At 42.3% G+C, this 71589-nt stretch overlaps 1 protein-coding gene across 2 annotated transcripts; it reads left to right on the top strand.

The window, feature by feature from the left end:
- The first annotated feature begins 1856 nt into the window (after positions 1 to 1856).
- SI (sucrase-isomaltase) lies at positions 1857 to 45807 on the top strand. Of its 2 annotated transcripts, none has more exons than XM_040074560.2 (48): positions 1857 to 1898; positions 3246 to 3372; positions 4623 to 4696; positions 8497 to 8617; positions 9263 to 9372; positions 10019 to 10170; positions 11455 to 11626; positions 12949 to 13048; positions 13678 to 13790; positions 14592 to 14717; positions 15172 to 15303; positions 15465 to 15581; positions 16192 to 16305; positions 16538 to 16622; positions 17199 to 17316; positions 17684 to 17855; positions 18425 to 18541; positions 19031 to 19185; positions 19492 to 19576; positions 20312 to 20368; positions 20739 to 20863; positions 21227 to 21315; positions 22545 to 22594; positions 23871 to 24041; positions 24510 to 24659; positions 25928 to 26137; positions 26906 to 27060; positions 28059 to 28227; positions 29102 to 29198; positions 29596 to 29708; positions 29795 to 29920; positions 30649 to 30777; positions 30882 to 30989; positions 31087 to 31149; positions 31399 to 31530; positions 32162 to 32246; positions 33156 to 33294; positions 37189 to 37322; positions 37861 to 37895; positions 37987 to 38103; positions 39312 to 39460; positions 39999 to 40083; positions 40174 to 40230; positions 40837 to 40961; positions 41183 to 41271; positions 42521 to 42570; positions 43836 to 44006; positions 45236 to 45807. In XM_040074560.2, exons 2-48 carry the CDS (start codon positions 3246 to 3248, stop codon positions 45296 to 45298), a joined length of 5433 nt encoding a protein of 1810 aa, XP_039930494.1. In that variant the 5' UTR covers positions 1857 to 1898; the 3' UTR covers positions 45299 to 45807. The 2 variants fall into 2 exon arrangements, with proteins under 2 accessions (XP_039930494.1, XP_039930495.1); XM_040074561.2 differs by having other exon boundaries at positions 1862 to 1898; positions 28092 to 28227; positions 45236 to 45801.
- The last annotated feature ends 25782 nt before the right edge of the window (positions 45808 to 71589 follow it).

Consider the following 71589-nt stretch of genomic DNA (forward strand, 5'->3'; position numbering starts at 1 on the left):
TGTGCTCTGGGGCGGCAGGGAAAGCGTTCCCTGGGTGATGGATGACAGAGGTTTGTGGCCCTGCCAGTTCAGGGAAGCACTTAAGCAAATGGTTTTATTGATGGCACGGAGGTTGTTAAATGGAACCCATTGGACACGCTGCGCTGGGCCCAGCGCTTTCCTGGAACAGTCAAATGAAATAAATAAACTTCGGAAAACAAATATCCATCAGACAACCCCCTCAGGCTTCCCCAAGCATTATCATCCTCATGACCCGCACGAAACCATTTTGATTTTTTAATAGACACTCATAAAGCAATTTTTAGCAATGCTTCCAGAGTTTTCTTGGACATGGGCGTTGTTCCCATGGAAAGGAGGGTGAGGTTTTTTTGGAACCTCTGCCCGTTGTTCACCTGAGTACCGGGGAGTGGTGGTCTTGATCTGAGGGGAGATGGAATGGACAGGGATGGACAGATGGACAGGGATAGACAGGGATGGATGGATGGAGGGATGGATGGATGGATGGATGGAGGGATGGATGGATGGATGGATGGATGGATGGAAGGAGATGGATGGATGGATGGATGGATGGATGGATGGATGGATGGATGGATGGATGGAAGGATGGATGGATGGATGGAAGGATGGATGGATGGATGGATGGATGGATGGATGGATGGATGGATGGATGGACAGGGATGGATGAAGGAATGGAGGGATGGATGGAAAAAGGGAAGGAAGGAAGGCAGGAAGGCAGGAAGGCAGGCAGGAAGGAAGGAAGGCAGGAAGGCAGGAAGGAAGGAAGGAAGGCAGGAAGGAAGGAAGGCAGGAAGGAAGGAAGGAAGGAAGGAAGGAAGGAAGGAAGGAAGGAAGGAAGGAAGGCAGGAAGGCAGGAAGGCAGGAAGGCAGGAAGGAAGGAAGGAAGGAAGAAAGGAAGGAAGGAAGCCCCAGTGCTCTGTGTTTGCCATTGATTTTCTTTCCTTGAAGTGCTGACTGAGGAAAAGGGGCCCATCCCTGCTGTGATTCATCAGGAAATATTCCAGATTTCTCCTTCCTGGGGCTCCACAGGCAGAGCTGAGGGATGGAGGAATTGCAGTAAATTCATGAGCGCTACAAAAAATGCAAGTGGCGCTTCTCAGGTATTTCTTTAATATTGAAAAATCACTTGTAAATGCTTTAATAATATAAGTTGAAGGCTTTCCTTTGGAAAATACAGATTTAATGTTAGAATCCCACCTATCACTTGCTAGAAAAAGACAAAAACCAGTTAGGTGTGAAGGATTATTAAGGCTATGATTGAACCCTCTTTGCTATAAAATTTTAACATTTCTGTGTTAATCTTTCATCTTTTTCATCTGCTTTTGACATTTATTAGTAGTGTCCCCTGAAATCTGTTTATATTGATTTAAGATTAACATTTTATAGTTAATTCCAATAAAAAATTTTAGTGGTCATAAATTCGATTCTCCCCTGCAATGTGTTCAACGGCTCTTCCCCTCATTTGGGAATGTTTAACGACTTCTTGTGGTGATTAAGCAGAGAAAATACACGAGGAACATGAGGGGTTCCATAAAGGTTAAAGTAACAAAGATATGGCGAAAGAAGAGATTAAAAAAAAACCCAGTCATGAAACTGGATGAGCTGATTGGCATTTCCCAGCTGCTCTTCTCTCCCTCGCAGAACACAATGCTCCTTATTGAAGCAAGACATTATTAATGAGCAATCCCTGGACTGCAATAATCCCGATGTTTAGTCCAAAGAGTGTCTGTAATCTGCCTGCAGTTCTGGCTGTGCCTGCCATTGGCCCAGGGCTTTGCAAACACAGCTGAGCACTGATAACAGCAGCTCATAAAGCCCCAGGTTTGATGTTGAACTTCACAGTCAGGAGCAGCAGATGAAGGAACCACAGAAACTTTAAGGTAAGTCTTTTATTTTATTGCTTCCAAGGTCCTGGAGATATTTGCCTGGCTGGTGGATGCTCATCACACAATGGAACTTAGATTTATAAATTATAGGGATTTATTTCCAGTGTTTTAGGTTTTGGGGGGGGGGGAGACCAGGAGACAAAAGAAATGGAATTCAATGAGATTGGTGGTTTTAATGACAAGAACTTGAACAAAATCCTACCTTTCAGGAAAATGAACATTAGGTTTTTTAAGTTTTAGGATGATATCATCCGGGCAACAGAGCAAAAGGGGATTTTAAGTTCTGATGGGTTAAAAATGGCAGCAGAAGCACACAATAATTTAGACTGTTATTTCACACGCGAAATAGTTAATTCTAAAGTATTTTTCACTTCTGTGGGTCATCACTAAAACGTGTAAAAGTGTTCTGATGTGCCAATGCGATGCACACGTGCTCCCACACTTCCTCTACTTAAAAGAACCAATTTCTCTGTATTTGAGGTGGTTTTGTGAGGTTAAATGCTCTTAATCATGAGCTAAATGCAGTGGTAGCTGCCAATGTGTATTGATCTGGCTGCTGAGGTTAGTTTTAACTAGTTTTAATTAGTTTAAATCAGTTTGATTGCTGGTGCACAGTTCAGTGTTGATGGTTCTGGGTTGTTCTTTGAGCCAGCACAGCCCCCTAGGCACAGCATGCCTTTCTCACCAAAAAAATATAAAAAAAAGGAATTTGGGAAAGCCTTGTGTTTTCCACAGCTTTTTAAGGCACTGACTCCACGGAGTTATTTCCCGTATTTCAGTTGTGATTCCAGCAGCAGCCCCTGTGCCATGAGCTTGTGCACAATCTGTCCTGCCACTGTACAAATAAGCAATTTACCTCTCTTGCCTTCCCCACATGTCCTGGACACAGCCTCAGAGTTTATTCCAGCTTTTCTCAGGAATATTTTTAACAAATCGAGTTCTCCCCTTTTAAATGAATAGGCTTGTGTTTGCTCTAAAGGAGATAAAGTTTAGAAAAAGAAAAACTTATTTTATTTGTTTTCTGTTTCAGGAATTTTAGTAACTTGTAGGAAACTCCGTGGTTAATCTCAGGAGTAAACTTTTCTGTGTTAAGTGATTTGCAGGGAGAAAAATAAATTCCCTCAGTGTAATAATTTTATAATCTGCATGGGTTGAATGAACTGAACTGGAGATTATTGCACATAGTCTTTAAGGAGAGTTTTATTTAAGCCTCAGGATTAGGCAATGTGGCTTAAAACCGGAATAATTTATAAAATGTTGTGAATTTAATAAATTGGAAATGCAATTTATAGCGGTTCCTTGTGTTTTACTTTGACTGATGGCATCTCTCTGGGTTTCTAGATGGGCAGGAAGAGGAAGTTCAGTGGGCTTGAGATTTCCCTGATTGTCCTCTTCTGTCTGGTGACCATCATCGCCTGTATCCTCGTCGGGCTGCTGGCCACGGGAGAACCCGGGGTGAAATCTCCAGGTGAGTGCCGCAGGAGCAAAATCCCCGAGTGGGATCTGCTCAGCTCTGACTCAGGGCTCCCGTTCTTATCTTTATCCAAAGGTGAATCACGGCCAGTCCTTCCTGTGGATGGCACGATTAAAGTTACCAGCCATGAATGCAATAAAAGGCGAGAGTTGGGATTTATTGTCGTGGAAAATCTTTTATCTCCGCCTCCGCTGATTGGACTTTCTTTGGGAACATAGAGCTCAGATGATACCAACTTTTTTTGAGTACAAAAAGAGATAACACTGGAAGAAATCTCCCTGATCACCTGTGTGGGAGCGGCCAAATTGTGTGGAACATTATTATAATCCTAAAATCCCACAGTGTTTGTTGCTAATGCACTGATAAATCAGGAAACCCTTGCCTTCCAGGGATGTGATGCAGAGCACCTGCTTTCCTTCCAGTCCCATTTTCTGTAATTCCATTCACACTCAGAGACTGAAGCAAAAAGCTTGGAGGTGAAAAGGGCAGAAAAATACAAATTATTGCTTATACAAGGCAAACACCTCGGTGTTTCAGTAAAACTGCCCATCTAGACTAGTATCTGCATTTTTTTTTCTTGTTTCTGTCATGAGGAGGAGTTTCCCTGAGCAAAAAGCACGAGTGCAGATGATGCAAAGAGGCAACTCTGGGTGTGTGTGTCCATCTCAGCCCAGGGCTCATCCCTGCACTCCAGAGTCCTTGTTCCAGACACAAACAATGTTCCCAAAAACTTAAAGTGACTTCAGTGTTCCCTTTAATCAGCAAAAGCTGCCCACCTTAAATTCAGTCCCACAAACCTGAAATCTAAAGGAGCATTTTAATGGAGCTTTGAGATGTTTTTCCCTGGTGCTCCAATTTCAGCCTCTGTGGAAAGCTCAGCCTCAGGGGAAGGAGCACCACGACAGCCCAGTATGAGAAAAGTTCTTCCAATTTTTAGTTTTGCATGTATTTTCAATGAAGTGGAGCACAATGACCCTCAGGAGTCACTGAAAAACAGACTAACAAAATAAAATTATCAAAAATTACCGATATATTCAAAAATTCACAGTAACGTTTTTGTATCTGAAGTAATTGTGTGCCATTTTCCATAGGTAAAAATAAATCCCAGAATCAATGTTTGATTTGAATCTCTGCTGTTGTCAGGGAAGCAGCCAGCAGAAGCAGGGGCTGGGTTCAGAGGGAATCAAGTTATTCCTGCAGTTTAGAGATCCTGGTGCTAACCCATTCCTTTATTTCCATGACAGATTTTTACCCACAATGTCAGAAGATACCAGCAGAAAAGAGAATTGACTGCATCCCAGATCAATTAGCAACAAAGGTCTGGTAACGTTCTAGAAAATAGATGTCATCCCATAAAATATCCTACTTGTTTATAAAAACGTAATTTGTCCTTACTAGGTCAAGTATTTCCTTAATTTGTTTAAATTTGTGATTTCCCCAGGAATTGGAAGGAGGAGAAATTTGAGGTCCCTTCCAACCCAAACCCTTCCACAATTCTATGGTGCCATTTATTTTTCAGTGCTTTCACCTTGAGAACCTTTCTGTAATAGTTGCTCTTGAAAGACTACTATTGTTATAATTATTATTTTTCATCTTTATTATGGATTTTCTTATTGTCCGGTGGATGCCTGGTATCTTTGATGTGGGAGGGGCAACTTAGGAGGAAGAAAAAAAAAAAAAAAAGAACAAAACAGTGTGATGTGGGTTATTTCTGTCATTCACAGAGGTAGGAAAATTTTTAACCAGCTGTCTGAACCTCGGAGGAAATTCCCACCTAATTCCAGAGCCGGCTGTTGTTAGAGCCTCTCACGCCGTGGGTTTTGTTATGATTTGTAGTTCAATAAAGTCCTGCAGGGGATGGGTTAGGAAAGGTTCAAATCCCAGCCTGTTCCTCATCTCTTCAGGTTCCTTGCCTGCCCCATGAACAGGCCCAGCACTGCAGGAGAAGCCGTGCAGATCATTTAAATCTGTAATTACTTCAGTTCTGTTCAACCAGTCGCCGCACGCCAAGTGCTGCACTCCTCAAGCAGGGAGGGAGGCAGCGGTGCCCTGGTTGCAGCTGCAAGGCTGCTGCTAGGAGAGAACTGAAAACAATCAAATCACAGCTCCCAGCAGAAAAGCAGAGGCAGATTTCAACCCTGAGAGTGCCTGATCTGGAGTTAGAGGTGAAAGAAGTGATTCCTGAGTATTAGTGGAGAGCACGCAGCAGATTTGACAGGGCTAGAGATGAATATCACCTTTTACTCCGTGAGGAAAGGCAGAATCCATCCCAGTGATTCCATTCACTCCTGTGCACGTTTTTCCCTGGCAGTGATGTGGCTGTGTCAGGCTGCAGGAATGCAGCAACCTGTGAAACTGCAGATACCTGCAGCGCTCTTCTGCAGTGCTCTGTGTTAATGGTTTTCAGAATAAACAGCAGCTGGGAAAAGTGATTTGGCTGAGCTGATCTGGAAGGTTTAGGGCCTGCCTTGATTTCCCCAGTCACTGGAGATGGGCAGGATGGAGCCAGAAAAGTAGGATTACAGAAATGAGAAGTAAATAGAAGGAAGAAAATGAAAGCTAGAAAAGGAAAGGAAGATGGAAAGAAAGAAAAAGGAAGAAGAAGGCATGAAGAAATGAGGAAAAAAAGGAAGAAATGAAGAAGAGAAGAGGAAGGAATAAAGAAAAAAGAAAGGAATGAAGAAAAGAGAAAAAATGAAGGAAAGAAGAGAGAGGAAGGAAGGAATGAAGAAGAGAGAATAAAAGGAAGAAATGAAGAAGAGGAAAAAAGAGAAGAAAGAAATAGACATTTTTCATCTGATCATGTGGTTGGTGAAGATAGAGATGCTGGAAGAAGGAAGATATTTGGGAACTATTTGCTGATGTGGAAAACTGCCAGGAGGTCTGATCAGACAAGCAGAACACACCAGTAAAATGAGAATTCCACTGAGCAGAGCTCATGTAGGCCAGGCTGGACCCTCTGAAAGCTCGGGGAAGGGAGAATTGTTGGTTTAGGCTTGGTTTCTGTGCTTTTTTTACCCAAAATACTCCACTGGCAGAGGTCTGTGTGGATGCAGAGAGCGGTACATTTTAGCTCAGCACGTGGCTGCACTCGGACTCCCTGGTGCTCAGTTGATTCTGTCCCTCAGTGTAAACAGCTTCCTCGTATCCAGGGTTATTCCTGAATGAGCTTTGCCTTTCCTGGGTGCTGGTATCTACTGTGCTGCTTTTACAGCTCACAGGCCGGGATCACATCTTTATTTATAGCTGATGATTGCTTTACAGCGAGCTCCCCAGTGTCTCTGGTGAACTCTGCTCCTTTGCCTGTGCCAGGTGTACCCAATCCTCAGCTCCCGTGTTTCCTTCCTCGTGCAGAAAGCTCAGTATAAAGCCACAACAATCCAAATCTGCCAGGATAAGATCCAGCTGGAAAAATATCATTGGATGGTGAAGGAACTGCTGAAAATAGTTGAGAAGTATTCAGGAGAAATAGCTTAGGAAGCTGGGAATGAGAATGCCTGAACTGTCAGGTGTTAGGAAAATCAGTTTATTCTGCTTTTTCTGGGATGGTCGCTGGTCTGGGAAGGGATAAGGAGATGGAAGTTGAAAATCTGGTTTTATATTTGGGATATTCCCTTATATATGAAGGAAATGAAATAAGGGAATAAACCCATGATCTCTGCAGTCTTGGAGGGCTTGGGGCTTCCTCTCCTTTACTCTGCAGAATTTTGTAAATGGGAAATGGGGAGTTCTCCTGGTGGGATCTGGGGAGGTGGGAAGTGAGCCTGGGTTTTTCACAGCCTTACAAAGGGCTTGCATCACTCTGTGTATTAAAGAGGGGGGGAAAAGAGTCCCTACATCTCTCCTCCAACCCTTATTTTTGGCTTGGAACCTGATGGAAATGACAGCAAATGTTTTCTGATGGGGTGAATCCACGGCTGAGAGAAGAACATTTCTCTGTGTGTCAAGTCTGGGGTTCATCTTGGGTGGGTTTTGAGTGATTTCTGTGCTCTGTAAAGCCACTATCAAATAAATGCCCTGAGACTTCCCAAGCCAGTGGCTTTGCCGGCTCCCTCAGTGCTTCCTTCACCACCCACCTGATTGCTGGGCTGGAGCTGCCTTATCTTTTATCTGTCCAGAGCCTCTGAAAATAATTCGACCTGCACTGACCAGTTTGGGCTCTCCAACCCCAAAACAAGGACAGCAGCAATGAAGGGTTTGGGTCATGTCCAGAATATTTTAAGCCTTTATTACAAACAGCAAAAGCTTTTGAGCCCAATCAGGTGTAGGCAGAAAGAGCTTCTGGTAGTGGAGAGGTGAAAGTGAGACTTTGAAGGTGTCCCTGTTGGATTTGGATACCTGACATCACCAATGGATGACGCCCTTCGCCCTCATTGAGAGTTGTTTTGCCAATGTCCTTTGCCCTAAGTAATGAATGGGTGTTTAAGGAGCAAAAATGGGCAGAAATTTAGTGATTAATTGCCCCAATCTTATCTCCAAACAAAAACCTCACTCACTTAGCAGAAAAACCAGTTAATTTCTAACAGCAAACGAAGGAATTTCAGCATTTTAGTGAATGGGAGTGTAAAGGTTGGTGCCACTGAGACAGAGGCTTGAAACAACATGTTTGTTTTTTAAAAATTAAAAAGTATTTATCTCAATGTGGGGTTATGCAGAAGCAGTCTGAGTATTTCTGATACTGGAAAATTACATTAAAATGTAGCTATTATACACAATGTTTAATTATTATGGATGTTTATTAGATGTTAATCCCATGCTAAATTTTACTCCCTCTCCAGTGTGTGACTTTTGGTCAGACTCTGCTGTATCTGTCACAGCTCAAATGTTTCAATAACTCTTCTAAAATATTTATTTTACCTGTGGATCTTGTGGTCTTAGGAAAGAATGCACGCCCAATAAGCAAGTTTACTCTGAATCCAGAAAAAAAAAAAAAATCCTCTTTAGTGCTTTCTGTGCCGCTGAGTTCACTCCACAGAGTTTTTCCAAAGGAGGACTTGACCCGAGCGCAGAAATTATTAAGGTTTCTGATGTTTGGGGTGAAATGTGTGCTTTAACTGGTTCAGCACGGATTTTTTAGCAGAACCCCAGCTGATTTGTGCCCCTCCTGTCCTTGCTTAGAGCACCTGCTCCCTCCGTGGCTGCTGCTGGAGCCCCCAGAGCGACGCCAGCGTGCCCTGGTGCTTCTTCTCCCCCAACCACGGCTACCAAGTGCAGGGCTCCCAGAGATCCACCAAGGCAGGTAAGCTCTGGGCTGGGCCTCCCCAGTTCCCACCCCTGTGGGTTTCTTATCTTCTTTTTGTCTGTTGCAGCCGGGATTAAATGCTTGAGAGATGCAGTTTTTGTGTTTGGATTCAGATGTTTATTAATTCTTATCTATAGTACAGTCTCATGAGTTGTGAGTTTTGGCTAACAAAGTGAAAAATGGCTCTGTCTCTAACTCTTTCCAAGGTTTTTTAAGCACAAATTGTCCTCTTATGAAATGACATAGATTATTTTTACTTTTAACCCAATAACCAAACACCCGTAGCCCGCAATATGGACTTTTCTACCCAAATACCACCCAAACCCACAAAGAAGAAGGTGAAAAAGAAGGACTGACCTCTGCCCTAAAACCTCCCTCTTGCTTTATATATATTACTATATTCTAAACATTCAAACTCTGTTTTGCACCCTGTTCTATCACACACTTCTATTCAAACCACACACCCTCAATCCCAGTGCTGTCACTCAGTTTTGGGATCCTTCTCCACGGCCTCAGGTCAATGCAGAGTTTGCCTGGGGGTCAGCGCCTGGCAGCACAGAAACCCCAAAATTCTCCGTGTCCAGGGTTCCAACACACCCCCTTTGTCCCACCCCACACAACGCCTCGTGTTTCTCTCCCAAGGGTTTGAGGCCACGCTGAAGAGGCTGCCATCCCCTTCCCTCTTTGGGAACGACATCCAGACCGTGCTGCTCACAGGAGAGTACCAGACAAAGAACCGCTTCCGATTCAAGGTCAGCCTTTGTCCTCTGCTGCCTCAAGGGCCCTTTTCTCTGCGAGATGTGGGGTTGCCTATGCAGGGAGCGTAGGGTTGAAGCCTCTGGAGCACTCTCATGATTCCCACTACAGTTCTGTCCTTGTCCTCCCTGCTGTTGCAATGCCTCAGGTTAACAGGCACTTGGCACGGTGGGAATCCTGCATGAAAAGTCACCGAGGCCTTTGAAAAGCTCAGTTTTTCTGTTATCTACCCTTTGCCCTCATCATGGGAAGATCTGGGGGATAAATGTATTTACTTACTTTTTGTTTATGGCCTGGTCACATCTCTCAATCATTTTGACAGGCAATATCAGCTTTTCCAATGGTTTGAGTTTTCCATGGAGAGCTCCAGTCTGTGCCTTGGGTGTGGGATATCAGTGGCTTGTGGGACTGAGAAACTTCTGTGGGAGACTTTGTCCTGTGGTGGCTTCCTGGTGAGCCTGGGAAACACAGAGTCAAATAATCTGAGGAAAATGGCTGAAGATGAGTAATTAAACTTGTGAGTGGATAACAATAAAAGGGCAGAAATACCCCGGGTCAGTACTATAGGTGGTGCTGGAAAATGTCTGTATTAGGGATGGATTTTATAAAGGCCCAACGCTTGTGCTGTGTGAATGTGTGCAGATCACTGACCCCAACACACCGAGGTTCGAGGTCCCTCACGAGCACGTGAAGCCGTTCACGGGGCCTGGGGCCTCCGGCCTCAACTACAGGGTGGAGCTGAAGCAGAACCCCTTCGGCCTCGTGGTGACCAGAGCCAGCAATGGCAGAGTGCTGTAAGTCCTGCTGGGGCTTCCTCTGTGGCACGGATGTCACTGGGGCTCCCCGAAAGCCGGTGATGCCGCCTGAGAGGTGCCCTCTTGGGCATGGGCTCTGCTTCTTCCCTTTTCTTGACTGGTGGATGTCCCTCAAGTCTTGGGGTGACTTTGGGAGCAAAGTCTGAGATGGGAAGCTCTGTCTGAAAGGTTTCAGGTGTGGCTCTCTGATCACGTTCCCCCAGTGCTGGGGAAATCTCAATATGTGGAATTTTTATTGTCTTATGGACTCTGTCGATGCTTTAAACCATGAGGGAAAACTCCCAATTGCACCTCTTATCTTCTTTACTACACTCGTGCTGAGCCCTGAACCACCAAAATTACGCTGCCTTTTAGACCTGTGATATTCAAGGACAGCTGGTTGTGTAAGGCTGTGTCTAAGATATTCAATGAACTTGAACGCTGAGTTCTCTCATCCCATTTATGTTCTAAAAAGAAACAAATAAAACCCAAACCCACCAACCCACAGGTGGCCAAGAGAGGGGAAGCGCCAGGATGAAGCTGCTCATTAAATCAGCCAGGAATGATTACCTGTCACAGGGCTGGGCCACTTGGATTAACAAAGCTTCGAGTTTAATTAATCAAAGGTTGTTTTTTGCTCTTATTAGTATTGTTTTCTTGCTTGGAATCCTGTGTAATGATTGATTTGCAGTTATGGAGGGCACGGAGGATGGACTTGGCAGTCAGCAGAGCCTGACTGATTAAACAGGTCCAGGGAGGGGATGAGACACCTGTGGGGCCACACTGGAACAATTCTCTGGAATATCGTCTAAATTTCCTTAGGCTTTTGTTTAATTTCATAAAAGTGTTTGCATTTGGGTCTCTAAAGAAAAAATTACAGTGGTGTTGGGCTCCAAGTTTTAGGGTCTCAAAGGAAGGTGTTGCTACTATGGCATAAGGGATAAATCCTTGGTAAATTTCTTTGCCTAAGATCACTGATTTTCCCCAACTTTCAAACAGTCCAACAAAACAGAGGCCTCGTTATAAAAGGACAACATGTTACGACAGTTCATTACCAAAATCCTGATTATTCTGATAAAGTCTGCGACCTTCCACCATCATTTGTTCCTCTTGAGGCCCCAAAGGAGAGTTCTGACTCCAACAACTGTTGGAAGAAAACCTGAAAGAAAGGTCTGGGTGGAGACCTGGCTCTGCCAACCAGCTCCAGCTGAAAGGAGCGGGAAAAACTGAAAAATTGGTAAAATTCTTCCTTTTTTCTCACTTTTTCTTACACTTTCTCACCAGGTTTGACACAACCATAGGGCCCCTACAGTACGCTGACCAGTTCCTGCAGCTCTCCATCAAACTGCCCAGCAGCAACATCTACGGCGTGGGGGAGCACGTGCACAAGCAGTACAGGCACGATGTCAACTGGAAAACTTGGCCTATTTTCAACAGGGACACTGGCCCCTCTGCAGTGAGTTTGGGGTTGTTTCCCCTCATTCTTTGCATTTCTGTCACCCAAACCTCTCGGGCAGCAAGCGTATTCGTGTATCTGCTGAGTTTTCCCCAAAGGTTTTCCAGGCACTGCATGTTGTTGTCAGTAAAAACTCCGTGGTGCTGATGGATGTTCCCTGATTTTTGTGCTGGTGTGCAGTGGAAAACCAGTGGATAAACATCAGTAGATGAGTCCTCAGCTTCTACTGATAATCAGAATAAATAACATGCTAATTAATCACGATATGCCATAATGCTTTGCTGAGTGCAGGGTTCAGTTCAGACGGCACAGGCTCCTTCAGCAACGTCCGAAGAGCTCAAATTATGGGAAAATTCTACTTAACAGCTGTCTCATTACAAGATAAAACATGTCTGCCAGCTCTTATTTGTTTCTAGAGTTTTCTGGCTGTACCTGTATGAAACGATTTCTGTGACACCCATTTTTTAATAATTGTAAGATTATTTTCCCCATTACCTCAGCTTCACAAAGCAAATCCCTGCTGTTAGAGAGAACTCGTTCCACTGCAATAGAAGTTATACAGACTGAAACCTGAGGGTGAGATGGCAGCATGTAGTTAATTAATAATCTGGAATTTGTACGCATTGCCTTCAGATTCCTGCTCACTCTTTTCCCTGGTTTGAAGATAGTTCTTCACTGAATGGCTCCACTGAGTGTAGCCTCACTAAAATAAAATAACACTGAACAGCACCAAGTTAGGCTGATTCCAAATTGCTCAGGTTCTCTTTCTTGCTCATTTGCACTGAATTTGCTTTTTCAGGAGAAAAAACACAACTATTGCAATAACTGTTAGCATTTCTGAGGGGTTATGTTGCTAATAACAACAGGAATAAAAAAAGAACTAGAAAGAAAATGAAAAAGCAGCAAGGCACTTTCCTATTTCCATTAGACATCAAAATTATTGCCTTGTAGGATGAATAGAAATATAGATTAGATGTAAAACCTAATCTCGGGTGAAAGGGGATGGAAGCACCTCTCAAGTTCTCCTTGATGAGCACATTTATTCCCCAGAAACAGAGCTGCAATATCTGCCAGCTTTCCTGGAGATCCATCAGATCTGTTATCTATTTATTGGGCAAATTCTTGTTTTAATGGAAAATAAAGGAGGAGAACACCAGGAAAAACAGAACATACAAAGCAGTTAAGTGTCAGGATTTAAATTTCTGCTGTTTGCTCCAATTTTGAGATGTTTCGAGTTCTACCCGTGATATATTTTGAAATATTCCAGAACAGACCCTGTTATTAGATGTTAATCAGCCTGCCTATTCCCTTTATTATTTTAGGCAATGGATAATTTATATGGAGCCCAAACTTTCTTCCTGTGTTTGGAAGACAACACTGGGGCCTCCTTTGGCGTTTTCCTGATGAACAGCAATGCCATGGGTAAGAAACCTTTTTCTGTGGCTCTGAGCAGTGCAGCTGAATTCCTTTTGAAATGATCTTTTGGATTGCAATAAAAAACTGAACTGATGTAAGTTTTCCTTCTTAAAAATACCTCCCATATCTGAGGGCAGTCATAGCCCTGTGTTTAATAATATTTCAAATACAAGCATTGAGTAGCTCCCAGTTAACTGGAAGGTTTTGATGGAAATCCGAGGGTCAGGAACTTATCCAAAGGCTGTGCAGGTTTGCACTGGAATACAAGATTAAATTTGTGGTGAACAACACTTGGAAGTAAATATTCTTTAGTCCTTTTAGATAAGTAAATTTATATTTATGTTTACTGAATTCTGCACATCTTTGGGCTGGAAAGTTGTACTAAAAATTCAGAGATAAAAGGTTAAACCTTTGGATTTCTTCTGATTCTCTTCTCTGTAGGACGTAAAGGAATGGAAATAGGGACACATGAAGAGTTGTCTGATTTCCCTTTCTTTGCAAGTTCAGTTAATGGTTCTTTAGGAATTTTGTGGGTTTTACTTCAGTAAATTCTCTAATCATCAATTAGAAAATGGCAAAGTTATTTTAGAGTTTCCTGCCCTTCAGAACTGTTGTTGTGCCCTCTTGTCTGGCAGAGTTTGTGGTGCAGCCTGCTCCAGCAGTGACCTACAGAACCATTGGAGGCATCCTGGATTTCTACATCTTCCTGGGGGACACTCCAGAGCAAGTAGTGCAGGAGTACCTGCAGGTACCTTTATCTACAGGGATTATGCTTTGAACAGGTTTTTTCAAAGTGCTTGGGGTTTATTTTGTAATATTCTTTTTCTCTGGCTGGAGAGGAGACCATGCTTCAGGCCCAAGAGCTCCAAGATTCATTAATCTGTAATTTACACCATGGTCATTAGGGCTGGAGATGGTCTCTAGAATAATTTATGTGTCCTTGCTCTTGTCAATAAATAGCAGGGGAAAAATACTATATTTAGGAGTGGGCTACTCGTTTTGTGTGTGCTATTGGAGTAGATTTGAGAAAAGTGGTGATGACTTATGGGGACTGCCTAAAAACAGAGGCCAGACAGAGTTAAGGGAATAAAAAGCAGTTCTGTTTATTGAAGGGCCTCCAGGTCCATTTGGGGCAGACAAAGCCCCCCAGGGGCTGCACCCAAAATGGACCCCGGGTCACGGTTTCACACTTGGATCAGTTTGCTCCATTTGCACATTGGGGTTCATCTCCCAATTACAGCTTCAGCTAATGAAGTCATTCACCCCAAGTTTCTCCCCCAGCTCACTTTAGTTTCCATCTCTGGGGCCTGAGGCAGTGAGGTGTCCTTGATCCCCAGGCCTGCAGAGGAATTGTTGTGTCTGACCAAAACGGGGAAGCAGCAGCTGACGCCGTGTGTGGAGTTTGGAGTCACACACTAAAGAACTGCAGGGGCACAAATGCATGGAAAATAGAAAAGCTCAGATCCTGAGGCATCAGTGGATGCAAGGAAAGGGGATGAGGTGACACAGGGCGTCCAACAGCACACTGGGTTTTGTTTTCCCCTCGCAGCTGGTGGGACTGCCAACACTGCCCTCCTACTGGAGCCTGGGATTCCAGCTCAGCCGCTACGGTTACGCCTCGCTGGATGAGGTGAAGGAAGTTGTGGAGAGGAACAGGGCCATTGGACTGCCCTACGTGAGTGTGGGGTCTGGGGAGGACACCAGGATCCTACAACTTCCTCATTTTCCATGAGTTTGGTTTGGGAAATGTGTGGTGCCAAAGGTTTTTTGATGTTAAACCCATTATCAGAACATTGAATGGGGGAGTGGGTCAACTGCAGTTAGATTTATTGAAACACTTCATTGTAATAGTTTTTCTTTTTTTCTTTACAACTCCATCCATTTTTCTCCTTTTGAAATATTATTTTTAATGTCCTATTGACAGTTATGGAACCATATATTATTAATAATTGACAGTCAAAGGCAAAGTACAATTAACTTTTAAAATTAGATTTTAGGGGACATGAGCCTGATGTCTTCAATAGAATAAAAACACCCTCATAATAAGCTAATATTTGGGAAGAAAATGGACTAATAAAAACCTTTGCCTATAACTTCTCATGGAAAAGCTGAACTCCCTTCTCTTTCAGGATGCTCAAGTCATTGATATTGAATATATGGACAAAAGGAAAGATTTTACTTATGACAAGGTGAAATTTAAAGACCTCCCTAAATTTGCAGCTTATTTGCATGACTATGGACAAAAATATATCATCATATTGGTAAGCATTTAACTACTCCTTTTTTCCCTTCTGAAGAGTTTCATTACAGTTATATATTATTATTCTTTACTTATTCAGTGCGATTATCGCATTCACAGCCTGTAATAATGGATGCAATATTCTGATTTCCTCTTTTCTCTGTTGTTTTCTAACTTCTTTAGGATCCTGCTATTAGCACCCAAAAACTGTCTGATGGAAGTCCCTATGGAAGCTACGTCAGGGGAACGGACAGAAAAGTCTGGGTTAATGAGTCAGATGGAACAACACTGATTGGGGAGGTAATCATGGTTTTACACATTTGAATTGGATCCGTTGTCACTGTCATGGTTTCATTTAGCTCAGAGGACTTATCGACCTGTGAGAGCAAAGTTCGTAAGGTCTGTTGTCGACTATGATAATTCTCAACCTTTCTTATCTTTTTTCAATTGTTTACATTAAACAGGTATTTTTCATGAATTCTACTTAAAAATGAATGGTTTTTTTAAATTTTAATTTTTTAAAGAAAAATAGAACTAAAATAACAATTAAAATCACACAGGTTACCATTAACCTTAATTCTTTTTTTTTTTTTTTTTTACATTAAAGGGTAGTTTGAAGGCTCAAAGTATGTTTCATCAGCCAGTTCCTATTTATTTCCAGTAGCAGCTGAAGAGCCAGATCCCACATTATCCTTTTAATTGATAATCTTAACTTCTATTGAGATTTTTCTTAGCTGCGTACTGTTCCTTGTGGGACTCACAAGGAAAGTGGTTAAAAAATTCAGAGTTAAGAAATTCATAGTCTTTTTGTTCTTCAAGCTCCCATCCAACCTGAGCAGGTCTGTGATCCTACGAACCCTTTTCAGTCTCATTCGAAGTTCCATTAATTTTGTTCCTTTGAATATTCCAGGTGTGGCCAGGGGAAACTGTGTTCCCAGACTTCACCAACCCCGAGTGCACGAGCTGGTGGGCGGACGAGTGCAAATTGTTCCATGACACAGTGCCCTATGATGGACTGTGGATTGTGAGTAATTCAGGATTTTTATTTTTGTTTTTTTTATTTTCATTTTTAAAATATAGGTGATAGCAGATGTTTGTTACATGAATTTTTATTGGATTGAAAGATATTTTTGCCATCAGAAAGGAGATGGTGAAGAATATCTAATGATTTTTTAAAGGATGACAGAATAGAGCGTAAGACTTTAGGGAGATGTACTTAAGGCAACTCTATTACATCCTGCATCTTTCCTTTCCAGGATATGAATGAAGTGTCCAACTTTGTTCAAGGCTCAAAAAGAGGTTGTGCACAGAATGAATTAAACTACCCTCCTTACACTCCCAGTAAGTCCAGCTACTTTAATCCAAATAATAAAATATAATATAAAACGTTAATTGCCTTCAAGGATGCAACGTGGTTTTAGTGTAGTTCTTATGGGTAGGGTTTGGACATTCCTATTGACAGAAAATAATATTTACCTGCTTGTATTTGTATACTTCAGGTGTGGCTTATAGAACTGCCTTTTTATCTTATCAAATAATTACTGGATATTGTCATTGTCTTAATTGCACTGTCAGTAGTTTTTCAGAGATTTGCAGAACTAAAATGGAGTTCATAATTCATATTAATAGCAGATTTAAGTAACCTTTACCAGTGCTGTCAGATGGTGATTCAGGATTTTAGAGCACAGTTCCCAGGTCCTTGGATGGGTGCAAAGCTCAGGAATGGAAGTATCACAGAGCAAAGATGAACCTAACCAACAGCCAAGAACAGCATTTTGGTTTTGGGGTAATTAAACTGCCTGATTGAAGAAATAAAGATAAAAAAGGGGCTTGGATATCATAAATGTGCATTAAAGATTGGATATATTAATAATAGAAATGTACCTTACCAGTGCTATTTGTATTCCTTTCTTCAAGGGATTCTCGACAAAGTCATGTATTCCAAGACGATTTGCCTGGATGCAGTGCAGAACTGGGGGAAGCAGTATGATGTCCACAATCTTTATGGATATTCCATGGCCATCTCCAGTAGGAAGTAAGGGATGCATGCTAAAATCCTGAAGAAAGGTTTCAGAGCAGTGCATGACCTGTATTTTCTAAAGCACCATGAGATTTGGTTGGTAAAGGAACGAGATTCCTGAAAAATGCTGCGTTTTGTTTGAGCCAAGGCAAAATCCACAGCCTGGAGTTGGTTGGAAAAGCTAGAAAATCGGTTGTCAGAGCTGTGTAAAGAGGTTGTTTCAAATGAATATCTTGAACTCTGCTAAAACACACCTCCAAAAGGACAACGCCATCCTTGGAAGAAATAATCAGTGCAAATCAGTATAAATCGCCTTTTTCCAGAATTACCAATGTCTGAGTTGTCTTTTCCTCTGTGTAATTCCAGTCTCATTCCTTTCCAGAGCCATCGAGAAGGTGTTTCCAGGAAAGAGAAGCTTCCTCATCTCGAGGTCTACTTTTGCAGGGTCAGGAAAGTACACAGGACACTGGCTGGGGGACAATGCGGCCACGTGGGACCAAATGAGATGGGCGATCCCTGGAATGCTGGAGTTTAACCTCTTTGGAATGCCTTACGTAGGACATCAGTTCTTGCCATCCTTTCAAAGCAGAACAGATTATCTAACCAAGCAATCTCTAAATAACCATTTACACTGGCACCTCAAAATTTACCCTTTTCAGGAATTTCCTTTGAACATTTATTTTCAGTTACGGATTTTTTTTTATTTAGGCTCTTTATTTTTGATTTTTTGTGACTGTGGTGACATAAAAGTGGGTAACAAACTTATCATCTTATATATCCCAATCTATCTCTTATTTTAGTAATTTTTAAACACTAGTGAGTGATGTGAAACAATTCCTGGTTTTCTTATTTCAAATTAGAGATATCCACTTAGAAGGGAAATAGCCAAAATCCTTTTTATTATTTAAATTTGGATGGCTTTGAAGCTTTTTTTCCATTCTGTGCATATCATCGCCAAGCAGGAAGGTAAAATTTGAAAAAAAGCAGGATGATGGGCAATGCTAGTGAGGGGTCAGTTTAATTTTTTTGGACAGCATAGCTGGATTTGGGATAGTGTTGTACCTTTCAAGGTGCAGAACACTGTACCTCCAAGCCATTCTGATTTTTTTTTTTTCTTTTAAAGATTGGAGCAGATATTTGTGGTTTCAGTGAAAACACCACAGAAGAACTTTGCAGACGATGGATGCAAGTGGGAGCATTTTACCCATTTTCCAGGAACCACAACTGTGAAGGTTTCATCGTAAGTTGTGCTTTCTGTTCAAAGCTGCTTCGTGTTACGTGACCACGTTTCCTTTAATATCACTTTGAATCCAAACTATCAGTGACCAGTTTGAAAACAGAACCTTAAGCTGCCCTTATGAAATTGTAGATGGGAGAGGTTGGGTTTCATAAGGGATATTTGAGAATACAGTTTATTTGGCAACCGTTTTATGAATATTGGGTGCTCCTACCACCGAGGAGCACCGAGATCTGTGTGAGCCACCAGGCTGACCCCTGGAAGCTCCTTGGCATGAACCTGACTGCCAGGATGGATCCTGGCATAACCCTGATGGACAAGGAGGGATGGGCAGTGCAAACAGCACAGAGGGACAGGACACCAGGTGACAGCACCAGAAAGGAGAACCCAGTGCAGAGCTGCCCCACGGAGCCCCAGCCTCTCCAAAACACCTTTCTCACACAATTGCTTTTGAGAAACCTGGAAATAATAAGGGTGGATGTTTTCTTCCAGCATCAAGACCCAGCTGTGTTTGGACACAACTCCTCGCTGGTGAACAGCTCCAAGCATTACCTGAACATTCGCTACACTTTGCTGCCCTACCTGTACACGCTGCTCTACAAAGCTCACACCCAAGGGCACACGGTGGTGAGGCCACTGCTACACGAGTGAGTTTGGGAGTTTTATAACCAGTAATAAAATCTGACACATTTCATGTGGTTAGGGGGCTTTCTAAACCTCCATCCTGTGAAAATGCACATTGGGATATCTGTAGGTGACTTCCCAATCTGTGAAGCCCCATTTTGGCGTAATCAGGTGATTTTTATATGGCATCTTTTAGTCATGATCGTGGACAATCAGTATCCTGAAACCTTGGGGTTGCTGCTGATATTAAAAAAAAAAACAAAACAAACAAAGAAAAAAAGGCAAAAACCCCCCAACAATTTCTTCTCTATTCCTTCACATTTATTCAGGTTCTACTCTGATGAAATAACCTGGGACATCGACAGACAGTTCCTGTGGGGCCCTGGGCTGCTGATTTCCCCTGTTCTCGAGCCGGTGGGTTTGGCTGGTTTGGGATCTGTCTGGTAACCTTGGGCTGTGTTGAGTCACCAGTTCCCTCCATTTATTGCTTCCAGTGAGAGAGCCCACAGCACATTTTTACCCCTGCTGAAATGGAAAATCTTGCAGCTAAATCCTACTCCCGTTCTCCAGTCTTCTGTGGAGTCAGGGATATCTGGTCTGATATTTTGCTTTACCTCATCTTCACATCATCTCTGAATTTCCTTTGGAGTCATTTGCTGCATTTCAGCTTCTCTGTGGTACAAGAAGAAAACAAAAATGTTGTGGCTTATTCTGTGACAGAACCTTGTAAATAATGATTTCTCCTGCCAGCAACACATTTTTCCATGGAGAAACGTAAAGCGTTTGTTAAATACAGGAAGGGAAAAAGAGAATCTGAAAGGGGCCAGCCCCCAAATACATGGAAAAAAGAAGACAGAGAGAGACTCGTGGATAGGATCTGGTTCGCTGGGTTTGAAGCATTGTGGCTTTGGGTGGCTTTCAGTGGGTCACCACTTCGCAGAGCAGCAATTCAGTTACACCCCAGCAGCTTTGCAGAAATTGTGCTTGGATTTCCCCCTCCCCCTGTCTGGACACCATCCTGAGCACCAGGAAACAGCAAAGCGTAGAAATATCAATGATTTTCTCACAGTGAACTTCAGCTTTATTGGAAAAACGAGTTCAGCTGATTAAGTTGAATTATGAAAGTTGTTTCTTCATTCACTTTTTTAGGGTGTGGAGTCCACTCGTGCGTACTTCCCTGATGCAGAGTGGTACGATTATGACACGGTAAGGAAATGCAGGGGATATAATGGGTTATTACATCATTTTCTAAAAGGGATTGTGATGAAATAGGATTGTCAGCCCTGCTTTGGGGACAGACATGTGAAGGAAAGACTTTGGAGTTACTTGGGAGAAAAGGGATAAAATGTGATGGGATAAGCTCAAGAACTGGTGCCTCAAGAAAGGGCTCCGATTATGACATTAAATCATAGTGATAGTCAATTATTTTATTTTATGTGTCCATTAATCTATAGATATTTACATAACTTAAACTTTTTTAATAAGGAACAATTTGACGAAACTCAGGACGTAAGAGAACACTCCCAGCAGTGGGTAACACAAAATTCCTGTTCTCTTTTCAATCCCTGTCCATAAGGGTGAACCAGTCGGTGTTAAGAAAACATGGCACATTTTACAAACCCCAGCAGAGAAAATGGGGCTGCACCTGAGAGGAGGATACATTTTCCCTACTCAGAATCCAGGCAACACCACAGTGGCAAGGTAGGATCCCAAAGAGAACACTTTTAACTTTTTTTTTTCCCCCTAATGAGGCTGAGCACTTCTAGGTTACAAAGAGCAGCAGCCCACTGTATTTAGGATTTTCCCCTTGAAACGTGGGAATAGCTGTGAGCCAAACCTCACTTCCATGCCTTTATTGATGAATTATTTGCATAAAAGGTTTGTAAACTCACTGCATATTTTAATCCATTTTCATGAAAATGAAAGGAAACCAAGGATTAAACTTAATTAGGTTGATTCTCCAAGGACTGGAGCCCTGTTGGGTGTTTCACTCTTACATGAACGTGGAGGATGCACCAAGAGCATTTAGATGTTTGTTATACACATAAATACCTCTTTCCACAGCCGCAAGAATCCAATGGGACTCATCATTGCCCTGGATATCAACAATGAAGCTTCCGGGGATTTGTTCTGGGATGATGGAGAATCTACAGGTGAGCAGCCATCAGCAGTGAAATAAATACTGTCAACAAAGATTTAACATGCTCAAATTTCAAATTTCCTGCTGAAAAGAGGACATTGTAACACACTGCTGCTACTTGCTCATAAATCAAATGGTTTTCATCACTTTTAAGTAGAAAACTGTGGATGTTACTAATGTAAGATTGAAGTCGCAACTTAATTTGACACAAGTTAGGAAAAAAGACACAAGGCTCTACTTTGAGGTCAAACCTCTGGTTTTCAGGAGAAATCTTTAGATGGTCAGGAGGTGACAGGGTTGTCCCATGGGATTTAGGCAAACACCTGCCCATCCAGGGAGGTGTCTGAACATCAGCATTGGGAAACTTTATACATTCCTTTTTCTTGTGGACTACACCAACCGTATCTCGCAGGAAAACTCCCAAGCATCTGCTTTTTTGGAATTTAGTGAAAGTTGGGGACGTTTTTAAGAAATAGAGCAGTGATTCAGCTCTTATTGCAGCCATAAATCCGTCAGCCTTGGGTGGCTGCTGTGCATGGGGGTGACAACTCCACGTGTTCCTCTGGACTAAAACAACAAAGCCATTACTGCCCTCACTGCTGCTGCCAAACAAAGCAATAAAACATTTCATCATTTTATGGCCTGCCCAAAACTTACAGGTTGCAGTTTTACAGGGGAACCATTTGCAATTTTCCCGTGGTGACAGGATTTGTCTTTTTGTATGTGGGGAAAAAAAAAAAAAAAAAAAAGCCAGATTGACCACATTTTGTATTTTTTTTTCCTGGTCGTGTGTTATTTCATCTCTTATGGTTTCATGGCATTTATAATTATTATAAATGACAATAATTTATCACCATTATCATCATCACCATTAATATTTGCATGAAGAATCCTTATTTAGGTTATGTTAATGGATTAGCTTTGATCAAAACTTTTATACTTAAGACAAACTGAGAAGAAATAACAGTAGAATAAAAAAAAAAAATTGCTATGTTTTAGAAGAGCTAATTCAAATGAATTTTTGTAGAAAAAGTTAGATCTCCTGGGAGACTGGCCAAAGGAAAAGAAAAAAGGACATTGCAGATCATCAAAGAAACATTAGTAAATATTTGAGTTGCTGAGTGCAGCTTTGAACGCAGTCCTGATAATTAACAGTTTTATTGGACCCTAGCAATGGCACAGCCCTAATTTAATTTTTTTCTTTTCTGCACTCCAAGTGTAACTTCTTTCTTTACCTTTTAGGTACAATTGAGAAAAAAGCCTACATTTACTATGAGTTTAAAGTTTCCAATGTAAGTATTTGATTTTAAATGATCTTATTTTCATTTCTGAATTTTATCCAGTCTCTTTCAAGAGAATTCTTTTCTCTCTTTATTCTCCCATAAGATTCACTGGAAAACAAAACATTTGCCAAAGCCAAGAAGAATCATGTTAAAAATACTCTAATTTAACTGGGATGAAATCTGTTGCGTGTGTTTCTCCTAGTTAATGCAAATATCTACATAAGTCCTATTTCCTTCCACATAATAAACACAGCAGCAATATTTACTGAACAGGAGAACTCTAAACCATAAGAGGCATTTAAAACAGAGTCAAAAGGGAGAAGCACGGAGTGTTTGTGATTCTCAGAATAGTGGCACTGTAAAAAATGTGTATTTTTATAATGTGAAAATACAGCTGAATGTCTCCAAAGAGTGAGGGAGATCCACACCTTGCCTGAGCCCTCAGAAACTGCATCAGGGTTGAGTTTTACTGTGTTATTTTAAGCTGAAAGTGCCTTTGCAGGGTTCATTGACATCAGGGTGGAGTCCTGATAATATTTATATCCAATATTGACATTAACTATTACATAACAAGGATTTCAAATAGCATGACAACATCTTGTTTTTGCAATAATAATAATAATGATTGAGATAATAATATTATTAATATAAAAGGGTAAAGGTATTCAGTCCTTTGCCATGATGCAAGAGCATAAACCAAGTGAGGGAATGCAGTAGAACACGAGTGAAGCACATGAATTAGTAATTAACCATCGAATCATTTGTGGATAAGACACCCTGGTTACTGTTGGAGTTTGAAACCCCAGCAGCCAATGTGGTGACAGTTGAATTAACAATTAATTTTGATAATCCCATGGAGGGCAATAAGGAAGTTCTACTCACATGTGACAGCCATGGTGTAGTTCCTCTGCTTGGACTCTCAATCCAAAAATAATTAATGACATGGGATAAGAAGTGGTGTTTTTATATCAAGAGAGGTGAGAACCTTTGGTTGTTGGAACCAAAGACTGGTGGAGTTTTTCTGCTCTGTCACAAACCCACCTCAGTGTTTCATTTCTCAAGCAAAGAAAAAAAGCTGAAACACAACTCTGAAGATTATTTTAGCATGGTAGAAAGACTTTATTGTGACAACAACAAGCAGAATTATAATTGATATGCGTGATAAAATATATTCGTTTATTTATGCTACAATATGAAAGTTTTCATTGAAAAAAAAAATTGTTAAATCAGGAGGATTTGGGGCAGATTTTAAAAATAAGAATATGACCATTATATTATTTTTCAGAATGTTCTACAAATGACTGCTACACACAGCAATTACCGTGATCCAAACAACCTGAAATTTGAGGAAATCAAGATATTGGGATTGTCCCAGGAAATAGCATCAGTTTCTGTGTCTCAGGACAATGTTGTGCAAGATTACATCCCTAATATCACCTATGATCCTGTGAGAAAGGTAAAGCAATAACAGGAAAATGGAAAGTAAACATATTTAAAATTGCATCAACTTTATTTTATGTATTGCAAAGGACAGTACCCAGTGCCAATGTTGTTTCAAAGAAATACGATGTGAATTTTATTAGAGAATAAAAGTACAATTGCATTCAACTCTGCTGCATAAAAGTGCATCTAAGTTATGTTCGCATTGCAGCAGACAGCTTATTTCATGTATTTATTCCTGTTTGCTTCCAAGATGTGGAATTAATTCCATGTTTTTAGAGTCTTAATTCTTCAGATTTTATCTGTAAAAATATCAGTTGTGTGTGTTTGTAAAAGTGAGACCGTATCAAACCTTACAAGACGGGAGTTTGTGAATTTTCAGTTTTTGAGTGTATTATTCTTAGGGACCAGCACCTCTTCTGACTGAAGGAAAGCTGGATTGGATGTGACATTTAATAACTCTTTATTGTTTCATATTTATAAGGTTACTGTTATAAGAGGACTTCGGCTTGAACTGGGAAAGTCTTACACAATCAAATGGACTGTAAGAGTGAATGTCAATGAAAGATTTGATTGTCATCCCAGCCCCGACGCAACAAAAGAAAAATGTGAACAACTTGGCTGTTCCTGGGAAGTAAGTCATTATTTCCCTAAACTAATTAGACAAAAACCAATCCAGAATAAAAGGTTTTCCTTTGTGGTCGTTACAGAATAAAAGGGGTCCGGGGGATTTGGCAGGTTTAAACAAAATGGGCACACAGGCCTCAGCTGGCCTGTGCCGATGGATTTTATTTACCTCAGTACCTGACAGCCATTTAAATTCTACCCAATTGTATCAGGAGTTGAGGAAATATGAGGGATTTTTTGAAAGATGAACAGAAATTATATTAGAGTTGTGAAAAAGTAGAAGGACATCTTCAGCTGCCCCTTCTGCCTCAGGGGCACCGTGGCTTGCAAGGCTCAGCCCCTTTGTGTCACCTCCACAGTCACTCAGGGACATTTTCAGTCAAATTAACTCCTCTGGATCTCCGTTTGAGAGGAAATCCTTGAATTCCACAAAAGACCTTGATTCATTTGTAATCTTGTTTATATGTACATCAAGGAGCTATTTCCAAACCTTAGTCTCTGACATGGAGTTCTTTAACACATGCTTTTATGTATAAATATTATTAATTAATAAACATGTGGGAGCAACATGGCCTGGCAGGGTTGAACTTCAGAGGGTGCCTCTAACTAAATTATTTCCTGTTCTTCTGAATCTAAAATGCCAATTTTGGGCCTTTCCTAGAGGAATTAAATCCAAAATTCTGTGCTGGCTGCTCCTGCACCAGCTGACGCAGTTGATGAACTTCTCTGGTTTTGTTGCACTGCTAAAAGAATTTTCTGTAATTTCGGACATTTGGAAATGCCAGGAGATCTCAGATGAGTAAGATGTTATTTTCACTAGATATATCAAGGTTAATTTGTGTGAACAAAGCCAGTGGGAAGATCTGCTCTGATGTTGCCTGAGTATGAAATGGGTTTGGGGCACATCTCCCTGAAAGCGGCCAGAGAGCAATGGGATTAAAAGGGACAAAACTTCAGGAATTTCCACAAGCCAAGATTAAACCATGTTGAGGGATTGATCTGAAGATCACAGAGATGGGGAAATTAATCCCATCTTCAGTGCACGAGGATTCAGTTTCCTGACTGAACTATTTGTACAACCTTCACTGGTTGCCTTTATTACACCTGAGTCAGTGTAGAGATTATCCTGCATTATTTCTTTATTCAGGATTCCATTAATTCTTCCCCCCAAATTCTACATTTGACACAGTTCTGATAAAAATGGGATTCCATGCGAATACCTAACAAAAAATCCAGTTGACTCACTAATCTGAAACTCCTTTCTGTTTGCACTAGGTGACAGAAAATCCAGGTGTTCCTTCCTGCTATTACAGCTCCGCCAATCCTTACGTGATAGAGGCTATCAGTTACTCCCCCACTGGAATTACGGCCAACCTCAGAATATTGCAAAGCTCCAAGGTCAGAGCTAACGAGGCTGCCACTGCCCCAATCAGCACCCTGCGCCTGGAGGTGAAATATCATCTCAACAACATGCTGCAGTTTAAGGTATCGCCATCCCAGAATTCCCCAAATGTTTTATTTATGGAAATTCAAAGGGCTTTTTATAGCCAAATTTATGTTTCACGGAGAGAGGCAGCTTTGTGTAAATATGTTTCTCCTTCTAACCAATTATTATTGCTCTTAGCTTGCATCTTTTTTTAGTCCTGGAATCCTAGCACTCAATTTTACAATGAAATTACATGAATCAAAGGTATAATGTCAGGGTGTCTGGGAAATGTCAACCAGGAACTTTGAAACTGAAAGTATTTTGTTAATATGCAGGTAAATTTATCTGCACGTGCTCTCATGACTCTACAGTTTATGTTTACATCCATCATTGCACTTCTATTCTAAAAATTTCCATGCACTGTTGTTTAATTGTAATTTATTGCCCTGTTTTTAATGATATTGAGCTAAGTGGTCAGACATCAAAAACTAACTTCTATCAGCTTTCAAAATACAGAAAACCTAAAAGTTGAGCAAAAAGATGAACTAGAAAATTATTTATCAGACTTGCAAATTGTGCACACCTATATTTTAAATATAAGTATATACTTTAATTTCATGTAGATAAATAGATGAGCCATTCCTGATCCAAAATAAATCTTTACGGTTCATTGGTTGGGATTCTTTCCCCCCCAACAAAATCCTGTGAAAGAACTGGTTCAAGACATTGAAAGAAAATACTCACCACCACATGCGTTTTAAAATGTATTATCAGATTCAGATTTCCAACGACTGACTCGTTTAAATGAGCCGCTTTCTGCTTCACAGATCTACGATTATCGGAACCCACGGTACGAGGTCCCAGTGCCCCTGAACCTCCCCAGCTCCCCCACGAACTCGAGCCAGGACCGGCTCTACGAGGTCTCGCTCCAGATCCAACCCTTTGGGATCCAAGTCCGCCGGAAGAGCACGGGCACAGTCATGTGAGCCGCTGATGCTTTTTGTTACTTTATTTCACGTGGGGTTTTTGGTAGATTTTTTCACGCCAAACCTTCTCTCTGTGAGTGAAGAACACTGGCAATTCTGCAGGCTGTGCCTTGTGACCTTCCCAAGATCCTGGGAGGCAAAATGATTTTCTACAGTTCCTAAAATATTCCTGAGGTGACCACAGCACTGCTCATTAAGGGTTGGCCATTTGGGTCAGTTTTGGGGAATGGTTAGGGAAAAAAAAAAATAGAAGGAAGTAGTGTCCCACTTGAGGTGGGTTTTGGTAATATGGCAGATGAGCCTGGCAGGAGCTTCATTTTTCCTTGATTAAGTCAGAGTTAGGAAACAGAGAAGAGTTGAGTGTGTTGGGTTTTTTATTCAAAAAACCAATTTTATTTAATTTTTTAAAGTACTAAAAACTTAATTGCGAGTTGAATTGCCTTCTGCCAACCAGAATAATAATTCAACCTGCAACTGAAGCTCCTGGAACAATGAAATTCTCTGGCAGGGCCCACCAGGCTGCAGTTTGATTTCTAACTAGAAAGATGCTGATTTATAATGAATGTGACCTGTGAATGCAATCTGCACAGAAAGTTCAGTGAACTGTAGAAAGCACTTTATTTACTCTATTCCATGTGGCTCCAGTGCTCGGTCTGGGAGGAAAATAGGATTGCAGTGTCCTGAAATGCATTTTCCCACTAAATTACCAAAATACGACGCAAGTTGCAGTGCATGGTGCTTGTGTAGGATTCCTCTCTGAGAGACACAGAGGACTTTGTGTCCCTAAACTCTTCAGCAATTTTTAGAAACCCTCATTCCACGTGGTGAAATGTTTAAGTTTCCTTGATAACCACAACAGTTTTTGTCCACTTTTACTGAAGAGTGAGATTGCCAGAGAAGAAGAGTGGCCCAAAAGAAAGTGTCTGCCAGAAACACAGCCCTGACGATGCTCTATTCATATTTTCCCTTTCCTCTTCCCACTTCTGGAATTCAGCTGGAATTCAGCCCTGCCCACCTTCACCTTCAGTGACATGTTCATTCAGATTTCCACCCGCTTGGCGTCCCAGTACATCTACGGGTTCGGGGAAAGTGAGCACCCCACGTTCCGACACAACATGAACTGGAACACCTGGGGAATGTTCACCAGGGACCAGCCTCCAGGTGTAAGTAGGCAAAGAAGAAGAAAACCTGATTTTTTTTTTTTTTTTTTTTAACCAATGAGTGCAAAAATGTTCAGCACGACTTTAAAATTCAGTGGATGTCTGCTGGTACTGGGCATTGGCTCTGACCATATTTATCACAGTTTACAATTTAGATGGTGTCTCCATGGCAAAGGTCTTCTGTAAACCCATTATTTGTGACCTGCAAGAGCAACGTGAGGAGCTCAGGCCCACAGTCAGGTGTTGGAAGGTGACAGATGGCTCAGGAGTAACAGCACGTTCCTCCTTTTTTTATTCTTCTCATCTCATTGTTTCGAAAATTAGACATGAGTCAGAACAATTCCTGTTGCTTGGGGATTAATTTAGTACTTACACAGGTAAAGCAGAAACCTTATCTCTGTTTATTTGTCTTATTTCCTACAAGATAGCAAATTTCCAATTATCAGGGAATGGCCAATGAAATAGCAGCAGCTAACTATAGCTCTAACTTCCAGTTCAGGCTGGAACACATTTTGAGGAAATTAAACATAATGTCACCAGCATCTTCTGAGCATGTAAACACCTGGTTCTGTTTGCAAAGAAGGGAAAGTTTTGTCCTGAGGAAGCATCTTCTCATTAGTGAAATTTAAGTGCAGCAATACCTTTGCTTTCCTTCCTGCCCAAGCTTGTCCTGTCTGGACAAGCCTGACAAATCGTGAAGCTCCAAGTGACCTCCTGCAGGTTTGTTTTGAGGTTAGGTAGGGCCTAGGTGTATAAATTTAAAGTTTATTTACTATGTTTGGCACTTGTCTCATTTTATATTAAATTTGTTACTAAATGTTAATAAGCAAATGTTTGCAATGTTTCCCCAGTAAAATGTATTTTATTTTATTTGTAGTACAAGATGAATTCCTATGGTTTTCAGCCATTTTATATGGCTCTTGAAGAAGATGGCAATGCCCATGGAGTTTTCTTGCTTAACAGCAATGCGATGGGTAAGAAAACTTTCACTTTATTTCATAAAATCATGAAATGATCTGGGTTGGAAGGGACCTTAAAATTCATCCACTTCCACTCCCCTGTAAGGTCACCTTCCACTATCCCAGGCTGCTCCACCCTGGCTTTGGACACTGCCAGGGGATCCAGGGGCAGCCACAGTTTCTCTGGGCACCCTCAGAGCCTAACCCGCCTCGCAAGGAACAATTTAATTTCTTCCCAATATCCCATCTAAGCCCCTTCTCTGTCAGTGTGAAGCCATTTCCCCTTGTCCGGTCCCTCTTTGTAAATTGTCTCCCTCCATCCTCCTCCGTGTGTTACTTTTTTACACGAAGTGTTCTGCACTGGTGGCAAACCTCAGTCATCCTTTTCTCACCTCCTTCCATCCACTTCCAGATGTGACATTCCAGCCCACCCCTGCCCTGACCTACCGCACCATTGGAGGGATCCTCGACTTCTACATGGTTTTGGGCCCGACTCCCGAACTCGTGGTTCAGGAATACACTCAAGTAGGAGCCTGACTAACGCTGGGCTTTGGTGGGTTGGTTTGGATTCTCTTCCCCTCCTCACCACGAGCATCCTTTCCTATTTCCAGCTGATTGGGCGCCCAGTCATGCCAGCCTACTGGTCCTTGGGATTCCAGCTGTGCCGCTATGGATACGCCAACGACTCGGAGGTTGCCCAGCTCGTGGAGGAAATGAAGGCAGCTAGGATTCCCTATGTACGTTGGGAGCAAATAGCATTGGAGCTTTTGGCTTTGTAGCATTGACTAAATCCACTTAGACACTAAAGCAGCAACCAACCACAAAAACCCCACTGTGACAGAGAAAAGCAGGTTTTGTGCCACAGGCTCTGGGCTGTGTTAAAAGCTGCTTAATTTTCTTCATTATTCACACCAAAGAATGACAGGAAGGAGCAGTGATTAAGAAAAACCAACAGGGGAAAAAAATGAAGCAGCATAATTTCATTGCCATAATGCTCCGTTTCAAGTCAGCTGTGATTTGGCCCAGGTTGTTGTTGGGACAGTAGGAATAGCACCTAGATCTAACAAAATTATGCTATAAGTTGAATGAAGCTTCATTTTAAATATAATAATATCAGTGTTTCAATAGAGAAAAACTATTTCCATTGTTTCCTTATAGCTATGAAAATATGCAGCTTCTGTATACATACATGTGGACAAATCCTTTTTTTTCTTTCCCCCTCTATTTTGTATCAATTGCCCCCCTCAGTTTAGATGCAGCAGTGAAAGATTTTTTGATTTGGACCTACTCATAAATTGTGTAATATTAATTTAACAGCTTCAGCCTGAAGTTACCACTGCTTCTAATTTTATGCATCAAATGTTCCGTATTTTACTTATTTTGGCGGATTTTCAGTATTTGGCAAAAAAAGGGGAGAAAATAATTTAAAATTAATTGTTCATTTGTTTGGGTTTTTTAACTGCAGGATGTCCAATATACAGATATTGACTACATGGAAAGGAACCTGGACTTCACCCTTTCCCCACACTTTGCTGGATTACCAGCTCTGGTCAACAAAATCAGAGCAGAAGGAATGAGATTTATCATTATCCTGGTCAGTTTGGAATATTGCTTTTAAATTCCAATGTAGCATCACAAAATGGAGAATATATTCAACGTAGGTTTTGAGCATAAGGGTAAAAGTGTTTCTAATTGTAGGATCCAGCCATTTCTGGGAATGAAACCAAGTATCCTGCCTTCGAGAGAGGTGTGGCCAACAATGTCTTCGTACAACGGCCTGATACCAAAGAAATTTTATATTCCAAGGTACTGTCCAGGGAAGAGTATTTAAACCTGTGTGTTGTCGGTGCTCAGTTTGTATTTAGTGTGATCTGACAATTTTAAATATTCTTTGTCCTATTAGGTCTGGCCGTTTCTTCCCAATGTCCAAATCAATGAGTCACGGCCTCATGAAGAACAAGTAGAGGTAAGTAGTGACATGGTTTGGTTCTGGATTCAAATACAGGCATTAATCACTTAAAAGAGCGGCAAACTCATTGACAAATCTGATGGCAGGAATAAGTTGCAGAAACTTGTTAAGCCTTCCTAAAAGCCAAAAAAAATTAGTGAACAAGTGATTTTTTTCTTTTCTTTTTTTTTTTTTTCTAATTCCAGAATTTAAGTATGAAATGCCTTCAGTCCCCTTATCTGTCTTGTTTTCCTTCTGTTTTTACAGGCCTATGGAGCATATTGTGCTTTCCCAGACTTCTTCCGCAATTCCACGGTGGAGTGGTGGAAGAGGGAAATCCTGGAGGTCTACAACAATTCTGACCCCTCAAAAAGCCTCAAGTTTGATGGCCTGTGGATTGTAAGTGTGGAAATGCAACTCACTTCTAGATTGCTTTTCTCTGCCTGACACTGGTGGAGAGGCCCCCAATTCCTAACTCCCAGTATCTGCACTCCTCTGGCAGAAGAGTCCCGTGTTAAATTCCCATTAAGAAAATGTTGGTCTTTGACAATCTTGGAGGTTGTTCCCTTGAAACAAAGAATTGTTGAGTCACAGAATAGTCTGGGTTGGAAGAGATCTTAAAAATCTTCTATTTCCACCCCCTGCCATGGGCAGGGACACCTTCCACTGTCCTGGAGTGCTCCAAGTCCTGTCCAACCTGGCCTTGGACACTGCCAGGGATTCAGGGACACAGCTTCTCTGGGCACCCTGTGCCAGGGGCTCCCCACCCTCACATGGAACAATTCCTTCCCAGTATCCCTTCTTGTCTTGCCCTCCTTCAGCTCAAAGCCATCCCCCTTTTTCTGTCACTCCATGCCCTCATGGAAAGTCCTTTTCCTGACTTTTTGTCAGTCCCTTTATGGAACATGGGATGTCCAACTCAGACTGCAGCTGCAGGGGGCTCCTCAGGAGCGCTACAGTGCTGCTTGTGTGTAATTCAGAATTTATGGTGTCCTGTAGCAATCTAAGGGGTTTTGCTCTGTGTTTTCAGGACATGAATGAACCAGCAGCTTTTGTGAATGGTGCCATGGGTGGCTGTAAGAACAACCTCCTAAATAATCCCCCCTACGTGCCTCGTAAGTCTGATTCCTCCTTAAAACAGTTTTAGGTTTTTCTGGTTCCTACATAAATTCTTAACTAGTATATGGGGCATAAACGCTGAAATAAATATGGGTTTATAAACCCACAACTCCTCACTGAATGCGGCCCTTCATTCCTGAGATTATGGGCACACTGCAAGCCCTGGTATTTCAGCGGGAGCTGTGCAGCACCTTGCAGAAATAAAGTTCTTTCCAGCTCCTTGCTGCAGATGGATTCTGATCCCTATTTTGTGTCTAAGTGCTTTGCTTGAGGCATGGCAGAAAACTGAGCTCTCTGTTTTGCAGTTTTCTCAGATGAATAATGCAATTAATTAAATATTTAGAAAATATCCATGTGTCTCCTCTCATTACCATTTATGTGAGCAGTCAAATGCTTGAAATGCTTTGCTTTCTTAGCTTGGCTTTCCTGAAGTACTGGTTTAAAGTAGTATTAATTAGGAATTATTTATTAATGGTTTATTAGCATACTCTCACTGCTTACTGTTGTATTCAGGTTTTGTGAGTGGTTTCGCAGGAATTTCCAGGGAATTAATGTTTAGACACAGATCATACCCCCACCACACTCATTTTTCTGTTTGTGTGGTTAGTGTGACAGTGCATAAAAGATCTGAGATATTTTCTTATATACTCTGTTTATTTATTCTCTGAGCCTCTGTAGTAAGAGGATCTGTAACTGAACTATTAAAACATTCCGAGGCCCAGATACTTGATAAGAATATTGGAAACGTTCCATTTTGGAAATGCTAGTTTTATAATTATAAAAAATTAAGCGACACTGTAAAGAGCCTGAATGCCTAACAGATAACGAAAATTAAGAGAAAGTAACTCAAGTGAATAATACATGCTTTTTATTAATAATAAATACATTTCTTCCCTTTCCACAAGAGTTGGGATATAGGTCAGCAGGATTAATCCACAAGACTCCATGCATGGAAGGTCAGCACTACCTGGCAGACGGGACTCCGGTCAGACACTACGATGTCCACAACCTTTATGGATGGTCCCAAACCAGACCCAGCCTGGAGTAAGTGCATATTTGCATATTCCATGCTGCCTCCAAAATATGTCCCGAATGTACACTCCATGTCTGCATTCCTACGGCCAAAACTTCCATTGCTTAATTCAAGATGCCTGAGCGATCTTTCTCTTTGCTCTGACCAGTCTGGTTTTTCAAACTAGCTCCAAGAGCAGTTGGGTGCTCCAAGGGCTGGAGTTATTCCAGCCAGGGATCTCCCCTGTGCAGGAAAGGGTTTTTCAAACTAGCTCCAAGAGCAGTTGGGTGCTCCAAGGGCTGGAGTTATTCCAGCCAGGGATCTCCCCTGTGCAGGAGAGGGTTTTTCAAACTAGCTCCAAGAGCAGTTGGGTGCTCCAAGGGCTGGAGTTATTCCAGCCAGGGATCTCCCCTGTGCAGGAGAGGGTTTTTCAAACTAGCTCCAAGAGCAGTTGGGTGCTCCAAGGGCTGGAGTTATTCCAGCCAGGGATCTCCCCTGTGCAGGAAAGGGTGGTGGGAGCAGAGCTGCAGGAGAAGGTGAGGGGGGTCTGTGCTTCCAGGGCTCCACTGCAACTCCTGGAATTAAAACATCACCCATTGTTGTTTCTGGGTGTTGCTGGGCTTGCCTGGCTTGCTCTGGTTTCCCTCACACTTCACACCCAGTGAGGGAAAACTGAATAGAATTTCAGCCGTGTGAATTTCAGACAGGCTCGATTATGTTCTCTCTTTAAAACAAAGTGAAAAGGGGGAATGGTGACTTTTAAAATGCAAAGTGTGAGCGCAAAGCTTTGCTTTGAAGCGTTTCTTCTCCCAGTTCCGAGGCCATTATCTGTCCCTCTGAATTGTCCCCAGCCTGCTTTAGATAACGCCTGATCTGATGATAACAGAGCTGGGCTCTTTCATTTACGATTCAGCCGGCGAGCGAGGCACGGATTTTCTGTACACATCTTAACCTTAAAGCCCTTGGTAACTTTGATATTGCCATAAAGGGAGAAAATATCAGGGCAGTTTGGATTTGGGAGAGGGTGCTCCGTTGGCAGCGTGCCGGTGCAGCGCTGCCAGTCAAGGCAGGGGTGGAATTGCTGACAGGACAGGAGGGAATGTCTGATCCCTGTGCTGTCAGCTCCGTCTGATGGGATTTGGGAAGCACAAAACGTGGTGGGCTGGGCCCTGGCTGAGCTCCAGGCGCCCATCAAAGCCCCTCCAACTCAGCGGGGAAGAGGAGAGAAAGTATAAAGGAAGATTCATGGATTGAGATAAGGACAGGGAGAGGCCACTCACCAATGACTGTCACGGCAAAACTGCTCAGTTGTGGAAATCAGTTTAATTCACAATCAAATCAGAGAGAATAATGACAATTAAAACCAAAGCTTAGTATTCTCCCAAGCCTTCCGTCTTTTTCCAATTCATTCCCTATTCTCTACCTGCTCCCCAGCAGAGGCAGAGAGGACGTGGAGGAGGGGTTGCAGTCAATCCATCACGCTCTGTCTCTGCTGTTTTTTCCTCTCTTCCCCTCCTCCTGTCTTTGGGGCCCCACAGCTTCCTGCCAAGTTCCAGCTCCAGCATATGCATCCCAAGGGATCACAACTTCCTTTGGGCATCCCTCTGCTCAGGTCTGGGCTCCTCCAGGAGCTGCAGGCAGATCTCTGTCCCTCTGCTTCAGGGAAACGCCAGCTCCAGAGCCTGGAGCATCTCCTGACCCTCCTGCACTGACCCGGGGGTCTGCAGGACTTCTCCTCCCACATATCCTCACCCCTCCAGTTGCTGTTGGGAGCTACATTTTCCCTTTCCTATTCCTGCTATCCCAAAGTCACTCAGAGCTGCTGATGGGCTCAGCCAGGGGCAGGTCCCTCTGTCAGGAGGAAGCTTCACAAGTTTCTCACTGGAAGCCACCCCTGACAAAACCTTGCTGTGCAAACCCGGTGGAGCTGACAAGAATTTGATAGGAAAAGCAATATTGCCATCCTTTCAGTGTTTTAAGTGTGGACTGAAACATTCTCCTCTCTTTCGTGAGGCGCTGCAACAGAAATCACTACAATAAATCTCACGGCTCACACAGATATTCTCACGCTGGAGATTTATAGCAAGTGTTATCTACAAAATATAGATATACACATATTTCACTCCCGAATTTATTTTTTGGCAGTAACTGAAGGGGTACTTGTGAAACCGAAGAAATGCAATAATTTATTTTGGTACTAAACCATCCAAACAGAAAGATTATTTGCACACAAAGCTCACAAAAGGCTGTAACTGAAAAGTGAATGTCAATATTTTATGCAACCTGGTGTCATTTCAGTACTCCATCCATTAGACACAGAAACTTTGGGATGTCGCCTTTGATGCTGCTCTTTTGTAATGAGTTTTTTTTGCATAGCCAGAGCCCTTATTAGTGATTACAGGAACTGTTTGGAGGCAAATTCAGCCTTTGTGACCCGAATAATTGTTTTTCATGGCTAGAGCTATGGAGCTGCAGGCCTGAGCCTCCAGCCACGGAACACTCGGGTCCTGCTCATCCCTGAGCAGTTTGACACGTGACGTTCGCTGTCTTCACTTTATGAAATTTCAGCTGCCACTTCCAAAGCATGACTGACACAGGGAAAGCAAGCAGAGAATTGAAGCGTTGGGCAACATGTTACAAAGGAATAAAAGATCCTAGAAAAGTTACTGTTTGTCTTGGAGGAAATAATTGTGGCACATTAGCCTGGTTTAATTGCAGTGGTAATTTAAGTGACTTGTGTGTCTTTGCTGTAATTATGGTGTCACTAAAGCTGCAGATCCTACAGAAAAATAAGCAAATAGTGCCTTATTGAAGCAGCAGTTTGGGCAATCATGGTGGCGCTCACATTGGAGAGCAGTGGGATTTAATCAGGGTGATTTTCTGACTAATATTTGTATTGATATCCTGTCACCTTGGTCTTTTGGAAAGGACTACAAATCCCTGACTCTTTTTTCTTTATTTCAGCACCTTTTAGTCAACTAAAATTATCCTGAGAACTCCAATATTACTTCTACCTCTGTTTTCATTCTTCTGAGCCTTTTGGGTTGATGGTTGCTAAATTATTTCCAAGTGTTGCTTCAGGTTTTCAGGTACTTTAGGAAAGGAATGATGTGCTCTCACACACATTGTGGAGCCTTTAGAAAACGGGCTTAGAAAAGTTTTTCTACATTCCTATTTTCCCACAGAGGAGGTAGCTTGAGCTGGAAAACCCCATTTTCATCCCTCCTTGTTTGCCAGTTCTCTTTGCATCTGCAGGTTGGCCAGCTTTTCTGGGATTGTGTCTGGATCATATTGAATTACCATAAAAAGCATGGATGGATTGAATTCATACTATGTAGCCCTTCACTATGATAATATAAACCTATATATTTAATTTCAATTATGCCTTAAGTTTTATCTTTCATGTTTTCCACATTCTGTGCTGCCCAGGGTGCAGCTCTGAGCTCACATTCAGTGTCACTCAGCTCTCTGCACACAGCAGGGACACAAAACAAATCCTTTTCCTGCTGCACACCAAGGACAAAGGTTACAAGTTTTCTGGCCCAAAAGCACAAACAACAGTGGTTGAAGGAAGGAACAAGAAGGATGGGAGCTCACAACCTGGAGCTGGAATTGGACAATTAATCCCCAAAATGCAAATGGACCAAAACTTATAAAAGTGTGAGACCTCGTGACCGCTTGTACATTTTGTGATCATTTTTTCACCATTTTCTGTCCATTTTGGTTCCACCTTGGGTGCAGCCCTGCCCAGGCTCTTGTCCTGCCCAAGGTGCACCCTAAAGGCCTTTCAATAAATCTCTGCTTTATTCTCCAGCTCTGTCCAGTCTCTGCTCCAGGTGAGCCCCAGGCATCACCAGAGTCTCTCACACGATAAATCCCCGTGCAGAGTTTCTCCTGTAACTGGTTTGTGTGTCTGTTTCTGGCAGGGCCCTGCGCGGTGCCACCAGGGAGCGCGGGATCGTCATCACCCGCTCCACGTACCCCAGCAGCGGGAGATGGGCAGGGCACTGGCTGGGGGACAACACGGCGGCCTGGGACCAGCTGCACAAATCTGTCATCGGTACGTGGCAGGAAAAGGGCTGGCATTCCTGGGATCACCTGATCATGGAATGGTTTGGGTTGGGAGGGTCCCTAAAGCCCAGCCAGTTCCACCCCTGCCATGGCAGGGACAACTTCCATGGACCAGGTTCCTCCAAGCTTTATCCAACCTGGCCTTGCTTCTCCTTCACCTCCTTGCTTTTTGTATTCCTGTGATTTTAGCTGAAAAAAAAAACCTAGTTCAGCAACCAGAATTTGTGGTCAATTCCTTTTTTTTACTTTTTCTTCTTACTTCCTGCTATACCAGGTGATGGGAACTTCTTTAATTCCCTTGGGACCAGACCCCTCCATGCCTTGTGTCCTGCCACTCATCTTTTTTCTTTGCTCCTGTCCACCTACATCCCATCTCCTTCTGTAGGAGGAAAACACGACACATTAGAGAAATTATGTGGCTTGTATCTGTTTTTTTCTCTTCTGATTCAGTAGTGTAATAAACATTGTCTGTGTAACCACAATCTAAAAAACCACAGCCAGTAACTCCAATTTATTTCTCTTTTCAGGCATGATGGAGTTCAGTCTCTTTGGAATATCTTATGTAAGCTAATGAGTTATTAACTTATATTTAATTACCGTGATGCCGTACACAATAATACAGTTTTCCATCTGGGTTATTCTGAAAATTTCAGACAGGAGCTGATATCTGTGGCTTCTTCAATGACGCGGATTATGAGATGTGCGCCCGCTGGATGCAGCTGGGTGCATTTTACCCATATTCCAGGAATCACAACGGGAAAGGAACACGGGTGAGTTGCAATTTTTTAATAGTTCTTAGCAGCTGGGTCTTCACAGCAGATGGGCAAAACTATCCAGAACAAGGCACAATTGCCCTGGCTAAAAAAAAACTACATTCCAAGTAAAATGGAGAAGAAAAGAACAGAACACTTTTGGCTCTTTATCAAATCAAGATTGCCATTATTTCCATGCTGGCTCTGCTGTGAGCCTCCCCATCACCTGGGAGGTTTTATGCCCACAGAGGGGCTGCTGTGGGATTTGGACACTTGAAGGAAGCACGCTCTATCTTTGCTTTCATTGAATCAAGCTCTGCATGTTTTCCCCTCCGTGCCGTTTGGATTTCAAGGAGCTACAGCAGGGCGAAAATGGAGATTTTAAGGCAAACACACTTCAAGAAACAGAGCTGACCTCACTGCTCTCGGCCCTAATTGCCCATAATTATACAACAAATGCGAAAATGGGGCAGTGTAATAAGATGCTGGAGTGAGACTCAGGAATTTCTGTGCTTTGCATGGTGGCTGCCATCAGATATTGTATTTCTGCTGAAAGGAAAGGGAAATAATTGCCTAAATGTAGGCTAAGGACTGGAGTGGAGAAAGCTGTAAAACAAGATAACTGAGAAAATTTAAAAAAAGGGAAACAGCACTCCTGTTCCAGGGAAAGCTTCAGGTCTAGCAGAGTGGAGCTATTTAGATGGCAAATATCTAATGGATTAAAGTCTCCTTTTCAAAGCCGGCTGCTTTATCTCACAGCACACACCTTCCACAGGCCTGTGAAAGCCTCCAGAATGCAGATTCAGGGTTATCGTGGTGCTTCCAGTCTTACCCCATTAGCCAAGGCATTGTTCCATCCATTTAATAAAGATTTGAGGCTCTCCTGACAGCAGTCCCTGGTGCCACGGACTTGCTGCGAGTGTGGGAGCAGAGGGTTGGTGGCTGATGTACCCTGGGACGTGTCACGCCTTGGGGACACTTTGCATTAAACATTTTCACTGTGTTCCTCTGGGTTTTTATCAGCTTTCCTCTTTCTAGTTCCCCTCTTGGGGCTGACAGCAACAGCCACAGTTTTCTCTTGCTCCTGAGTTGAAGAATAAATAAATAAACGAAGATGCTCTGCTTCAGAGGAGAAATTTCCTTGGTTCATTTTGCTATGTTGATTTCAATTTTTCAGCTTTCTCAGGCAGTCCAGCCTTCTCCAACAACACTCTCTTCTCTTTCAGAGGCAGGATCCTGCTTTCTGGGGTGAAGAATTTCATGAGATCTCCAGGAATGTGCTGAACATAAGATACACCCTGTTACCTTATCTCTACACCTTACTGCATGATGCCCACGCCCACGGCAGCACTGTGGTCCGCCCTCTTCTTCACGAGTAAGTGCCATTCCCCTGCTCTCCTTGTCAAGAATTCCAATTAAAACTCCTCTAGTTGTGACCCCCTAACAACAGAGTTCACTCTTTCTTACAGCATTTCCCTCTTCAATTAAAACAAACAAACAAACAAACAAACAAAAAAAAGTCTTGGCTGGGAAAAACAGTTATTTGCATGCGGCGATTTGCCTTTTTCAAAGCAACTCGGAAAAAAGCAGCTCAGATTAAAGAGCCTGTCCCAGTCTGACCAAGATTTTATCATTGTAAATAATAAGCATAAGACTTTCAGAGTTTTGTTGCCCCAATTTACTGCAAAGCAAAAGCAAAGAACTGGACAAAAACCCGCTAAAGCTTAGCACCAACTCGAGTTTTTCTAATGAGCGTCATCAGGACCTTTGTGCAATCACTAATTGATCTCTGAATTATTAACAGCAATAACAGGGAAATAGATACTGGGAAGAGTAGGTGAAATTACTGACAAAAGAGTCTTCAAGGAGGAACTCTTTGGGGAAGCTGAGCTCTGGCTGTCTCATCCTGACAGGTTTGTGCAAGACAGGAACACGTGGGACATCGACGAGCAGTTCCTCTGGGGCCCTGCCCTGCTCATCAGCCCGGTGATGAAACCCGTGAGCTTTTAAGCATTTATTAACTATGGTCAGTTTAATTAAGCTTCACTTTTTGATTTGAGGTGCCTAAAAATTCATGTTTCGTTGCAGAATGATCGGAGTGTGAACGCTTATTTCCCCAGCGCCCGCTGGTATGATTACCACACAGTAAGTCACCCTAAAAAAAAAATTGTATTTTAAAGCTTATATTTTCTGTCATTGTGCTGAGAATGGCAGGGAGGTGGGAGCACTCACCTGCCTAATTTGCATTTAATATAACTTCTTAGAAACATAAAAAGAAATAATAAAAATCCTTGATTCCTTTATAATAATGTATATTAACACGACCAGAGTTATGATAAATGAAAAGGTGAAGGGGTACTTTTAATTTAGAGTTCTTTTCACTTTTTTTGTGACCCTCAAATGGTATACAGAAAGTTTTTGTAATGGAATGCTCTAATAAAGAAAGGAAAAAACAGGTTCAGTTGTATCATTTTTCCTGGAAAATAATAAAAAGTTTTGGGAATAGGAAGAGCAGGATCAAAACTCCCTTAATTAATCACAGGTTTGTGTTTCACCCACTTGGCCCCTTTGGTGCAGCTGCCATCACCCATGGTCAGGCTAGGCTTTTAGAGAGCCAAAATTTCAGGGTTTCTCTTATTGATAGTTACTCCTGCAGTAACAACTCCTAATTAACCTGTCTAGAGAAATATTATCACTCCATTCTGAAGGAAAACCCTGTAAAAATTCGCAATTTTTTTTTTTTGTATGTAGGACACGGATACTGGCTTTAGAAAACAATTCCAAAATTTATCTGCTCCTTTGGAGCACATCAACCTGCACATCCGAGGTGGATACATCCTGCCTTGGCAAAGACCTGCTAATACAACAGCTTACAGGTAGGAAGAAGTGAAAATTTTAAGTTCAATTTGGCTTTTTGGGGGATTTTTTTTGTTTGGTTGGTTGTTTTTTTCCTAGTGGTCTTTAGTAGTATGGGATGGGAAGATGGCTCTGGGAGGTCATTTGGGGGGTACACAACTTTTCTGTGAAGAAATTACCATTTGGGGAATATGGGATGTGATTAGCAGAGGGAATTGAGAGAAAACTGTGTTTTCCACAGCCGGAAAAACCCGATGGGACTGACGGTGGCCCTGGATGATGATCTGTCTGCTGAAGGACACCTTTACTGGGATGATGGCGTTCGCATTGGTACGTCCAAGGCTTCTTCCCTCCCTAAAACACTTCTCTTTTTTTTGCTGTGAGAGTGGTTGGATACTGCCCAGTGAGGCTCCATCCCTGGGGATACTCAGAGCCCCAATTCAAGCAGATGAAACCAAAGCCAAGGATGTGAATTGGGAAGAGATGGAATGAACTCTGGGGTGTCCCGAGGAGGAGCAGAGGGAAGGGATGGACTTGTGCCAAAGCCACCCCATTTCTGGGGGACAGATCTGAGCTCACCTTCAGAGGGAAAACAGAAATTAAACCTGAAGACCAACATTTCAGAAGCATGATCCTTCCTGATTGAAGCCACACGACGCTGTGATTTATAGAATTAATATGTTGTCTAAATGAAATCCTGCCCTGGGCCTGAGGCAAGGCAGATAACAAAGATTCCTCCTCAAACCCATGGGAGCCGTAACCACAGATCTTGTGAGAGCTCTCACTAATTTCCTCGACATGGCTAAATTTAAATTGTCTGCAGATAAGGGACACTGGGCTGTCATTTCCTCTCCCCACCCCGAGTGCTCTACCCTTGTAAGAATGATGAGATTCCCACCAGGGATGCAGGAAATGTGCTCTGCCTGGTGACCTGGGGGAGCTTGGGCGAGGCTGGAGGTGGATCTGGAGGTGCCTCACACCCACTGTCAGCTCTGGAATCCAGAGATGATGGCCACGTTTAGGGAGATCCGATGATCAATGGGATTTGCATGGATCACGAGGAGCGTGACACTCAGGGGAGCGTGGAAAGGCAGGAGCCTCAGTGCCCAGAGATCAACACGGCTCTGAGGGCGGTCACAGCAGAATTACAGGGCTGGGGAAATACCAGCAGTGACTTCAGAGAGGCACCAGCCTCTGCCAGAGCCAGGTGTCCCCTGACATTGCACAGGGAATGGAGGGGGATGTGGGAAATGACTCCTCAGTGAAAAACAGAAACACTTTTCTCCTCATCGAAACTCCCCTGATCCTCCTAGTGCTGGTTCTTCACCTGCTTTTAGATCCCTAAAATGTTCTCATTTTATCCTCATTTCAACTTTATATACACCGGAAGCATTTTATGTTTAATAGCGTTCATCTTCTGGAAATGCACAGCTTCTCTTTATTTAGATATAAATACATCCCTTGTATTTGTGAATTGTCTGTGGACACAATCCTTGAGCAGGAATTTTGACTATGTGTTAAATAAGGTGGACAGCAAAGACATTTTATCCCATTTCTTTCATTCTTTCTTTTTCATCAGATGCATACGAAGATGGTGTTTACCTGCTGACATCATTTACTGCTAAGCAGGTAATCACATTAACTCATATTTATTCAATAGTCACTTTGGGTGATTTTTTTTTTTTTTTTTTTTTTAACTAAGGGTATTTTAATTTGAGTCTTCCTAATGCCTGTGTAACCCAACCTCACATTAAATTGTGCTCACAGATGATTAGGCTACAAGAAATGTGATTCAACTGTGTTAAGAATGAATTTAGGAGTGAATCTGAAGAGCATTGTTGAGCACAATTGTCAGATTTCACTTCTCGCCATAACCAGTGGAATATCTGGAAATAAATTAGGCTCCAATTATAGGGACTTTTGGCTTAAAAGAAAAGCTCTTTCTGTTGTAGGAGAAAACACACTTTCTTATTTCATTATTTTCCAGTGTGGCACAATGTCTTCTAATTTTATCCACACTGCTCTTTCTTCTCATTTAATTCTGTCTTTGTCAAATAAAAGGGTGCTAATTGCTAGGGAAGGGAGTTTGTTTTGCTAACACTCAATATTTGCAGTTGTAAGGAGATTATAAAATAAAAGCACCTTTCCCTGCTCTTGCAAAAACTTTGTGAGGAAAAGCCTCATTAAAGAGGTGTTGAATCAACCAACAACGAGAAACACTCCCCCTCTGAGCACTAAATACGTGGAATTATGTCACAGCGCCTTTGTGGGGGATCTGGCTGCACCCTAAAGAAATCCAAATCCCACTTAAAATCCCAGTAACTGCATGAGAGTGCTGAGGGAGGGGATGGGGAGGCAGGAGCTGTTCTGGGAGGGCAAAAAGCAGGAGGAGAAGAGCCTGGAGCAGCTCTCGGAGCACTTGGAAGGGGAGACTGGGGCAGGGAAGGAAGGGTTTGTCCTGCAGGGCTCCAGAATTTCTTGCTCCACTCCTCACATCGATCAGCTGAGTGGCAATGAAAGCACAGCAGAGCCCAGGATTTGGTCAGGTTAACAAAGTGGGGAAAAGCTTTCAGTACTTGAAAAAATAAATAACAGCACACAGGGATCTGGAAAAAAATTGGAAAAAAAAAAAAAAACAAACCAACAAATCCTGGGGTGAGGACAGCAGATGAGAAGCTCAGGTGGATTTTATAGAGTTACAGAACGGTTTGGGTTGGGAGGGACATTACAAATCATCTCACTCCATGGGCAGGGACACCTTCCACTGTCCCAGGCTGCTCCAAGCCCTGCCCAGCCTTGGACACTTCCAGGGATCCAGGGGCAGCCGCGGCTGCTCTGCGTTCGTACCAGCGCAATCCCAACCTCTCACACCTGTCTGTCCCTCTTCCTTTCAGAGTGTTCTGGAGATCACAGTTACACACCAGAATTACACTGACCCCAACAACCTCGTGTTTACTGAGATCAAAGTCCTGGGGGTGCCCAGCAGGGTCACTCGTGTGACAGTGTCACAGAACGGGGGGACAGTCCCATCAAACCACACCTTCACCTACCAAACCGGCAAGGAGGTGAGATGCTGCTCGAAGGGTTAAAAAAAAAAAATAAAAAAGGTTTCCCACCTGCATTTGTGCTCTTAAACCTGTGGAGATTCAGCTGTGACACCATATTTTAAATAATTATGCATTTAGCATATTTGAAATATTTATATATTTACCGCATTTAAAATATTTTTGCTGAGCATATTTTAAATATTTGTATATTTACCCCATTTAAAATAGTTATATGCTTAGCATATTTAAAATATTTATATATTTGCCACATTTAAAATATTTTTGCTTAGCATATTTTAAATATTTGTGTTCTTACCGTATTTAGCATAATTATATATTTAGCATATTTGAAATTTTTGTATATTTAGCATGTCTAAAATAATTATACATTTAGCATATTTAAAATATTTACCGCATTTAAAATATTTTTACTCAGCGTATTTTAAATATTTGTGTATTTACCATACCTATAGTAGCTGTATTTCACATATTTTAATTTTTTATATCAGCACATTTGAAACATTTGTATATTTACCACATTTTAAGTATTTATATATTAACCCTGTTTCAAGTATTTTTACTTAGCATATTTTAAATATTTGGGTATTTACCATATCTATAATAGCTACATTTTGCATATTTAAAATTTTTATATCAGCATATTTGAAATATTTTGTATATTTACGGTATTTAAAATATTCACCACCTTTAAATATTTCAATATTTATATATTTACCGTATTTAAAATATACCATATTTCAGAAAGATGCACAAGCTGCCATCAGGAAATGATTCTTTAATACCATTTAATGGCTCTTCTGGCAGTGGATTTTGCTCCCCAACAGCTTCCTTGCAGCCCAGGAGATGTGACAGGAAGAAAAGCATCTCTGAGCATCCTCTGAGATTCTGCTGTTGACTTTTGATGGGGAAAAAAAAAAATCGTTTGAGCTGTCTAATTGCAGCGTATTCAGCTTTTAAAATCTCCTTTATTTTTAAAATAAAAGGAACCTCGGCTCTAAAAGAGCCAGTGGATGAAGGGAGGGATTAGAGGGTCGTGGTCAGACTCCCAGATCCGCGCTGGATTTGTAGTGATATAAACACAAATGTAAAAAAACCCCACAAAAAAACAGAGGAATAAATTCTTGCAGTTTAAAATGAAGAAGCCAATTTCCCCCTGGAGCACCGAGAGCACCGTGGATCTTTAGGGCTCAGTGACTAAATGTGCATTTTGTGTGTTTTATTCACAGCTCCTGACAATCACCGGACTCCAGCTGAAGCTGGGCCAGAACTACACCCTGCAATGGAGCTGAAAGGGAAAATAACTTCGGCCACAGCACCTCATTTTTCCCTGGATTTGGAACTATTTTTTCAATTTTCAAACTGCTTTTTTGTCATCTTGGGATACTTTTTGCCTTGCAAACACACCAGCAGAGCCCGGTATTTTGTGCACTAAGCAGTCACGTGCCAGCAGTGGCACTTTAGGGCAAGTTCATCTTTCAAAGTTCATCCTTCAAAAGAACTGAAGGGAAAAACTCTGGGTTTTTTCCAGAGTAGAATTCCTGTCTGACTTCATCTCTGATAAATTTTGTGAAAAAGATGCAGTTGGAGCAGATTTGAAGCCGTAATTTTGCCTATATTTAACTTCCACCCTCATTTTAATTGCCCCCATGCAAGTTATTATTATGAAGAAGAATTTAAGGCCAGATAAAGTGGAAGGAAATGTTTTCAGATGACTGATTTAGCATGAAACAATGTTTCATGCTGGTTGTCTATAATATATTCAGATACTTGAAAAAATAATTTGAAGTTTGGGGGAGGGTTTGTATGACTTCTGCCAGATTTGTGGCTCCTCTGTTTTAACCTGAAGCTGTAAAATTAAACCTGAAATTTTAAGGTTAATTAATGAATGTTGGTCTCCATTTGTTTCACTAAGGAAATGTTGCTGTTTTGTGTTTACCACAATAATAATTCATGTTAAAGCCTCTTTTTATCCCAAGAGCAGCTGAACTAAAGAGACTGGGAAAACATATTTACAATTAAATTCGATGGGGATGAACTGCTGCAGGAGGTAGTGGCAACTCCCAGTGCTTTGCATTCACTTCAAGGATTGCTCTTTGCTTTAAAATGCTGGGGTACAAAGCTCTGTACCCAACTTCTCATAGGTGGGTGAATGCAATTGTGAATTTATTGAAATTTAATTTGACACGATAATGAAGTTGGCAAAGAAGATGACCATTCAGGAGTTGTGTTTTTTTTGTTTTGTTTTGTTTTGTTTTGTTTTGTTTTTTGACAAATAAAACTTCCCTGTTTCTCCAGAGCTGGCAATGCCCAGCTGATGGAGATGTGTCCCTTTGCTGCAGAGAGGGCTGAGAGGGCATTTTGCACCCTCTCATCTGACATGGGAAACATTAGGGACAGCCAAAGGCTTCCAAAAAGCCCGATTTTTACTTATTATTTTTCCTTATTTATTTTGGGGAACCTCATTATTGGATTTTTTTTTTTTTTTCCCCAGCTTTGAGACCCTAAAAAAAAAAAAAAAAAAAAAAAAAAAAAAAAGAGATTTTTTTCCTTATTTATTTGAGGAACCTCATTCTTGTCTTTCAGCGTTGAGAGTCCCAGCACATGGACTGAACCCCGTGTTTCAGCCCCAGGGGAAGGTTCTACTGAGTCCCCAGGGTAAAAATTCCTGAGGAACTCACCCAGGCTGGGAAATCCCAGCTTCAACCTCACTTGGCCACCCCTGGGGTTGCTCCCATGGAGTCTGTCCCGCCCCACATTCCCTCAGACTCCCTGGATCCAGCCCCAACGTGTCCCATTGCAGGAAATCCCATGAAAATCCGACATCCTGAGGACTTTCCAACAGAATTAAACTTCCTGCTTGTTCTGGGATGGGATTTTAAATTTTTTTTCATAGTTTGACTTTCCAGCACTTGTAAAATAGCAACACCCAGAGGTTTGGCACAATCCTGCCGTACATCCCACCAGAAAATCCTCACTGAAGGCAAAAAGTCTTCCCTGAGAGCCACAAAGCTCTGCACTCCAAATCTTTTTTTGCTGGGTCTGCTTTTTTTGGAACTCTTGGAATTTTGTTGGAACTCCTGTGGTTTGCCAGCAGCTGCAGAGAAATGCCCCACTCATGGCAGCTTAGAGGGAAAGCACCACTAATTGCTGTGGGGAGGAAATGATGGAAAATCAGCTCTCATTCCATCAGTGTCATTCCAAAGGGTTCCCAAATGATCCCTGCCCTGAGAAGGCTCCTCCTGGATCCAGATTTTGGGAGTGACTGGACAGATATTGCTGCTGCCAGACAGGGCTGGCCCTGGGATTACAGTTCCACTCATGGAAAAGAGAAAACCACGTCACACTCGGCTGTGCTTGTTCTAATGAAGCTGCCAGACATGCACAGATAATTGGATTTTTCCTTGGAGCTGGAAGGAACAGCTGGATGGCAACATCTGGCAGCACAGCTGGAGCATGGTGGGCTGGGAAAAGAGAAGGTTTGGGACCTTTGGGGATTTTCCTTTTCCTTTTCCCCTTCCCACAAAAATCACTTTTGTCCTCTCAGCTGAGGAACTCCTGGGATTTTTTTTCAGCTGAACCAGGAAATCTTTGATAAACGATGCAGAGTTGGAAGTTCCTCTTTACATTTCCTGGAAATGCCAATCTCCTGTGATTCCAAGGATTCAGTCAAGCTTGGTGGTGTTTTCAATTACCAATACAAATACATTGCGGTACGAATTTTTGAATTACGGTTATCTGCAGGTAAAATGTTAAAAATTAATCCAATGCAATGCACTTCAGAGCAGCCCATGTGGAAAGCTGCAGTGTTTAAATACACACTTGGTGTGTGCTGTGTTTGCAGATACAATCCATAACTGCGTGGTTAAGTGTGCACATTTAAACATACACTATGCATATTACACTACTAGTATTTTAAATTCTATTATGTAAAATAAGGGGGTTTTGTCCCTTTATTATATGGTTGCTCTCACATTCGGAGTCATTTCAGTTGAATGTTTAATGCATATGAGGCATTATGCACATTACAGTAATTATGGAGTAAGAGATTCAGGAATTCTCCCTGACCCTTTTAATCACCTCAGGAGACCTTTCACGGGGGTGTGGAGCCCCATTTCCTCCCCTTGGTACAAACCCCACACCAGGGCCAGCCCAAAGAGCAGCTGATACTGAAACATTCCAGCTCTTTTTAAAATGGATGAAATTTGCATTGAGTACAAAGTGCAGGAAAGGCAAGTAAAAATGGCATTTAAGCAGAGTCTCCAAAAAGTGCCTGTTAAAAGCATTATTTGCCATTCACTGAGCCTCGAAAGTTCCACAGGGTTGGAGGAGAGCAAAGAACCTGGCCAAGAGGATCCCTCCACATCCGTGTTTTTCTCTGCCAGCATGGGAACAACTGGAAGAGTGTTCTGTGCTAAAGAGAAAATATTCAAAACTCCAAACAGCCTCCTCAGGACACAGCCACGGGAGCTGGAATTAGATCAGGTGTGGCCAGGAGTTGATGTAACAGCTCCCAGTGCCCTGTACCCACGGGTAAAAAAATCCTTGTAGCTGGTTTTCATACAACCCTGGAATGCTTTGGGTTGGGAGGGAGCCTGGAGCTCGTTTTGTTTCCTTTCCACCGTCCCAGGGCGCTCCAGCCCCGTCCAACCTGACCCTGGGATCTTGGTTTTGATACTTGGACAAAAGTCCAGGACTGAGGAGTTTTGGATTTGGGTGGAATCCAAAAGAGCTGCTGCCTAAGAATGACAGAACTCGGCAGGTTTTTGCTATTTTCTCCTGAATTTGAATGTAGGAGAGAAACAAACTGGGCTGTGTTTGAATAAGGTTAGCAAAGGGAAACCTGCAAAGAGCCGGGCTCTGCTTCAAGTCTAACCTCTTGTTACTGCTTTCACTAATGGATTTCATTCTATTGGTCATTATTTTTAGCAGATTAATGAGTAATTAAAAGCACCTTTTCTCAGTGTTTACACTGCCAGATAAATATTTAATGAATGTTCTCTGTAGTGACAGGTTTTCTCCTCAGAACAGCACAACCCTGGGCATCCCTCGAAGAGAACAGCCACAGAATCTCCTCTCCTCCTTCGTTTTGATCCACACAATTCCTCCCACATTTCTCTCACATTCAGCAAGGAAAGAAAACAGAATTTCCTGCTCTGCATGTACAACCTCTCCAACCACTCTGTGCCAGCCAATATTCCCATTTGTCAGTGCAGGGATGTGGGGAAGGGCATTTTGTTTTTTTCCATCCAGGAAACTCCCGCTTCCTCCCCAATATTCCAACTCCTTTCCTGAAATCCCTCTCCCACTGCACTCCTGTCCCCCCCAGCTCTCCCTTTCCTGTTTTCCTGCCACCTTTGGCTCTGTCCAGTGTTCTGAGCTGGCACCAGGCCGGAGGAAGTGCTTTTCCAGGCTCTGCTATTCCATCCCTACTTCAGAACAGGAAATATTCCCGTGCCACCTGCAATCCTAAACGGATTTCACTGGTTCTGCCCTCTGCCCTTTATAACCAGAAACATTTTGGAGTTGAAATGGAGATATCCCACCCTTTGGAGCGCCTAATCCCCTCCCAAAGATCTTTCCAAGCAGTAAAAACAAAGTTTGCCTGACTTTGAGAACTTCCCCTCAGCACAAAAGCTTTTTCCAAGGGTTTTAATTGAAGCCAAGCACCTATTTGGGTTACGATGTCCTATATTTAACTTGAATGGAATCATTTCTTTTCTTGTATTTAACCTTTGATCAGCTGCCTACCTTTGAACTCTGGATATCGATCTCCTTTTGTTATCCTTGTCCCACTTCTCCTGCAGCTCTTGCATAACCTCAGAAATCAAAATAAAATTCTCTCTTTGCTGAAATAACTTTTTTTTTTTTTTTTCCACAGGGATGGCTTCACTTTGTTCCTTTGTTTTTTAATGTGAGCACCAGAGATCTGGAGTTCAATAATGAAGATGTTTGTACAGCTTTAAATCAAAATGTGTGGTTGCACAAACAATAAAAACTGGAAGAAAAACTCAAAACTCAGCATAAATTTAAAAAATAACATTAAAAATCCTGTCATGGTCTGATTTTTTTTTTTTTTTGTAAGACTTAGAATGTTCTAAATTATGCAATTACCTCATTTCAAGTGCTTGCATTAAATGATTTGTTGCTTCAGAGTGATGCAGGTAAAAAAACCTTCCTTCCTGATATTTGTTTCTAGATGAATTCCAAAGAGAGAAGCGAATTCTGCACTCAGAGTGCACAGATAAACAAACTCTCATCAATCCCCTCGCCCCCAAATCATTTCAAACTACCCAGACCTGAGTGATTTATAAATCCTGTGCCACTTGCAGGCTTGGGGCACATCCAAAAGTGGTTTTTCCCGTTCTTCCTTTTTTCTTTGGAAATATCCTTTCACCCCACATCCCACCCCAGTTCTTACACTGTCATATCCCTTCTGGGAAGTAAATATTTCCTTACCTAGGGACACAGAGAGATAAAACTGGTTTTAGTAAGATCCTACACTGAGCAGTGGCGGCACCTCTGCGTTTCCTCAGCGTTCCTTGGAGCTGGATTTTCCCAGAATTTATGCCAGGCAGGTCACCGCTGAAAACCTCTGGAATTACACGGATAAACCTACCAGAAGAGAATTTCCGTTTCTTTTTTCCCCATCAGGAGATTATCCTGACTGTTTCTCAGAGTCTCCTTTTTTCCCTCTGCAGCCCAGAAGTGTCGTTCAGCCCAACATTCCCATTCCTGGACATCACTTCAGCCCTTCCTGTGCTGACTTTTCACAATTTTGGCTATTTCTACCAAAAACTTCACCTTTTTTATGCTTTCCTGCCATTCTAGGAGTGAGTATTGCCATTGGGTTGTCACTGGCAGTGTCCCACGCCCCAGAGCCTTTCTGAGTCCCTCCCAACTTTCCGACATTCCGTGATTTAAATACTCAGCACCTACAAAATAGAACCACTCATTAATATCTTACGAGAATAATTTTAGGTCAGGCTTTCTGCCTCTCATAATGCGTTTTAATGCACTTCTTCTTGAGTCTTCCATTAGAGCTCCGCAGAGGTAATTCAGATTTTCCTTCGATTCAGTGTTTCCTCGCAAGGGAATTAAAATAAAATTAAAAAAAAAAAAAAAAGCTGGAATTCTCCACGTCCTGTGAGATAACTCCTGGGAGATTTTTGTATTTATTGCTTCTAGATGTCAGACAGGGAATGCACTTCTCACCGTGCCATAAAGCAGATTTATGAGAACACAAATGCATCTACGGGTAAAAACGATTTTTTTTCTTTTTCCCTTAAATAAAGGGGGAGTAAAACTAAAAGAAGCTTTTAAAATAATGACGAGGCAGCGAAAATGTCCAATTTCAGGTTATAAATTTCCAACATTCGAAGTTCCGTACTGGGGAATGAATCAGAACTTTTTTTGTTGGTCTGGTGTAGAAAGAGAGAGGAAATATTTTCAGCTGCTGGAAATGTGCATTTCACACTCATCTATAGCATCAGCCTATAGAGGATGTGTCTGTTATGATAAATATTTACGTGTGCAGACATAAATTTCCATATCCTGCAGAACTGGTTATGTCAAAGGAAAATATTTGGATACCCAACAAAAAAATCCCACTTTTCTTTTTTTTCCCCTCTTTTTCTCTCATTTGTTTTCTTTGTAAATGAAAAAAATATATATATAATGCATATTATATAAAATATATTTTAATATTAATTTTCCTGCACCTTTGAAGGACATAATCTTCATATTATGGAGACTCTTTAAAGAGTTACCACATTCAGAGATTGGTTTTATTCAGATTTGGTTTTATTTATAATTATTTTATTTATATTAATGCTTCATCTACATACCCTGTATTCACATATGTTCACCTGTGTAGGATGGATATAAACAGTCTGCTTCCTTAATTTTGTTTGAAATAACTTTAAATTACAATGGAAATCCCTAGTAGCATGTGAGTCCACATCTAAAAAACAAATAATAATAATAAAAATAAATGAGTTAAAAAAAAATTAAAATAATAAAATAAAATAAAATAAAATAAAATAAAATAAAATAAAATAAAATAAAATAAAAGGAAGTAGCACATGTGCAGTAGCAAGGTTAAAAATGCCACATTGTGAATATCTGGGTAACCTCCTCCAAGAACGAGGACAAAATAAATGCTCATTTTCCTGCAACATGATTTATATTTATATTTTTTTATATATATATATATATATATATAAATATATAAAATATAAAAAACCTCTGAAAGCCCTCAGTTGTTTTCAGTATCCTGGAAAAGTAAAAGTAGCAGCTGTGGGCTTATTACAGAATGAGTTTGAGAGCATTTTACAAAAGCTCTAATTACAAAATGAGTGTGGGAGCATCTTCAGGTGCTCACCAGAGGTAGCACCGAGTATCTGCTGCAGCCACAAACGCGACTGCGCTGCAGCAAATCCACAGAATTTCCCAAGCAAGGAGCAGCAGGAATTGTTTTACACGGAGAGAAGCAGCCACGTGAGTCCCTCAGTGCCTCTCCTGCCAGGATCACATTTCTGTTCTTATTTACTTCAAAGGTAAATTATAAATCTTTAATTTGGGCAGGGTCTGTGGAACACAAACGAGCCCAGAGGTGACCCAGGGGTTCCACCTGCAGGGACAATTTAAAGGTTTATTGCCATCCGACTGGAAGAGCACGGACAGGAAAATGTGGGATTCCAGTTTCGGAAAAGACTTTTAAAATCATCAGGTCCAACCATGACCCGGCACCACCGCCATGCTCCCACCGAGCCACGGCCCTGGGTGCCACATCCAGAGATTTTCTGAGGAAATCCAGGGATGGGGACTGAGCTATTCCAGGGATTGGGACTGAACAATTCCAGGGATGGGGACTGAGCAATTCCAGGGATTGGGACTGAGCAATTCCAGGGATGGGGACTGAGCAATTCCAGGGTTGGGGACTCCACCACTGCCCTGAGCAGCCCCACCTAAAGCTTTACAACCCTTCCCATGAAGGAATTTTCCCAAATATGCAATCAAAACCTCCCTTGGCCCAGCCTCGGGCCATTCCCTCTTCTGTCCCTGTTCCCTGGGATAGGATCCCAAATTCCCCCCAGCTGTCCCCTCCTGTCAGGGAGTTGTGCAGAGCCACAAGCTCCCCCGATCCCCCTTTTCTCCAGGCTCAGCCCCTTTCCCAGCTCCCTCAGCCTCTCCAGCCCCTTTCCCAGTGCCATTCCCTTCCCTGGATAAGCTCCAGCATGAGAAGAGAGATAAGGAAGGACAGCCCAGGTGGAGCTTCCCAAAATCCCGAACTCCCCACATCCCTAAATCGCTGCAGCTCCTCAGGGCTTGGAGGGGTGATGCTGGGAGTGCATCCCTACGGCCGCGAGCAGGAGAGCAGCACCAGGAGCTGCAAATGAGGGGGAAAAAGTTTGCTTGTAGTATGTGAAAAATAGAAAAACTGGGAAAACTTCTGGGTTTTGTTGTTGTTGTTGTTGTTCTTTTTTAAACGCCAAGTCACAGATTCTAACAACAAGGGGGGCAGGGAAAAAAAAGAAGAAAAAAAAGAACATTGTTGTTGAAACCAAAGAATTTCAACTTCCCTGCCTTCTTTATTGTTGTCAACTTCAGAAATTTCCAAAGCCTAACAACATCACTTCAAAAGCACTTGGTCTAAACGAACACCAGATAATGAAAGAACATCCTTTAAGAATATTTCCAGAGACATAAAAACCCCCAGCAAGCTTCCACGAGCGACACTTTTGACAAACAGCGCTCCCAAACAAACAAACAAACAAACAAAAAAATAAACCCGAAGGAATCTGGGCTGCTGGCGAGAGTGACACTTTCCCTCCTGCTAATTGACAACTTGGGGGGAAACAAAGCCACGAAAAGAGACGCGTTCTGCTGCTGCTCCGGTGCCTGGAGCCTGTCAGGAGCTGGAATCCGCTGCGGTTTGATCTCCGGCAGCGCGCGGAGCGAGAGCGCGAGCAGAAGGGATCTGTCTGCCAGGGCTGGCGGCTCAAAGAGCCGCGAGAGGAGGCCAGGGTGTGTTTGAAGGCCCCAAGGAGCAGCCAGGGAGGCTGAAAAGGCAGAATTTTCGGTGGTTTTAGGGCTCTGTGTTTCTTGTTGAGCAGCCTGGCGGGGTTGCATGCGTTATATCCGTTACAGCCAAGCGGGGAGTGACTTGGAGGTGGGAGGTTGGGAGGGTGAGATGTTGGAGGCATCACTCAGCCACTCTGTGTTCAGGACAGTGAACCACATCCAGGAGCTCTGCTTGGAGAAAAATCCAGATGTTCTGGCTAAAAAAAAGAGTTCAAGGCCAGGCTGGATGGAGCTCTGGGCAACCTGGGCTGTGGAGAGCGTCCCTGTCCATGGCCGGGGGGGAAGGAGAGGAGCTCCAAGGTTCCTTCCAGCCCAAACCCTCCCACGATCCTGTGATTCTGCTGACTCACTGGTTTTAAAGAAATCCTAAATTGTTTTTAATGATAAATACTAAATTTTCTCCTCAAAATGCGGATTTTATTTTCTCTCAGTATTCTGAGATCAGTAATCATTTGATATGCTGGCTACAGAGCTCTCTATATGTTATAAAGGATATATATATACACACACCACTATTATAGCTTCCAATAGCTTTTGTCTTGTGCAAAAGATCTGAAAAGCTCTGAGCATTTTATTAACCCTTTTTAAATTCATTCTCTGTGCAGTCATGGACCAGCCTTAGGTTTTATACTGGAAATTTCAGCTGAAATGATTACAAAACAGATGAAAAGAAATTTAGGATATAACAGTCTCTTACCAGATATTTTTATTATAATCAGACATCCTACAGCATCCAGATTAGTTGCTCTGCTGCTTTTTTTTTTTTTTTTTTGCCTTTAACTTAGCAATAATCCTGTGTCTATCTGTACCAAGAGGGCTCTTAAAATTCTGCCTTTACATGCAGGAACACTGCTCTGGCGGCTTTTTTCCCCCCCCACATTTTTATTTCTCTCTCACATAAAAACCAATCCTCCATGAACTTGCCACCAGTGAGGCCAATAATAGAAAACAAAATGCACCGATGGAGATTTTAGTGCCGAGTTTCGTGCTACAACCCACTCTCACGGCCTGGTTAGAGGGCCAATAAAATCTGCCTTGTTTAGGGGAAAGCTGTCACTTTCTTTTTACCTCTGAGTCTCCAAAGGCTGGGCTGAGGAGCTTGGATGGTTTTGCCATGAGAATGATGAGAAATTTTGAGGGAAAATGTCAGCAGATGTTATATTTTGCCTCAAAAAAAATAGTGTATGGAGCATTCAGGTTTGTTATTTGGAATAGTGATCATGCAGTTTAGTAAATTACTAAAAATAATGACAATCGCACAGCAAATTCTGGGCATTTCCTCTGCAGGCTCAGCCGTGCTGTATTTTATTCCACTTTGCAGAGAATTGTGTTTGGTCTCCTGCAGAAAGATTAGCATCAAATATTAATAGTTTTTCCCTATGCAGAGTCAGGAGATGGGAAGTGTTTGACTGTTTTCCGTCATTCTAATAAAACTGTTCTGAAAAGAAAGAATTATGGAGTGTCTGAGGTGGTGAAAACATTGCGCTGGCAGTCAGAGAAACGAATCCAAATTCTGACAATCACAACAGAGAGCAGGTCCAGAGGACAGATGGAGGAATGCTGGGGCTCTCCAGGTACAAATGCACCTTGTAAATCTCTCTGTTTCCCTAAATACCAGAGCACTTCAGACATTTTTTTACCCTTTCACCCATTTCAGAAGATCTGTGGGAGGCCATTAACAGGAATGAAAGCTACCTTGAGGTTTGAGCACCTTGTTTTGAAACGCCTCCCACGGAAGTTCATGTAGGCCTCGAATAAATGAGGTGAATAAAATTCCGTCTTTCAAAAAGGCAACGGGCAGAGCCTGTCATTCAGCAGGAGCTTGTTTGCCTTCGCTGCAAATTCAAAACTTTGCTCTTTTAGCAGGGATTATTGACTTTGAGAGGGTGAACACGTCAGGTGCAGGCTCATTTCTCATGCATAATATGAGTAGGAAGGAACTCAGCCTCCAGATCCACCTGGAATTCTGGGGGTAACTCGGTGTCACCTCTAGATCTCATCACCTCTTTCCTTTTTTGGATGCATCTGTAAACAACCAAGAACAAAGTTCAAACAGCTCAAATTCCTCAGAAATGTTCATTTCCCTCCTGAAAGGCTTTTAAACAAGAGCTGACTGGAGGAAAAAAACAAACAAACAAACAAAAAAAAGACAACGGCTCCATTAAAGACGTTCCTTCCATAACATTTTAGATCAAATTAATGATTTAGTGAGTACAAGTATTGCTGCTATCAGACTTCCACAGCACTTCCAAAAGAGAAGTAGAGGGCTGGAAAAAAACCCGTGGGGAATTTATTGCTCACACAGACGTGGCGGAGCAGAGTTACAGCTCTCGCCAGCGACGAGAGCAATAAAGTCTGACAAAGATAATGCAACAAACATAATGGTTTGCTTTGCATCTTAAATAGATAATGAAGCAACCAGAGGCAATAGATCTAGCAGTTACTGCGCTCAGGGCTCCATAAATAACAGCTCAGAGCAGCAGGATTTACTGTGCTAATAAAGTTAACAGACGACCGAATTCCTGCGCCTTCACTCACCCCGCTGGTGATGTGGAGTTGGGGGAAAACTCCCAGGAGCAAGGCAGCAGCAGAGTTTGGAATAGTGGAGGCAAACAGGAGTTAAAATTGTGTTTTGTGGGTAGGGAGAGGTCATCTTCAGGAATTGTGAGTCCAGTGTTCCCAGAGCAGGTCCCGTGGGAGCGTTCCTTCTTCCTCCCTCCACAGCTCCAACCCCCAGGAGAAGGCTCCAGACACTTCTCCCCGCCCTGATCCACATCAGCCTCAATCATTCAATGTCTCCATTCCGTGTTTCTGTTGAGGTAACCCGTTCTGGGGATCCCCTCACCTCCTTTCAGCTGCTCACACAGCTTCAAGCTGGACAAAGCTCCCCAGCTGCTCCGGCTGCAGGAGATCGGCCGGAATTTGAGCATTTTAGAGCACAAATCATTTCTCCTGATGTAGGAATGTGTCTCAGGAGGAGAAGGGAAGCAAAAGGGTTGCCCATAAGTTGCAAATTCATTATTGCAAGTGTCCCAGGCCAGGTTGGATGGGGCTTGGAGCACCCTGGGCTCATGGAAGGTGTCCCTGCCCACGGGACTGGAGGATCCTTGAGATCCCTCCCAACCCAATCTTGGGATTCAGTCTGGAGAGGGATGAGCCCTCACAACAACGAGGTGGAGATAAACAATCACCCAGCAGCAGCTGAGGCCCAGGCTGAAATTAAACAATCTTGTACCTGAATGTTCCCTTTCTATTCCCACCAAGAAAATCCTCTCGACATAATTTAATTACACCTAAGAGGACATTACACCTCAGCAGAGGCAGGGAGTTCTGAGAACGCTGTGTCAGAGCTGATGACATTATCTGAGCCACTTTTGATGGGATTAATGTTGTTTGAGGGAGCTGAGGAGAATTTTGCTGCACGAGATAGAGCGGCAGCAGAACAACAGGTCCAGAGGGTGAACACGGCTCTTCCAGGCAGCGGCGGATAATTACGAAATGTAATTATCCTTGGAGTTTCTCAGGGAAAAGAGCAAGGCTTGATAAACATTTTAGCACATTCTTGCTGTTAGGAGGGAGCGAAAAGGAAAAAAAAAAAAAAAAAAAAAGGACATTTCAAGGAAATTAAAAACCTAAGGCAGCAGGTTTGAAATGCTGAATGCTGGGATCTGACAAGTCATTTAAATACCTGAAAATGTTATTTAATTCATGTAACCTAAAACTGTACAAATAAAAGTAAATAACAGAGAAGAAGATCTTGTTAGAGATGTGTGGGTGTGCCTGAAGGATGGGAATTTTAAAATCCAGAGCTAATCAGTGGCTAAACCCAACACAGAGCGCCCCTCTCCTTGCTGGTGGCTTCTCTTCTCCCCATCCCTCAGATCCATCCCATTCCAGCAGTTCTAGCATGGAGTGGATCCCACCCAAGTGCAATTTTCTAAACTCTTCATAATATTCTGAACAAAATTATATTAAAAACCCCGCTTGGGAGAGGAATAAGATGAAGAATCCTATTTTTTCTTTTCCCCTTTACTTTTGCACTGAATTGTGAGTAGCTCACACTGACATTGCCCAAATGGATTTAAAAACCCTTCTCTGTTATTAATTGTGAAAAAGAATAAAAAACAGAAGAACGTGGCTATGACTGTCAAAATCACTGAAGTGGACAAAGGAGCAAAATGTTTGTCCACGCCTTACAATTCACTTTGAAATATTTTTTTTTGTATATAGCAGGGAATAAACAATGTGCTCCCTCTCCACTTCTACATACAGGAAAAAAAGAGGGATGGGCTTTGCTGAGAACCCTGAAAGCACAAAGAAAACTGGAAAGGAAAATATTTTAAGGGATTTTTTTTAAAAAAATAACGCTATTTTAAAATGTTTTGAAGTATTATTTTAAAATAACTACCATTGGGATACGGTTCAACTCCAGAAAACGGGATTCCTCAAAATCGTTGCCAGACATGATATCAAATTCCCAAAATTCTGCTCCTTGGCATCATCCCAGCCCTGTGACTGCACCTGACCCTTCTCCAATTTAGGACAGGTGTTGTGGGGCCAGAAACATGTGAGGCAGCAGCAGAAGCAGATGTGCTACAAAAGGTGCACATCTGGAGCTGCCCGAGCTGGCATCCCTCTCCTTTTGTCACTCCAAATCAGCACTTTCACGTGTGGCTCTGCACGGCTGGGGCTGCTCTGATGAACCTGTTTCTGACAGAATTTTGCACAAATGGCGAAGAATATTCGGAATCCTGACCCCTGCAGATCAAAATCTCGCAATGCAATCAAGTGCAGATTAAAAACATTCCTTGTGAGGTTCATCAGGAGCGACTGGGGGACACAGCCAAGTGTGCATTTCTTGTCATTTGGTGTCCCCCTGAACAACAAAACCCTGCCAGTTGTCAAGGTGTCAAGGTGTGTTGGCCTCACAACGAGCCAGGGATGGCAAAACCTTCTGGAAGAGCACAAGCGTAGAAATGCTGCAAGAGAGAAGAAAACTTTGGTTTACCAGACATTTTTTTCCAACATTTACTCAGATCAAGCCTCTAAAAATAAAGATGTCTGCCTTTCCCACTAAATTAGCCTCAGCCAGGGATTCTTGTCAGATACATACATTACATAAAGCCAAAAAGAGCCTTATAAATAGAAGAAAGATAAATAAACAAAAAAATAGAAAGCTAGCAAATCTCCTGCTTTGAAAGGAGAGATTTGCTTTCATATCCATAAATACAAATGAGTCTTTTATCCTGGCATGTGTAGCCTTAATTAGAGCTGGATGTGCAGGAATTTCCAGACGCTGCAGAGGAGGTGTCAATACAGATCACAAAGTACATCTGAGCGGGTGCACAAAACCCCTGGCTGCAGCAATTCCTGCTGCAGAACAAATACTTGGTCCTTATTTATACTTGTTCTTCGTAAAAACAAAACAAAAAAAAATCAAAAATCAACCAGTCCTGTGCTGAGTATTTAATGGAGAGATCATTTAAAATAAGTAATTTTTTTCTAGATGGTGATTTTTTTTTTTTCCTATAAATTAGTTTATTCTGCTAAAAATAATTTTGAAGCCTGTTTGCCTCAGTGCAGCATCAAAGTGGAATAATTTTTCTCATCCTGGTAGATTTCTATCCCGTGGCAGAAATCCCTATCTTCATTATCCATGGAGCTGGTTGGTTCTTTTGTCCTGGGAAAATTCAGGCACAAAATGAACTTCCTGGACTGATCTCCACGGGAATGGCAGAAGAGGAAAGGGGGAAAAAGGAAGGACAAACAGACAGAGGAATTGTTACAGGAATTAATTTCAGAACTGCAACTTTTCAGGAAGGAAATCCCCAGCAAAGGAAAAATTTGGGCACAAAATATCCTGGGAAAACTATTGGAAATTTTTGGAAATCCAGCAGGTTTTGGTCATTATTAAAAAGTATTGTGAAAACACAATACTGATGACGGGAATGAAGAGTATTTTTTGAAGGTTCAAAAATTTTCAGAGACCTCCCCCCAAAAAGTTGAAATTTAAAGCCTAAAGAAATTTAAACCCAGTAGGAAACATAACTTATGAGCAGTGAACTCCAAGATCCAGTGTTTCAGATATATTTAGATAATCCAAACAGATATTTGAAGATCTGATCCATCAGCAGCAATATTTGTGGTATTTGTAATCTCATGAACTTCTGTTCATCCCTCTGGGCGGGATGGGATTTTTAACCCTGCTGAACAGGGACAAAATGCGGGGGTAAGAACAAATTTGTGGAAAAATGCAGATTCAGGTCACCAGAACTATTTATATCTAATTCACGAGATTGCCTCATCCGAGGGGAAAAAAGAAGTTTTGAGCAGACATCAAAGGGCATTTTTTTGTTGTTGGTTCAACATTTCAAAGAAAAAATTGCTGCTATTTTTTACTTCCCATGTTTCATTTCAAAGTACTCCTTTCTTAAAGAGTAAAACACGAAGACATTTGGAAGATTTTTGTTTTGTTACAGGAGCTAATGAAAATAGTTTAGACTGACAGGAAACAAGCCAGGAGCTGTCTCAGGCATTTTGGGCTCCCCTGGCAAAGCAAGCAGTATTTAGTGATTGATTTCAGAACTTCCCAAGTCAACTGAAATTATAAAATATGAGAAAACACAGCACATCACTTGATAGCAATGTAAAATAAGAAAAATGCACTCAGATGGTCATAAATTATTATAATGTGTGTGACCCCATCCTCAAATTATATTTTAATAAAGTTTTGGTTTAGTTTTCTTAGGTTTTATGGAGTTAATATCAAATAACAGGAATCCATCCAAACACCTGCTGGTCTGTGCTGACATTTCAGGCTGTGGTAATTAGGCATGAGAATTAAAATTATATCTATTTAAATATATATTAAAATAACAATATTTAATTATATGTGTACATTTATATTTATATATTTATATATAGATTATATGATTATATATATTACATATTTAATTATAATTTTATATAAATATAAATAATATACATTATAATATATAATATATAATATATAATACAATATAATATAATACAATATAACACAATATGATATGTTATATTGTATTATACTATATATGATATATAATATATAAGACATAATATATAAGACATAATATATAATAATATAATTAATATTTTCTATTATCTATTATTGATTATCGATTATTATCTATTATCTATTATCTATTATCTATTAATATATTATATATATTAATAGCATATATATCTGTTATATTACTATATTTATAATATTTAATTTAATATCCTATATTATATACACTATATACATGATAATTATATTAATGATAATGTATATAATGTATATAATGTATATAATATATGATAGAAAATATTATATGTATATTTAAACTAGATACATTAAAATATGTTCTATTTATATATTTATAATGCAGTAATATATGTATATTTAAATATATTAATTATAAATATTTATTAGGCACTTTTTATTTTCCATACTCACATTAAACATTGAAATACATATTTGCTCTGCATATTTATTTGTGTATAACTGCAGACACTTCACACCAACAGCTTCCCAGAACAACACTGCAGTGTGGAGAGTAAATCTGCATTTTTGAAGTTCCGCATGGCACAGTTTGGGAGCTGAAAAGTTTTTTTCTTTCTTTTCCCTTTCTTTTTCAGATCTTTTTTTCCTTTTAGGATTCCATGACCTATTTGCTCTGGAATTTGCTGTTTGTTGGGAAGGATCTGCTTGCCTGCCTCATGGAACAAGGGCAGCTTCATCACAGCTGCTGTTCTGAGCCAGAGAACTCACAAAAAACTCACAAGAGCATCATTCCTCGACACCTTCCTCGGAGGTACCAACCCCAGCAATCCCTGCTTTTAACCACACACCACAAAGACTAGAATACTTGGGAATTATTCTGCCCCTGGACCCCAGCATGGGAAGGACCTGGAGCACCAGAGGAGGCACCAGGATGATCAGAGGGATGGAGCCAATTCCAGGGAGGTAGGATTGCTTTGAAAACCTAAAATGAAATAAAAACCAAGTTTACAGGCTGCACTCCGGAAGAAAAATGAAGGAACCGACTCCAAGTCTGTGCGAGCCAGTCTAACACGGGAATTAGACCCTAAATAAGGAAATGGGTTTTTACAGCAGGACAAAGATTCAAACTGAACTTCAGCCGTGGAGAGTTCCTTAAAGCAATGCTCCAAACCTAACAGAAAGGAAATAAAACTGAATTTCTCGATTGCATTCACACTGAGAAGGAAAAACAGGCCAGCAGGAGACTTCTCCTTCAGGATGAGCTTCCAGAGAGCCACCAACTTCCCCAGGCAACACCACAAATCCCGCAGGAGCTCCCACTCCCCATTCCTTACCAGAACCTTTACATTTTGATGCTGTTCTGATTCAATGTCTCAACTCAGTGGGACAGAATTCCTTGAGGATCTCACAAAGATCATTTTGTAAATGGCTGTGGGACCGTTTCACGCAGATGACAGAGCTGAAAGCCAAAAACTAAAGAATTAAAGAGGCTGGATTGTACAGAGTGCAGGCACATACATGAGTGTACATAGAAATATCACACTTCAGCTCTCTCCCAGATGCTGTGAGAACCAAAACAATTACAGTTCACAACTTTAATTAAAAGACTCCAGCTTTGCTACTTTTCAACCCTCTTTTAAACGTTGAGGGAAAAGTGCAGCATCTGATGCAGTGAACTCTCCCAGCTTGGGCAATCCTGGAAATCTCAAGAATTAATTTGAATTTGTGCTTTTTATTGTTTTTGTAGCTTTCTTCAAGGCTGGTAATGAAAACCTGGACCATGGATTGCACAGAAACCATTTCCTGAAGGCTCCTGTTGTGCTGGCGTGGCAGCAAATCTCACTCCTGCAGAAAGACAAGGGATTTTTCCTTTTTCAGCACCCACCAGGAAAGCCAGTTGAATTTTTTTACTTCAAAAACTCAGCCCCTCAACTTTGAAACTTCTCTCAGAGATGCAGGGTGATACCACAGCTCATCCAGAAGCCTATTTGGATTTAGGAAATGAATTTTCTTTGGCTGGCCTCAAATCCAGGCCATCCACTTTAGGCTTACAGGGGTATCTGCTCAGGGGAAAGCACAGAATTGTATTTACCACAGAGGTTATTCCTCTTGCAAAGCAAAAGGAGAGAGAAACAGACAGAAATCGCCTGAAGGAAATGTCTTTATAGCCACAGTCACCCACAACATATTCCTACAATTAAAAAAAAAGCAAAAAAAAAGCAAAGGAATTGGGAAATTTCTCATCAGGATTCATCTCATGCCAGGGACTGCCACCAGTGTCCCATGTGCAAAGAAATGTAGGGAAAGAGCATTTGGGAGACACTACCGGTCATGTTAGATACACTAAAAGCTGAATTTCAAGGGCCTGGAGGTGCCTGAGGAGTTTTTTAAAGAACAGGAATTTCGAGGATTCCACCCATGCCCCCACTTTGTCCCAGTTCCCAGCCCAACCATTCCCTGGGCTGAGGTAAACCCCACACCTCCAGGGTTCCTGCCACATCATTCCTTTATTATCCTGCGGGAAATGGCCTCCAGCTGTGCCAGGAGAGGTTCAGGCTGGACGTTAGGGAAGATTTCTTCCCTAAAAGAGTGACCAAGCACCGGGAAAGGCTTCCCAGGGCAGGGGTGAGGTCACCACCCTGGGGGTGCCCAAAAAACCAGCCGAGGTGGCACTTGGGGATACGGTTTAGTGGGCAGGGCTTTAATTTTTTTCAGTTAAAAGTGGGATTGGATCATCTTGGAGGTCTCTTCCAACCTTAACCACTCCGCGATTCTTTCCTCAGTGACACACTTGGGGTTGTGACCCAACCACCCCAACATTCCAGACAGACTGGGCATCCTCGTGGAACGCCAGCACAGCCTTGGAGCGCTGTGCAAAGCCAGCCAACAAAATAACAGGCAGGGGAAAATAAAAAATCCTGGATTTTACTTACCTTGGGACAAACAGAGCCTTGCTACATCACGAATATCGTCAGGGAAGTGTGGGGATGGGGGCTTGGGACCAAACCAGGGAGTGAAGCTTCCAACAGCACAGATTTATTTGCAAATTCAGACAACTCTATTGTGGGGGATTTTTTTCCCTTTTAAATTTTTTTGTTTCCCTCTCGGTTCTGATCAGAGACAACTCCTTTTAAAGAAAAGGGAGAAAATATGCATTAATATCACATTTGAAAAATGTAATCAAAATCCATTTTGCTGCCTTTTCCCCCCAAAAGCAGCAAACCATTTGCACAGCAATGCCCAGGCCATGTTTCTCCTCCCCACAGGCTCTGACGCTACAGAAACACAAAGAACAGAATAAAAATCAGCCCCTACTTCCATGACATCCCCTGATTTCAGTTGAGAGCCATTTCCCTGAGATGGATTTCTCCAGCTGGGAATACTCAGCTCCAGTTCTCCTCATTGTCCTGGACATTTCACCCTCTAAACCACTGCTCTCCTCTGAGGAAAGGAGGAAATAACACAATTTTCTCACAGGAGACTGGCTGCTCCTGAAATGTGAAGACACTCGTGGCAAATGGGCAGAACGTTAGGAATAAATAAGAAAAATGGGGCAGCAGAAGTAAATCTGACTTTTGTCATTCACTTAAAGTGGGAAGGGGCCTCTGCTGGGCTCACAGGAACCCAGGCACAGCAAATTTGCAAGTTGCGGGGGAAAAAAAAAAAGGGTTATCTGCTGCTTGAAACTTCAACTGGAAAACAAAATGTAAAGACAGAGGATCCCATAAACAGCCAGCAATTTGAGGAAATTATATCAGCCAGGGGACAAGAGATGTTTGCTGCAGCCATTTAAACAATAAATTGCTTTAAATTCCTAAGTGAACCTATGAAACACTAAATCTCACCCTATTTTTCAGGAAGCTGCTGCTGCACCCCAGCAGGGATTAAATAACAGACACCGTGCTTGATTTTACAGACAAGTTTAATCTCAGTGCCGCTCTGTGGGCGTCTGGAGCTCCATCTGCCCAGAGATCCACCTTGCCCAGGTGTCATTTCACGCTCTCCCCTTGCCTGCAGCAGAGTTTTCCCCTCTGCAGCTTCATCCGAGGCTGCTGGGGTGCTCAGGGGAGTTAAACGTGAAAAATGTAGTTAAAGTGGTAAGTCATGACTTGGAGCCGAGTGTCTCTTGCTGCTCCTCAAGGAAGAGGAAGATTCAGTGCAGGTGCAGGTGACAAAGCTGCCCCAGCCAGATTCCAGTGGGAATTTCCCGAGCAAAAGCAGAAGGGACCTCACTTGTGGGAATTCTTTGTGAATTTTCAGGACACACAGCGATCCGGGCAGCTTTTCCCAGAAGGGTTTCATTTCATCCTTGCTGGGACAGCACGAAGAGGAGCTTCCATCGTCACTGCAACAACCAGAAAGATTAATTAAGCAAACAAAACTCGGATTGGAAGCATTTCCTGAGGCATTTCCAGATTTTCACCTTCAGGAGGTGGCTCAGATTGCAACACAGATCTCTGTCCTGAGCGAACGTCTTATCCAAAAGGGTTTTTTAATTCTGTTTTTTTCCTCAGGCCACAGAGGGATTCCAAGAAACTTTCACAACCAAATGTGCCCAAAGAAGGTCCCTCAGAACTGTTTAATTTCAGTAACAAAAGTCCATGAGTTTGTTGAATAATTTATTTGTTCTCCTCAACATTTCACTTCCTAATCAGCATTTTCATTCCCGGCCTGACAAGCTGATTGATTGTTTTTGTTATCTGTCTCCGAGCTTCATCACTGAATTTTGAAGAGAAGTTATAGGGCAAATAAATGCAAAAGATGAAGTGGTTTAAATTAGAAATGTTCAGATTTAAGATCAAATTGCAAAACTTCAGCTGTTTCTGTAACTTTAAATCATTATATAGGAGCTGAAGTGCCAGGACTTGTATTTTGTAGAGCACAGCCAGGCCCAGATGACGTTAAAAAGAACATTTCTGAATTCCCAAAGCATTTCACACCCATATCAAATGCCTGGGCAGCTCTGCTCCTTCCTTTTATCTCCAAGAAAAGTTAAATTGAGATATTTTTTTTTGGCCTCAGAGGGCAAACAAGTGACGGGAAATGTGGTTCTGCGTTGGTGAGGGTGAGTCCCCACCTCTCTGGAGAGGGGAGTGAGGAATTGCTTCTGTCTGGATCCCCCTGACCACAGACACTTTTAGGAATTCACCCCATAAACTTTAACAATTATCCAGTTAATTTTTCTGGCACCAGCTCCAGTACATTTTTGTCATGGGAAAAGAAATGTCCCATCATCACTGCAGCTTTCCAAAGTGCTCTGAAACGGAGCCTTGTCACTAACAGAGTTTTGAAAACCTCCAGCATGGGAATATTGAGATTTTCCTATCTCTGCATGTGAAAAAGTGGCTTTTCTGGAGTTTTATAGACAACAAAATGGTGGGAGCGGCAGTGGTCCCCACCCACAGGTGGTGTCTGAAGGCACAGAGCAATGGACAGGTTGCTCACTCACAGTCAGAAACCCGGACAGCAGCACCTCAAGGAATCCCTCGGAGAAATCTGGGAAAGGATGGAGCAGGAATGATGGAGAACATTGGTTCTCTAAATATGAATAAATTCAGTTTTCAAATACTGCAGGCAGAGCAAGACAGGATCCAATCAGCCTAAAAAAACCCCAACCTTCATCTACCTCTCTACTAAGGCTTAAAATTGGTAAGAAGAGCAAAAGCAGCTCTGTGATGGGGTGCTGGCAGCTGTGGGCTGTGTGAGGATGGAAGAGGCTGAAGCTCAAATGAGGCATTTCCACCCAAATCCCCAGTGAAGCAGAGTTTGGTGGTGCTTCAGATTGGGTGAGCTTGTGAAGCCACCCAGAGACAGCTTCAAACATTTAATTTTACCAGTCCAACACCCCAAAATTTCCCACAAAACAACCAGGAAGGGCTGGTCTCACTCAGCCCTGGGGCTCTCCCCGCTCCAAAGCCAGAGGTGTTGCTGTTCTGATCAAAGCAATTTCTACTATTCTCATAACAGAGGTCTTAGCACCAAAACGTTACCAGAGTCATTATTTTCTAAAGAAACAGCTGAAATACCTGAGGCCAGAGAAAGAGGAAATCAGGTTGTACAGACAGGGCAGAACCCCTTTTGCATGAGAGTGATTTCCTACCCAACAAAAAGCACTGAACAGAGGATGCATCAGACAAACGTGAGATGAACCAAACTTCACAACAGGTCTTTCCCTGCGCGCATAAAATCTCTGTCCACACGGAATATTTGCAGTGTTTCACGTTAACCCAGAGCACTCAGATCTAACAAATGTGGCAACCCCCAAAACAGGTGCCTGTAAACTGTAATCTCCTGTCTGGAGTTGTGTTTTTGTTCATTAGCAGGCTGCGGTTTCCAAAGCCGGGTAGCCAAACAGGAATGGATTTTATATCCAGCACTTTTCCGCAGGAATGCATGCTGCAAATGGCTTAATTTGAATGTCAGGGAGGGAGAGGATTTCACCTGAGCAATATTCAAAGGTTAGGACAATAGGTCACTGGAGATATTTCCTTAATGCCACTACAATGCCGATGGAACCACCCGCTGCTGAGAACCACCGAAAGCGGCTTTAATCATTGACAACTCTGTTAGAAGGTGTTTATAAAATGCACTGAATTTCCCTGTGAGTTACCCAGCAGAGTGAGGGAATCTGCTGTCGCAGTGGAGTTGTTGGAAAGAGCTGTTTTGAAACCCCAGCCAGCACTCAGGCTCCACGCAAAGCCCCTGCCACAGAAAATTTCTGTCTTGAGCATTAATTTTCATGCCTGAACAGTATTGTTGCATATTTTCTCCTCGTCTAGCACACCTCAGAACAATGAACACCGAGAAAAGGATGGGATGCTTTGTAAGTTCACCCGAGGTGACGAATACCTCAACTTCACCACAACAACAGGATGTCTGACCTGCGCCACTGAAAGGAACGATGAGCAGACATGCAAATCTCCCTTAATTACCTCTCTTTGTAAAAAGAAAAAGAAGGGCAAAAAATGGGTGGCAGCTTGAGGGAGAGGTAATCAGTCAGTCAAACCACAGAGCAGTGGAAAGGTCAGATTCCTACAGCCCAAACACCACAAATTACAAGGAATATAAAGCATTAGAATTCCAAATGGCTGCTTCTTGACAGAGGCTTTAACAAGAATGCAAAAAAGGAGCCGGCAATCTGTCCTCACGACAAAAATTGTAATGAGGATGTTCTCTTCTAAATCTCTTCAGCGAGGGAAAAGATGTTCCTGTGCCAGGACCATGAAGGACTCAGCTCCTGTTTGCACATTACACAGTTCAAGAAACTCACGTGATCCATCGATTTGTCCTTTCCCCATTCCAAAACAAAATTGCTGAGAGGTCTGGCCTGGCCTCCAAGCGCCCTCAGCCATGAGTCCTGCCTCCCACTGGGTTTGTAGAACATCCCAGTTCTCCAGTGGGCAAGGAGCCATCAGGAGAGACGCAGGAAAAATCACAAATAAGAGCGAAACAAGGCTGGTTCAATGACGAGCCTTCAACCCCCCGTTAAATCACACCCGCTAGCCAGAGCAGAGGATGGACACGGTGCTGCTTCTCCTTTTGGAACACTGCAAAGCCCCTTGGAAGGAGATCCCAGAGCTGATCTCCACCCCTCTCCAGGCAGCACAGATGGGTTGTGCTGGGAGAACAGCTGCGGTGGCTCTGTCCTGCTCCGGCGGTCACGGAGCGGCCGCTCGCTGCCTGCTGCCCACCCAAAGGCACCCCAGTGGCTCCTGCAGCTCCTGCTCCCCTCCCTGAGCTCCAACAAGGACTTCCAGAGGCCCAGCTGGCGTTTCAGGATTTAACGACCCTTGGTGATTTCCATTCCACGTGAAAAGAGGCATTTTTAACCTTCCCGGCGTTCCCGCGCTGACGTCCCTCAGACACGCTCAGGAGAGCAGCAGCTCCCGAGTGTCTGTGACCCCGCTCCTGCCTCCTCTGCTGTGCCTTCCATCAAGGATTTCAGAGTACATCTGGCTTTTTCTAAGAATAGGAAAATAGATTTTTGGGGGGTTTGGTTTGGATTTTTTTTTTTTGTCTGTTTTGTTTCGGGGGTCTTTTTTGTATTTTTAAAAATCTGTCACAAACTGTTACCCTGTTTTTTCTGAGTTTTTTGAAGCCTTTTGAATTTTCATAAAAATGGAGTCAGATCTTTTAGTTACTGTACAATATTAGAAGCAGTTCTACCTTTTTCCCACAGATGTAACATAAACGAATCCTTTGTTTTTCATTCTCTGTCCTTTGTTTGCATATTTCTAACCTGAAAACAATTGTAACTGACGGTTGGTCTGGCCAGTTGTCTTGAGAGGTGAAAACTCTAAAAGCCAATCTTCTGCCAGACCCACAAATGTATAAAAAGTAAGAAATAAACAAAGGGGCTCTCTCTCCGCCTGGATTCAGCCTTGAGCCGGGTCGGAGAAGGACCTCTGCCCTGCAAAACCTCTCTCTCCATATGACTGCTTTGTGTGTCTCGTTAACAACAAACCATCACCAGTTTTTGGCAGGAGGCAAATAAATAACATGCCTTGCTCCAAGGTGATTACACCTTTAATGACCCCATCATCACCACCACAAGTGGATATAACAAGCCCTCTTTTCCATCCTTAGAAAATAATCAGGATATCATGGTGTTTTCCCATGGCATTCCCCGTTTTTCCCCCCTCTCTCACCGCCTCCAGCCCCACAGGAAGCAATCATTTCCATGCAAATGCTGGGTAATAGAAATATAACTTCTCCATCCCCAGCCTTTCCTTGGGGAAACCAATCTGCTGGCTCTGTTTGGAGAGGCACAGCCAGCACTGAGCTGCAGAATTCATCTGATATTAACGGTTTCTGCACCATTTACATACTCATGGGTCGCTTCTCTTTATTCTGGGGGAGCAGGAACCAGCCCGTTTCCAAAGGCCGGGAGTAACGGGAGGTGACTGGCGCAAAGCCGCCCAGAAAACCTCTGGAGAAAAGCTCGTGGCAGCTGGGAGGGAGGAATAAATTGCTCCAAATTCCCTGTTCTCCACGGGCTGAAGCTCTCAGTGACCATTTTGGGCTAAACCACGAGGAACTGGCCTGCTCACAGGCTTGCAAAGGGTCGCCTGGCTTGTTCCCTCCTGCTCGGGAGTGGAAATGTGGCAGATATGGATAACTGTGAACAGGAATTATCAGCAGAGAGGGTTCCTGTCATCTTCATCACTCAGCGCAGCACTTGTTGATCCCTTGGATAGGGAAAATCCTGCTGCTGAAGCAAATATCCCACACCCTCTGGACAGCAGGACATGCTGCCAGCTTTAGGCTCCAAAGTCCTGTTTTTGTCCTGTTTTGTCCCCTTTTTTGGTGATCCAAAAAGTCCCCCTGGGCTTCTTGCTGTGGGAAGGAAGAAGAGGCTCTGCCCAGCATCCCACAAAACCTCAGTGCTCCTCCTGAATGCACAAGCCAGGCTGGATTCATTTCAGCCCAGATGCCAAAAAATGCGACTTTCTAAAAGAATTCATCTTCCTGGGAAAAGGATAAACAGGGAGGAAATTTATTTGTGAGAACCTCTGGATTAATACACGGGGTGCTGATGATCTCAGCACACACTCCAGAGCGTCAGACATTAAAACTGAGCTGTACTTTGTGGTTCCTTCCTCTTTCTGCCCAAACACTGAAAGCAAATAAATAAATAAACACCCTGAACCCTCTGTGTAAGAGCAAATGTCTCAGCCACTGTTTCCAGGGAGTCTGAACTGTGCTTTTGCACATCCTACGGTCACACGGGTGCCTTGATCTCCTCTCGTTTTCAAAGCTCAGCAAGGAGCAGTTCCAAGGGTTTCAAGAGCTCCAAGAGAAGAAGCTCCAGGAGTTTTGTCTCTCTAAACACCACTGCAAATCCTCTCACTGAAAAATTCTCTGCTGGGAGCGGGGTGAGGCCACAGAATGGAATTCCCAGAGAAGCTGTGGCTGCCCCAGGATCCCTGGAAGTGTCCAAGGCCAGGCTGGATGGGGATAGGAGCAGCCTGGGACAGTGGAAGGTGCCCCTGCCCATGGCAGGTGAATTGTTAAGTCAGAAATTAAATAATAAAATCTTTCACCTTTAAAAATAATGAATACTGGTAGAAAAAACCAAATCTCTGTCCGAAAAATAAAATCTCCTTCAAGCAAGATCTGCCCACAGCTATTTACATAGGAATTCCTGCTTCCTATAGTTTCTACATGAAAGCTGATAACTGCATGCAAGCTAATAAGGTAAAAGATGTCTCCTAAAATAACTCCTGAAGATCTAAAAAAACCTTCATATTAAATTTAGCAGATTTTTTTTTCTTTCTCTCTTTTCATCAAAGCCCTTTGTTGTAATTCACCTGAACTTGCTCATCTCATCTTCTCCGTGGGGAGTGAAATGAAACCCAACTCATTGTTTGGGGTTGATGAAGCTCCTCAGCCTCCCTCACCAAGCTCACATTTCCATTAACTCAGCCCTACCTCTGACAAAAGATCACATTTTCAAAAGAGAAAACAAAG

Source organism: Hirundo rustica, chromosome 10 (assembly GCF_015227805.2).
Source record: "Hirundo rustica isolate bHirRus1 chromosome 10, bHirRus1.pri.v3, whole genome shotgun sequence".
In the NCBI taxonomy this organism is placed as follows: Eukaryota; Metazoa; Chordata; class Aves; order Passeriformes; family Hirundinidae; genus Hirundo; species Hirundo rustica.

What these genes read in the sequence shown, in the direction of transcription:
- SI (XM_040074560.2), top strand. Translation starts at nt 3,246, where the DNA reads ATGGGCAGGAAGAGGAAGTTCAGTGGGCTTGAGATTTCCCTGATTGTC. An exon ending in GATGAACAGCAATGCCATGG is followed by an intron (nt 13,049 to 13,677) that starts GTAAGAAACCTT and finishes CTTGTCTGGCAG; the next exon opens with AGTTTGTGGTGCAGCCTGCT. An exon ending in GGATGATGGCGTTCGCATTG is followed by an intron (nt 41,272 to 42,520) that starts GTACGTCCAAGG and finishes CTTTTTCATCAG; the next exon opens with ATGCATACGAAGATGGTGTT.